At 36.2% G+C, this 72089-nt stretch overlaps 2 protein-coding genes, 3 non-coding genes and 2 pseudogenes across 5 annotated transcripts; 4 read left to right on the forward strand and 3 right to left on the reverse strand.

Moving 5' to 3' along the window:
• Positions 1-257: 257 nt before the first annotated feature.
• Positions 258-969, forward strand: LOC147789685 (putative polygalacturonase pseudogene; annotated as a pseudogene).
• Positions 970-22191: 21222 nt separating this feature from the next.
• On the forward strand, positions 22192-24290 carry LOC147789686 (putative polygalacturonase). The gene is made up of 5 exons (XM_087117020.1): positions 22192-22710; positions 22837-22957; positions 23123-23297; positions 23429-23499; positions 23582-24290. Exons 1-5 carry the CDS (start codon positions 22438-22440, stop codon positions 24286-24288), a joined length of 1347 nt encoding a protein of 448 aa, XP_086973146.1. The 5' UTR covers positions 22192-22437; the 3' UTR covers positions 24289-24290.
• A 283-nt stretch (positions 24291-24573) lies between these two features.
• On the reverse strand, positions 24574-24646 carry TRNAF-GAA (transfer RNA phenylalanine (anticodon GAA)). Its single transcript has one exon. It is a non-coding gene; the product is annotated as a tRNA-Phe (tRNA).
• Positions 24647-31640: 6994 nt separating this feature from the next.
• LOC147789688 (putative polygalacturonase) lies at positions 31641-33819 on the forward strand. Its single transcript, XM_087117013.1, has 5 exons — positions 31641-32019; positions 32146-32266; positions 32432-32606; positions 32738-32808; positions 32891-33819. Exons 1-5 carry the CDS (start codon positions 31747-31749, stop codon positions 33595-33597), a joined length of 1347 nt encoding a protein of 448 aa, XP_086973139.1. The 5' UTR covers positions 31641-31746; the 3' UTR covers positions 33598-33819.
• A 569-nt stretch (positions 33820-34388) lies between these two features.
• On the reverse strand, positions 34389-34460 carry TRNAF-AAA (transfer RNA phenylalanine (anticodon AAA)). The gene has a single exon. It is a non-coding gene; the product is annotated as a tRNA-Phe (tRNA).
• Positions 34461-41005: 6545 nt separating this feature from the next.
• Positions 41006-43063, forward strand: LOC147789690 (putative polygalacturonase; annotated as a pseudogene).
• Positions 43064-43690: 627 nt separating this feature from the next.
• On the reverse strand, positions 43691-43763 carry TRNAF-AAA (transfer RNA phenylalanine (anticodon AAA)). The gene has a single exon. It is a non-coding gene; the product is annotated as a tRNA-Phe (tRNA).
• Between the last annotated feature and the right edge of the window lie 28326 nt (positions 43764-72089).

Consider the following 72089-nt stretch of genomic DNA (forward strand, 5'->3'; position numbering starts at 1 on the left):
TTCCATTATCCTTATATTTTAGGATTATGCTTCACAAAAAGTATACCATTCAAATTACTCCCGACCAAAAAGAATTTTTAATTATATATGATAATATGGGTGACAATGCAGAAATGTGATTATCCAAGGGATCACCATCTTGGCTCCAGTCACCGTACCCAACACCGACAGAATCAATCCAAGTTCCCTTCTTCTTCTCCTTTAAAACCTTACGGTTCTTTTCTTCCTTAATCCCTCTCCCTAATTCTCCATTCAATTTATCAAATTCTTGTTCCAACACTTGAATCGAAGACTGCTACATTGTCTCTGGTGACGATTGCATGACATCAAGAGCTGATGCGACCAATACGGTATCAAGTTCAGAATGCCGACCGAGGACCTCGTCATTCGCCGCCTCACTTGCATCTCACCAGATTCTGCTGGTATTGCCCTTGGCAGCGAAATGTCCAGCGGAATCTGCCACGTCAGGATCGAAACGTTACAACAATCAACACACAGTCTGCCGTCAGAATCAAAACCGCTCGCTGACGAAGAGGTTTCGTCAAGGACATTTTCGTCCGAAGAATGTTTCTATCCACGATGAAATACGTCTTCTGGATAACTGGAGACTACAAATCGCATGCGGATGACAAGTTCGATCCCTCGGCATTGCCATTGATTAAGAATATTAATTACAGAGACGTGGTGGCCGAGAATGTTAATATGTCGACAAATTTGGCGGGGATTTCAGGAGATCCATTCACGGATATTTGTGTTTCAAATGTGAAGATTGGATTGTCGGCGACGCCTAAAAAGTTGCAGTGGAATTGTACGAACATTGAGGGATTTAGTAGTGATGTGGATCCGTGGCCATGTGCTCCGCTTGCTAAGGCAGCGAAAAGCGGTGGATGTGACTTTCTCGAGGATCAGCTGCCGATTGAGAATGTTCAGTTGAAGTCATGCTCGGTTGAAACTCCTACCTTCTGGTAAAGACTTTGTTTTTTTTTTTTTTTTTTTTTAATTCTATGGAATGAATGATAATGAAAAATTTAATAAAGATATAGATAAAATGAGAAGTTTTTTATTTTGAAAATAAGCTATTTCAACTATATTCGTAATATTTCACTAAATAATAACTAATTGTAATTCAAAACCATAAAAATAATGGCGTAGGAATTGAATCTTCTGTCTTATTGAAGAGAGTGCATATCAGTTATTGTGAAACTATGGTCATCGGTGGCATTTGTAACCGTAATTAATTCTTCTTTAAGAACTAACCCCTTTTACTTTAGTTGTTTTTAGGAAGCTAATTAATTCTTCTTTAAAAGGATTCTTGGGAAAACCCACTCTATAAGATGGGTAATCACTAACGTTGAACCTCATGGAGTACATAAGGGAGATAAAAAGGAAGGGAAAGCTCTCTCATTCAAGAGTGCTTGCAACTATGCCAATTTTCGGTTCTTCCCCAAGCTGCAAGCTGAAGGGAGTTGGCCTCTACTTTAAAAGGGTGGCCTCTTGTTTCATTTCATCCTCCCACATGAATGGTTCAAAGCCAACCATAGAATACATTTTTGAATGCTGGCAGATTCAGCTTGTGTTTGATACGCTACTACCCTTTTCTTTTAGTTTCAACTTTTTAGAAGCGCTTAAGAATAGTATGATTATCTTTAAGGTAGTTTTAATTTTTTGAGTCAAATTTAAATTTATGCAAACTTAGCTAGTTTAAATTATTAAGGATTAACTTTAAATTATTTTATACTTAAGATGAGTATAAATAGAGAAAAATATATAATTTAAAATATTTAAATTACTATCCTTTTTTTCTAGCTTCAGCTTTTTAGGAGCCCTCAAGATTAGTATGACTATCTTTGAGCTAGTTTAAATTTTTTTGAGTCAAATTTAAATTTATGCATAATTAAACTTAGCTAGTTTGAATTATTAAGGATTAACTTTTTAGAAGATATTTAAATTACTATTTAATATATTAGATATATTAAACATAGAAAAGAAAAATATATTAGATACACGTGACCTTCAAATCTTCAGTCTAATTCTCTCCCAACTGAGCTATCTTCGCTATTTACTAATGTAAAAAAGCATAAGTAGAGCTATCCCCGCTACAAAGTTTAAATCATTAAGAAATATTTCACAAATGAAACATTCCCTAGATTGCATAGTCAAGTTAGGACTCTCGACACGATTGCGGTGAACATGGATCAAACACATAACACCTTCAGATCTTCAGTCTATCGCTCTCCCAACTAAGCTATCCCCGCTATTTTAACACAATAAAAATGCATAAGTAGAACTATCTCTTCTATTTAATCACCGCTAATTAGTTGAGTTATGCTTAACTCGACAATTGATTACAATCAAAATTAATGTGTAACTTTCTATCAAAGTTTAATCGCAAAGAAATATTCACTAATTAATAGATGAAATAGTCTAATTAAGACTCCGACACAAATGCGGTGAACGTGAATCAAACACATGACCTTCAGATCTTCAGTCTAACGCCCTCCCAACTGAGCTATCCCCACCATAAGAGAACGGTAAGTGATAAAGCCAAACGAATTTTAGAGTTTTTATGTCTTGTGCAGCTTAGATTGATTGGTAAATCTATTGAGGGAGATTCGGTCAAAGTCAGAGTTGGACTAATACTTCTAGTAGTGATCAAGGAAAGCCTTCTGGACAAGGGACTTTCCTATTCAAACTAAACTATCAACCAAGAGAACAGGCTAGAATTAGATTATCTCTTATGACCAAAGATCTACATGCAAGATTTGGAATCTTGTTCTAAATTGAGTCACTCCGCCATCGAACTTGATCAAGGCTTGATTGAATGGCTCAAATGCAATCTACCACAAGAATTGCGTGAAACTTAGAAATGACAAAGATGATACTCAAATTTCTAAGGGTAAAAGTCTCAATTTGATATCTCAATTTCATTCATCCGTAATCTGTCCCATAAAAGAAAATTTCAATTCTTCAAATGCCTAACCTCCTTATACAAAATTCAGATCAATCAAGGGATAAGGCTAGAATTAGATTACCTCTTAAAATCAAAGATCTAGAAGCATGATTTGGAATCTTGTTCTAAATTGAGTCACTCCACAATCAAGGCTTGATTGAATGACTCAGATGCAATCTACCACAAGAATTGCATGAAACTTAGAAATGACAACGATGATGCTCGAATTTGTAAGGGTAAAAGTCTGAATTTGAGATCTCAATTTCATTCATACAAAATCTGACTTTTATATTACAATTTGTTGGTATTTATAGTCTCCCCACAAAAGAAACTTTCAATTCATCAAATGCCTACTAACCTCCTTATACAAAATTTGGATCAACCAAGAGATATATTTCTGGTCTCAAGCAGAACCTGATATGTATTGGTCAGTTGGATAGCACAAGTTATGCAACAAAGTTTGGGAAGTGTTCGTGGAATATTGTGAAGGGTGCTATAGTGGTAGCACATGGCACAGAATATAGAACCTTATACACCACTACAGGTGTAGGAAAATGGCTGCGGTTGCTGAAGTGCTTCAAATTCAAGTCTATGGCATAATAGACTTGGACATATGAGCGTCAAAGGAATGAAGATGCTGGTTGCAAATGGAGTTTTAGAAGGCCGAAAATCTATTGACATAGGTCTTTCTGAGAGATGCGTTATGTGAAACAAAAACGAGTTAGCTTCACAGAGGCTGCAACGAGTTAGCTTCACAAAGGCTGCCAGAAAATCAAAGAATGTACGATTGGAAATGGTCCATGCAGACGTTTGGGGACTATCTCTAGATTCATCACTTGGCGGACCAAAGTTCTAGGTCACCTTCATCGAGATTTCAGCAGGAAGGTATGAGTTTATTTCCTGAAACACAAGTCAAATGTGTTTGTCACCTTCTAAAAGTGGAAAGCTGAAGTTTAAAATCACACCGGCTTGAAGATCAAATGTCTGAGGTCTGACAATGGAGGAGAGTACGACAAGTCAGAGTTTATAACATTTTGTGCAGCTAAGGGAATTAGATTAATGAGGACAGTTCCTGGTAAGGCAAGAAAAAATGGTGTTGCATAAGGAATGAACAGAACATTGAATGATTGGGCAAGAAGCATGAGGATTCATTCTGAATTGCCAAAGACATTCTGGGTCGATGCTGTAAATACAGCAGCCTATTTGATCAATAGAGGACCGTCAGTACCCTTGAAGTTCAAGTTGCCAGAAGGAACTCACGTACTCTCACTTGAGAACTTTTGGTTGTACTGCGTATGTTCACGTCAATCTAGAGAAAAGAGACAAGCTTGATGCTAAGGCTGTGAAGTGCTACTTCACAGCCTATGAGTCTGACATGTCCGGGTACAGATTTTGGGATGACAAGAATAGGAAAATCCTAAGACATTGGGACGTAACCTTTGATGAAAAAGTCCTGTACAAGGACAAGGAGAAGATAAACTTTGAGACTATGACGCAAATGGAAGTTAAGCTTGAGTTGCAGAAAAACTCACCCAATAAGCAAAAGCTCGAGAAACTCCTGAGACCTTTACTGATGAACCAGACGTGGAGCAAGTTACACCTGAGCAGGTGTTAAGGAGGTCATCCAAAGCTATCAGAGTACCAGATAGATATTCACCTTTATTACATTATTTATTTCTAATTGACGAAGGAGAACTAGAGTCCCTTGGTGATGACCTACTGTTGGAGGATACAACCAAGTGGGAGAAAGAAATGGATGATAGGATGTCTAGGCTTCAGACATGCGTTGCTCTTTCATCTACTGAAGCCGAGTACGTGGAAATAGCTGAAGCTGGAAAGGAGATGATATGGATGACAGACTATCTAGAAGAATTACGCAAGAAGAAGTGCAAGAAGATTCTTCAGGTGGAAAGTTAGAGTGACATGCAGTTGGTGAGGAACCTGGTCTATCATTCAAGGACAAAACACAAAAGGCGATACCATTTCACTCGGAGGTTAGTGGAAGATGGTGATGTGCTTGGAGAAGATAGAGGGTGTAAAGAATCCAGCAAACATGTTGACAAAATGTGTTGACATGTGAAAGTTGAGGTTGCGCAAAGCCTCAATTGGTACGGTGAAGTGAAGATTGAGAATGAAATTCTTAGTTGGCTGGATCAGTCTCCAAGTGGGAGATTGTTGGGATATGGAGAATGATGCCTATTTATAGTAAATATTTCGTAAAGATCTGGTAGAGATATATATGGTGAATATTTCATAAAGATCGGGTAGAGATATATATCGTAGATATTTTATAAAGATTTAGTAAAGCTTTATTTAGTAAACTGAAACGATCTATACCCCATCACGCAATGCTTTCAAGATGTACTTTTATTCATTCTCTGTATTCTGTTTTGGTGTACATGCCTGAAGTTATCAACAATACCTTTAAACAATATTCCTCCTTGAATTTTCTCTCTTCTTTTCTTTGTGTTCATCTTGATCGAGTATATGTGTCGTTGTGTGTTCCTAACAATTACTTCAATAATAATTTTGTAATTTATAATAACACAGCTAAAAAAATTATTCATAACCTTTCAACTACGTTCATGTTGTTGGATTTTATGTCCTAAAACTCATAGTTTGTAAACAAAAACTTATTCTATTTTCAATAAAGTTATTATTGATATTTATTCCGTAAATATTGTTATTGAATAAAGTAAATTTTACGATTATTAATCTAAATCCAATAAACTAAGAATACTCTAACGATAGTATGATTACTTGAACTATATGTAGAGATATAAGAGTGGACCAAGTTCGAGTATATAGTCAAAATGATCTATAGTATAGGGATAAGGCTGAGTACCTTATCCTGGGGACACTATGGATGCGGCCCACTTTTATATATGATATAAACAATGTGATCAGTAAATTGTACATGTGGAGACATGTGAGTGGGGGCGTTCTATGCAATGAGTATTGCATAAGATCGGACCATGAAGAAAATCATTCTCACTTTATAATCATGAATCCTATTTATTCGGAATTATCCTTATATTTGCATGGGTGAGAGTGGCTCGAGTTCACCGAATCAATAGGCCTCCCATTTTAGGGGTAAGACTGGGTGAATGGCTAGGGACGTGGGGTGCAAGATGGAATTCGCTCCTACCCACTTTTAGGGATAGTAGAGAGGTAGTTCCCTTAAGTACTAACTCCACTCCAGGTCTTGAATAAGGGGCCCTACTCTCTCATTTGCCTGAGAGGGATTCGGTTTACTGGTTGAACCACAAATCTATTGTTCATTAGAGGATCAGTGGAACATAAGGAATAAGAAGTAACTTCAGGGGTAAAATGGTAAATTGACCCAGCTCTAGTTACGAACAACTTGTGAAGGATCATGTCACGACCCAATATTTTACTACGGACCATGACTAACGACAACACACGAATGCACAAGCGATTTAAATATGAAATAGAGAAAATCCTTTAATTCAAATAATGTTTTTGAACGACAAACAAACAGAACACTCAACAGCTTGGAAATAAATTTCGAAAGAATTCAAATACAAAATAAAGACTTGACTGACGCCCCGGGACAACCCATTCCTCTGTGACAATCCCCGTCTCCATCATGTCCGCCCTTGACCGACGCCTCACGCTCCTGAAAAAGGAAAACATACCAAGGATGAGTATAAAAAATTATACTCGGTAAGCTTCTACTTGTAGGCTCTCTTCGCATCCTAACTTAACAGGTTCCCACGGTCTCCTAATTCGGTTCTAGGACATCTGGTTCTAATCTTAGTCCCTTGGAGCTTGCCCCTTAGGTTTCATAGGTTCATCGTCTTTTCATTAGACACCTAGAGGTTCCTTACGCCAAGCTGATATGGTCGGTATCTCTCTATGAGGCGCTACCTCTACATGGCTATCTGGGACTACATGGTATCTAGCCTAGGGGTGTGCTGAATACCCCTAAGCCCATATAGTCCCCCTATGGGGGGGGGGGGGGGGGCGCGACCCAACCCATTCCCATGCAGCTAATGGGCTGTACGACGTGGGGACACATTTCCCATGCGAAAAGGCTAAGAGCAGTAAGGACTGGTCAGGAACCCTTGGTCCTCCCACGAAGCTATAGATATCGTTCTCACCCTAGCAATCTATGAACACTCCTGAGGTACCTCGTTGTCATGGTAATCCGCTAAGTTCCTAGGGGAAGGTTAAGTCTGGCTAGAGCGACTTATCACTCCTAACAGCAATTTCCTAGGCTTATCATATAAATGGGCCCTAGAAAATAACAGAATGTGCATGCAACCGTCTTCTAACATTATAATATATAATTCTTGCAAACTATGCACGCCGACTCAACAGGGCGATGGCCTCCATCAAGTACCTAGAACACGAAGTTCACGCTCAATGGGACGGACTCATCCATCAAGCACCCGGAATGAAGAATACACAATTCTAACATAAATTAAACGCATGCATACGTACGACGGAAGCTTAAAGCATACAAGCAACACTCAGATAATTCACCCAACACACTTATAACAATCAATCTGACTAATCTCATTCATGGAGAGCTAATCTAAGGCAAAGGTACTAGCTTGCATGCAATCCAAGTGAATCCTACAAGTATTTCTTCCTAAATACCGGGTGGTGGCTTACCTGGTTGACGCGTGCCTTTTCGCTAGCGTTTCTATGCCCGTGAGGTGTCCAAAAATATTGATTTTCTTAAATTAGGTCCCTATTCACATAAAACCAGTATTAGAACTAGAACTAGGACAACAATCAGGCAAACAGAGGGCAAGCGGGCCAAAACGGCCGTTTCACGCGCGCTCACCCACCGACAGTGCGCCGACCATGCACGGCAGCTTCTGCACAGTCGCAAGTCGGCCGGTCCAGTTCGGCTCGGCTAGGCTAGGCTCGGCTCGGCATGGGTTTGCGGTTCAGCTTGAGCTTTGCAGGCGACACGTGTCGTCGTCTCACTAGAGCTGCGTTGCTCCAGCCGATAGTCGACGCGTGTCCAATGCCTATCGCACTGTCCTTCGCCGCTCGCCGGCCGACTTCTTTTTTTTTTTTTTTTTTTCATCTCTGTCCTCTGCAATCTGTAACATAAAGTCCCCTTTCCAATTTTCATATCTTTTGATTCGTAGTTCGGATCGATATGATTTCTTTAGCAAAGTTCTAGATCGTGTTACGGGCTACGTCCTGGTATTTTTTCGTAATTTTTTGCTTGACTACCAGGTGAGTTAAGAGTGTCGGAAGTTTGCTTACCGTTCTCGGACGACTCTCGGATCTCCGCCTTCGGATCGATATTTTGGCCAAACTTCTTCACAGATCGTGCGTAGAGTTGTTCCTAGGTGAATATCTCAACATTTTAGGACTCGATTCACATAGGAAAAGCTCAGATATGAAAAATGTCGTTTAAAATCTTACCTCACAAAACATTCTTGGATCTTGATGGAGCGTCGGCCTCGCTAGCCTCTCAGTCCTTGTACAAATCTCATCTGAAGGTGGATTCTGACGGTGGTCCGATGAACTTCGCGGTGACTCTTTTCTGTTTCCTCTCAATTTTCTCTCTAACTTTCTTTTTCTTTTGCACGAGATTTGATGGGTTTTCCTTGAACCCCTATTATGGCTGGAGGGGCAAAATGACATTTTTGCCCCTCGATTGACTTAGCACTTTTTTGTTTTTTCTTTTTGGCATTATAGATCGACTTACTAATTAAGGTTATATCAAATGGACAAAAATATATCTATAGTGAAGAGAGTGCAACTACTAGGCTATAGTGGAGTGTCCTAGTAGTTAACGAACGTTGGTTAACAAGGTTAATGAGTTTAGCTGGTTAATCTCGGATCGTTGGAGCCCGTGATCTATAGGTCCATTAGGTTCTCCTGCTAGCTCATATCGAACTAAACCATAGAACAGTGTGACGAGTGAGTTCGAAGTGTTCAAATTCAAATTAGGGAATATGCGCTAAATATATACGATATATTTAACTGCACTTTTGTTTTATTTACGAATTGAACAAAAAGAGAGAATCAGAGATATTTAAATAAGATTTAAATATTTTAATCAACATGTGTCGGAATTGATTGGGATTGACATTTGAATTAATGTTAAATATTAATTAAATTGTTTAATTAATCATTTAATATTACTCTAATTTGAAACTAATTATTTAAATTAATTGTTGAATTAAAAATGGAGAAAGTCAAAATGTTGACTTCACTTAATGGAAAAATCCATGTTTGAGTTAGTGGAATTTTGAGCGTTAAAATTTGGTTTAACCAAACTTGCATGCTTCCCAAATAAACCCCACAAATTTGAACGGAATTTTGAGGGTCAAAATTTGGTTAACTCAAACTTGCATGCTTGCCACATAATCCCACACATTTGAGTGGAATTTTGAGTGTCAAAATTTGGTAATCTAAAATTTGCATGAACATGTAAATATGACTCTATAAATAAAGTGATCAAGGTACATGTAAAGTTTTCTTGGAAAAACCTTGAGAAAAACCCTCACAAACTCTTTCTTCACCTATACTAAATCCCTTCCAAGTTTAGTCACTCACCGGATTCACAATCCCGTTCTAAGGCGGGAGAATTGTAGGGAAGACACTAGTGATGGTTCGAAACCGGTTCATGAGGAAAAAGAAATTTGAACTACAAAAGGTTAGTACTCAAACTCCTTTAGTTTTAATGCTTATGAACATGCTAGCTAATTTACTATAATTGTTGGGTTTTATGTTCTAAAACTCATAATTTGTAAACAAAAACATATTCTATTCTCAATAAAGTTATTATTGATTTTTATTCAGTAAACATTGTTATTGAATAAAGTGAATTTTACAATTATTAATCTAAATCCAATAAACTAAGAACACTCTAGCTATAGTATGATTACTTGAACTATATGTAGAGACATAAGAGTGGATCAAGTTCAAGTATATAATCAAAATGATCCATAGTACAGGGATACGGCTGAGTGCAGTCCTAGGGACACTATGGATGCGGCCCACTTTTTTATATGATATAAACAATGTGATCACTAAATTGTACATGCGGAGACATGTGAGTGGAGGCGTCCTATGCAATGAGTATTGCATAAGATCGAACCATGAATCACTCTCACTTTATAATGTACAAGTATTTCTTCCTAAATACCGGGTGGTGGCTTACCTGGTTGACGCGTGCCTTTTCGCTAGCGTTTCTATGCCCGTGAGGTGTCCAAAAATATTGATTTTCTTAAATTAGGTCCCTATTCACATAAAACCAGTATTAGAACTAGAACTAGGACAACAATCAGGCAAACAGAGGGCAAGTGGGCCAAAACGGCCGTTTCACGCGCGCTCACGCACCGGCAGTGCGCCGACCGTGCACGGCAGCTTCTGCACAGTCGCAAGTCGGCCGGTCCAGTTCGGCTCGGCTAGGCTAGGCTCGGCTCGGCACGGGTTTGCGGTTCAGCTTGAGCTTTGCAGGCAACACGTGTCGTCGTCTCACTAGAGCTGCGTTGCTCCAGCCGACAGTCGACGCGTGTCCAATGCCTGTCGCACTGTCCTTCGCCGCTCGCCGGCCGACTTCTTTTTTTTTTTTTTTTCATCTCTGTCCTCTGCAATCTGTAACATAAAGTCCCCTTTCCAATTTTCATATCTTTTGATTCGTAGTTCGGATCGATATGATTTCTTTAGCAAAGTTCTAGATCGTGTTACGGGCTACGTCCTGGTATTTTTTCGTAATTTTTTGCTTGACTACCAGGTGAGTTAAGAGTGTCGGAAGTTTGCTTACCGTTCTCGGACGACTCTCGGATCTCCGCCTTCGGATCGATATTTTGGCCAAACTTCTTCACAGATCGTGCGTAGAGTTGTTCCTAGGTGAATATCTCAACATTTTAGGACTCGATTCACATAGGAAAAGCTCAGATATGAAAAATGTCGTTTAAAATCTTACCTCACAAAACATTCTTGGATCTTGATGGAGCGTCGGCCTCGCTAGCCTCTCAGTCCTTGTACAAATCTCATCTGAAGGTGGATTCTGACGGTGGTCCGATGAACTTCGCGGTGACTCTTTTCTGTTTCCTCTCAATTTTCTCTCTAACTTTCTTTTTCTTTTGCACGAGATTTGATGGGTTTTCCTTGAACCCCTATTATGGCTGGAGGGGCAAAATGACATTTTTGCCCCTCGATTGACTTAGCACTTTTTTGTTTTTTCTTTTTGGCATTATAGATCGACTTACTAATTAAGGTTATATCAAATGGACAAAAATATATCTATAGTGAAGAGAGTGCAACTACTAGGCTATAGTGGAGTGTCCTAGTAGTTAACGAACGTTGGTTAACAAGGTTAATGAGTTTAGCTGGTTAATCTCGGATCGTTGGAGCCCGTGATCTATAGGTCCATTAGGTTCTCCTGCTAGCTCATATCGAACTAAACCATAGAACAGTGTGACGAGTGAGTTCGAAGTGTTCAAATTCAAATTAGGGAATATGCGCTAAATATATACGATATATTTAACTGCACTTTTGTTTTATTTACGAATTGAACAAAAAGAGAGAATCAGAGATATTTAAATAAGATTTAAATATTTTAATCAACATGTGTCGGAATTGATTGGGATTGACATTTGAATTAATGTTAAATATTAATTAAATTGTTTAATTAATCATTTAATATTACTCTAATTTGAAACTAATTATTTAAATTAATTGTTGAATTAAAAATGGAGAAAGTCAAAATGTTGACTTCACTTAATGGAAAAATCCATGTTTGAGTTAGTGGAATTTTGAGCGTTAAAATTTGGTTTAACCAAACTTGCATGCTTCCCAAATAAACCCCACAAATTTGAACGGAATTTTGAGGGTCAAAATTTGGTTAACTCAAACTTGCATGCTTGCCACATAATCCCACACATTTGAGTGGAATTTTGAGTGTCAAAATTTGGTAATCTAAAATTTGCATGAACATGTAAATATGACTCTATAAATAAAGTGATCAAGGTACATGTAAAGTTTTCTTGGAAAAACCTTGAGAAAAACCCTCACAAACTCTTTCTTCACCTATACTAAATCCCTTCCAAGTTTAGTCACTCACCGGATTCACAATCCCGTTCTAAGGCGGGAGAATTGTAGGGAAGACACTAGTGATGGTTCGAAACCGGTTCATGAGGAAAAAGAAATTTGAACTACAAAAGGTTAGTACTCAAACTCCTTTAGTTTTAATGCTTATGAACATGCTAGCTAATTTACTATAATTGTTGGGTTTTATGTTCTAAAACTCATAATTTGTAAACAAAAACATATTCTATTCTCAATAAAGTTATTATTGATTTTTATTCAGTAAACATTGTTATTGAATAAAGTGAATTTTACAATTATTAATCTAAATCCAATAAACTAAGAACACTCTAGCTATAGTATGATTACTTGAACTATATGTAGAGACATAAGAGTGGATCAAGTTCAAGTATATAATCAAAATGATCCATAGTACAGGGATACGGCTGAGTGCAGTCCTAGGGACACTATGGATGCGGCCCACTTTTTTATATGATATAAACAATGTGATCACTAAATTGTACATGCGGAGACATGTGAGTGGAGGCGTCCTATGCAATGAGTATTGCATAAGATCGAACCATGAATCACTCTCACTTTATAATGTAGTTTACTGTTGAGACTGATTTTTTTCATTCGATGACCTAGGTAACTCGATCTTAATCCTGAGCTAATCATGAACTCCTGTTTATTCGAAATTATCCTTAGATTTACACGGGTGAGAGTGACTCGAGTTCGCCGACTTAATAGGCCTCCCATTTCAGGGGTAAGACTGGGTGAATGGCTGGAGACATGGGGTGCAAGATGGAATTCACTCCTACCTACTTTTAGGGATAGTAGAGAGGTAGTTCCCTTAAGCACTGACTCCAGGTCTTGAATAAGGGGCCCCACCCTCTCATTGGCCTGAGAGGGATTCGGTTTACTGGTTGGATCACAAACCAATTTTTCATTAGAGGATCAGTGGGACATAAGGAACAAGAAGTAACTTCAGGGGTAAAAAAAAAAATTGACCTAGCTCTAGTTACGAACAACCTGTGAAGGATCGACTTACTAATCAAGGTTATATCAAATGGACAAAAATATATCTATAGTGAGGGAGTGCCAGTACTAGGCTATAGTGGAGTGTCCTAGTAGTTAACGAATGTTGGTTAACAAGGTTAATGAGTTTAACCAGTTAATCTCAGATCGTTGGAGCCCATGATCTATAGGTTCATTAGGTCCCCCTGCTAGCTCATATCGGACTAAACCATAGAACAGTGTGACGAGTGAGTTCGAAGTGTTCGGAATCGAATTAGGGAATATGCACTAAATATATACGATATATTTAACTGCATTTTTCTTTTATTTATGAATTAAACAAAAAAAGAGAATCAGAGATAGTTAAATAAGATTGAAATATTTTAATCAATATGTGTCGGAATTGATTGGGATTGACATTTGAATTAATCAAATTGTTTAATTAATCATTCAATATTACTTTAATTTGAAATTAATTATTTAAATTATTGTTGAATTAAAATGGAGAAAGTCAAAATTGAGTCCACCACTTAAATGGATAAATTCATGTTTGAGTTAATGGAATTTTGAGTGTCAAAATTAGGTTTAACGAAAGTTGCATGTTTGCCAAATAAACCCCCCACAAATTTAAACAGAATTTTGAGTGTGAAAATTAGGTTTAACCAAACACTCATGTTTGCCAAATAAACCCCACAAATTGGGGTGAAATTTTGAGTGTCAAAATTTGGTAATCTCAAATTTGCATGCACATGCAAATGTGACTCTATAAATAGAGTGATTAAGGTACATGTAAACTTCCTCTTAGAAAAAAAAATCTTTTGAGAAAGTCCCTCACAAATTCTCTCTTTACATATACTAAATCCCTTCCAAGTTTAGTCACTCACCGGATTCCACAATCCCATTCTAAGGTCGAAGAATAATAGGGAAGACACTAGTGGTGGTTCGAAACTGGTTCGTGAGGAAAAAGGAATTTGAACTACAAAAGGTTAGTACTCAAACTCCTTGAGTTTTAATACTTATGAACATGCTAGTTAATTTACTATAATTGATGTACTTAGAGTGCCTAAGATCCAAATTGCTTCTGCATGTGTTATAACAACACCATCCATTGGTATCAGAGCAAGTTTTAGGCCTTTATTTACATTATTTTGAGCAAGGTGGGTACCATTTCATGAATGAAAAATTGTGGATGCTAAAGTGGTTGAGCAAGGTGGGTACCATTTCATGAATGAAAAATTGTGGATGCTAAAGTGGATGTTTATGGTTTTGGCATTTTTTTTACGCTTCCATTTGATACAATTATTATATTTGGCCTAATGTGTATGAGCTTTCATGAAGAAAGGTCTGTAATTTTTATGGAAATGATGGCAAGCTGAACCGAAGAAGAAGAAAGAAAAACACCCCCGGCAGGCTCGAGGGAGTGGATCACGTTAATTTCAAATTATTAATGTAATAATTTAGTTAACTGCTTGCTTTAAAATGTCAAAACTCATCCACTTTAGTGTGCTTAATTAATTATGCATTGTGAAGGTATGTTTTAATTAAATAGAAAATATATATGCATAAAGTATGCCATATAAATTTAAAATCCCACCATAGGCTAAGCATGTTTCATGCATTACAAGTATGTTGTAAGTGTTATAATGTATAGTATGCATGTTTAGGGTTCCATGAGTGATAGATATAAATTGTTATATTATTGCATGGAATAGATGATTATATAATTGTTATATGAAGCATGTTAGATGCATATTATAGGTTATTTTCAACGTCATAAAATGAGATAGATGTTAAAATCTATAATACAGATAAGTGCATGCTCACTTAGTGTTAAGAACAAAGCACGATCAATTTTAAATAGTTAAAATAGGTCGATATCTTGTAAAATTGCAGTTACAAGAAAGCTCACTCAGCACGATCTTGTCTAAGGCTGTTTGTACATAAGTTGATGGTTTATGGAACACCTGCTACCTGGAAATCGGGCCAGTATTTGAGCTTAGTTAGCCCAGTTTTATGAGCATGCTTGAGTGATGTAAGTTTTTGGAAAAATCACCTAGACTTAGGTTATATTTATTAGTCAGAATATACCTAAGTAATGAGTATACCCAACCATCTAAAATACTTAGTGGGAGGAAAAAGGTATATGAGATACATCGTTTTCTTTTTCACGCTCTCTTGAAAATTCACACCGTGAGATTCATGCTCGGCCTCGTGACGCCCTGGGAGCGGCCTCCATTAAGAAGATATTTGCATGAGTCAATAAAAAGGTGAATAGAGAGTATTTATAGTAAGTAGAAGGAAGTATATCAACACATCCTATGGTCTCCACCACTAGGTTACACCGTGAGATTCCCATGTTCTGCCTGCATGTTACCCTAGAGCAACTACCCATTCGGAGGGTCGTAACATGGGAGATGGAACAACGCAAACTCCAAAATAGATAGGATTTCTTAGGTCCATTCCCAACTTTGGCTTTTTTATCGATAGCATTGTTGGTGCCGACCTCTGAGGTCTGAAAATGGCAGGTCACACTTACGAAAAATTATTAAGAGTTAGTATATTCTTGACCAAAGTAGCGATAATTAAAACACTATAGGAATAAAGAGTTATTCTAGGATTAGTGTTCCAGTCAAGAATGTCTTGGTTTAGTAAAGGAGTGATTGATTGCCCCTCGGTAGTAGTTACTCTGACTCACTAAAGTATCGTTGCAAATTACTTTTGGGTACATTATTACATTTGCTAAACTTGATTGGATTAAATAGGATTAAGTCAAATCACTAATAGAATTTTCTTTATATCACAGCATGACAAACTCAATAGTACAATTACTCGCTTCTGAGAAATTAGACGGGGACAATTACAACTTGGAAATCAAACCTAAACACAATACTTGTAATTGATGATTTAAGGTTTGTTTTAACTGAGGAACGTCCTCCAAACCCCAGCTCAAATGCAAACCGAACAGTTCGGGATGCATATGACAGATGGACAAAGGAAAATGACAAAACCCAAGTGTACATTTTAGCCAGCATATCTGATGTTTTGGCTAAGAAACACGATGTTATGGGTACAGCTAAAGAGATTATGGAATCCCTAAAAGGGATGTTTGGACAACCGTCTTTCTCCCTTAGACATGACGCCATAAAATACATTTATAACTGTCGTATGAAAGAAGGTGCCTCAGTTAGAGAACATGCCCTGGACATGATGGTCCATTTCAATGTGGCAGAAGTAAAAGGAGTTGTCATTAATGAGAAGAGTCAAGTCAATTTTACCATGGAGTCTCTTCCGAAGAGCTTCTTCTAGTTTCGCACAAATGCAATGATGAACAAGATAGAATATAACTTGATTGCTCTTCTCAATGAGCTACAGACTTATCAGTCCCTCTTAAAAAGCAAGGTTCAAACAGGAGAAGCAAACGTTGTTGTCTCTAAGAAATTACTACGAGGATCGTCCTCCAAAAATAAGTCTGGTCCTTCAACTTCTAAAAATGTTTTGATAAAAGAAGAAGGGTAAGGGGAAAAATAAGATTCCTACTGACCGCAAACACAAGGTTCAAAAAGCAGATAAAGGAAAATGTTTCAATTGACACGAAAACATGCACTGGAAGAGAAACTGCCCAAAATACCTTGCAGAGAAGAAAGCCGAAGAGACACAACAATGTAAATATGATTTACTAGTTGTAGAAATATGTTTAGTAGAGTATGATAACTCAACTTTGATACTAAATTCATGAGCCACTAATCATATTTGTCCTTTTTACCAGGAAACTAGCTCCTGGAGAATGCTTGCGGACGGCGAGATAACACTCAGGATTGGAACAGGAGAGAACAACTAAGCATGTAAAGTGGCCAGCTAAGCAAACATGTAAATCATTAGTAACAACTCTTTAATAAACTAAAATATCACCGCAAACATACTTAAACTGCATAAAACTCTTCCGCCTCCCCTATAAGGCTTATCTCTCCATGCAAACCGACTTCAACATAGAAATCAACATCCTAATCATGATAGAATAAGAAAAGAGAGGAAATGATTAAGAGTTATCAAGCTTTGTTGGTGTCCTTCAATGGAAGTCCCCCTCCTTTGAGCTCTCTCATCCACCTCTTTGCCTTAGTCTATCCTTCTCGGTTTTCTTTTCCTTCTCCTATCAACAGCTGCTGAATTAGGATTCTTCTTCCTTCTTGGTTTTCTTTTGCCTTCGGTGGACATTAAAGGATGTCAGATATATTTCTGGTCTCAAGAAGAACCTGATATGTATTGGTCAGTTGGATAGCATAGGTTATGCAACAAAGTTTGGGAAGAGTTCGTGGAAGATTGTGAAGGGTGCTATGGTGGTAGCACATGGCACAAAATCTAGAACCTTATACACCACTACAGGGTGTATGAAAATGGTTGCGGTTGCTGGAGTACTTCAAGTTCAAGTCTATGGCATAATAAACTTGGACATATGAGCGTCAAAGGAATGAAGATGCTGGTTGCAAATGGAGTTTTAGAAGGCCTAAAGTCTATTGACATAGGTCTTTCTGAGAGATGCGTTATGTGAAACAGAAACGAGTTAGCTTCTCAAAAGGCTGCCAGAGAATCAAAGAAAGTACGATTGGAAATGGTCCATGCAGACGTTTGGGAACCATCTCCAGTTTCATCACTTGGCGGATCAAAGTTCTAGGTCACCTTCATCAAGATTTCAGCAGGAAGGTATGGGTTTATTTCCTGAAACACAAAGTCAAATGTGTTTGTCACCTTCTAGAAGTGGAAGGCTGAAGTTGAAAATCACACCGGCTTGAAGATCAAATGATTGAGGTCTGACAGTGGAGGAGAATACGACAAGTCAGAGTTTATAACATTTTGTGCAGCGGAGGGAATTAGATTAATGAGGACAGTTCCTAGTAAGGCAAGAAAAAATGGTGTTGCAGAAAGAATGAACAGAACATTGAATGAGCGGGCAAGAAGCATGAGGATTCATTCTGGATTGCCAAAGACATTTTGGGCCGATGCTGTAAATAATGTAGCCTACTTGATGAATAGAGGACCGTCAGTACCCTTGAAGTTCAAGTTGCCGGAAGAAACTCACGTACTCTCACTTGAGAACTTTTGGTTGTACTGCGTATGTTCACGTCAATCCATAGAAAAGAGACAAGCTTGATGCTAAGGCTGTGAAGTGCTACTTCATAGGCTATGACTCTGACATGTTCGGGTACAAAGTTTGGGACGACAAGAATAGGAAAATCCTAATACATTGTGATGTAACCTTTGATGAAAAAGTCTTGTACGAGGACAAAGAGAAGAAAAACTTTGAGACCATGAAGCAAGTGGGAGTTGAGCTTGAGTCGCAGGAAAACTCTCCCAATGATGTTAGAGCAGAAGCTCGTGAAACTCCTAAGACCGTTACTGAAGAACCAGACGTAGAGCATGTTACACCTGAGCAGGTGTTGAGGAGATCACCCAAAGCTATCAGAGCACCAGATAGATATTCACCTTCATTACATTATTTCTCGTGGCTGACGAACGAGAACCAGAGTCCCTTGATGACGACCTACAGTTAGAGGATACAACCAAGTGGGAAAAAGCCATGGATGATAGGATGTCTAGGCCTCATAAATGCGTTGCTCTTTCATCTACTGAAGCTGAGTACGCGGAAATAGCTGAAGCTGGAAATGAGATGATATGGATGACAGACTATCTAGAAGAATTACGCAAGAAGCAGTGCAAGAAGATTCTTCAGGTAGATAGTTAGAGTGACAAGCAGTTGGTGAGGAACCCGGTCTATCATTCAAAGACAAAACACAGAAGGCGATACCATTTCACTCGGAGGTCAGTGGAAGATGGTGATGTGCTTGGAGAAGATAGAGGGTGTAAAGAATCCAGCAAACATGTTGACAAAATGTGTTGACGTTGGAAGGTTGAGGTTGTGCAAAGCCTCAATTGGTATGGTGTAGTGAAGATTGAGAATGAAATTCTTAGTTGGCTGGATCGGTCTACAAGTGGGAGATTGTTTAGATATGGAGCCTGATGCCCATTTACAGTAAATATTTACTAAAGATCTGGTAGAGATATATACGGTAGATATTTCGTAAAGATCCGGTAGAGATATATATGGTAGATATTTCGTAAAGATTTAGTAAAGCTTTATTTAGTAAACTGAAACGATATATACCCCATCAAGCAATGCTTTCAAGATGTACTTTTATTCATTCTCTGTATTCTGTTTTGGTGTACATACCTGAAAAGTCATCAATAAAACCTTTAGCCAACATTCCTCCTTGAATTTTCTCTCTCCTGTTCTTTGTGTTCGTCTTGATCGAGGATATGTGTTGTTGTGCGATTCTAACAATTACTTCAATAATAATTTTGTAATTTCTAATAACAGGGCTAAAAAATTATTTATAACCCTTCAACTACGTTCATGTATCCTCGCAATGGAACTAGAGTATTAAAGATAATTCCCTTCTCCCCTCTTCTTTCGAACAAGAGAACAATAAGAGAACAACTATGCATGTAAAGTGGCCAACTAAGCAAACATGTAAATCATTAGTAACAACTCTTTAATAAAATAAAATCACACCGTCAACATACTTAAACTACATAAAACTCTTCCGCCTCCCCTGTAAGGCTTAGCTCTCCATACAAAATGATTTCAACGTAGGAATCAACATCTTAATCGTGAGAGAATAAGAAAAGAGAGAAACTGATTAAGAGTTATCAAGCTTTGTTTCTGTCCTTCGATGGAAGTCCCCCTACTTTGAGCTCTCTCTCTCATCCACCTCTTTGCCTTAATCTATCCTTCTTGGTTTCCTTTTCCTTCTCCTATCAACAGCTGCTGAATTAGGGTTCTTCTTCCTTTTTGGTTTTCTATTCCGTTCGGTGGCCCTCTTCTCTTTAGGTAATCTTCCTGATAAGACAACCCTAATCCTCAGCCCGATGATCCAAGCTTTTGTTGAAGCAAGAACCCTTGAATCAAAGAAATCAACGCCAACTTATACAAAATTCGGATCAATCAAGAGATAAGGCTAGAATTAGATTACCCTCTTAAGATAAAAGCTATAGAAGCAAGATTTGGAATCTTCTTTTAAATTAAGTCAGTCCACAATAGAACTTGATGAATGCTTGATTGAATGGCTCAGATGCAAATCTACCACAAGAATTGCATGAAACTTAGAAATGGCAAAGATGATGCTCGAATTTCTAAGGGTAAAAGTCTCAATTTGAGATCAAAATTTCATTCATCCGAAATCTGCCTTTTGCATAATAATTTGTTGGTATTTAAGTCTTCCCACAAAAGAAACTTTCAATTCTTCAAATGCAACTAACATTTATCCCGATCCCCTTAAATATCCACAAAAGAATAAGTCAATTTGACCCATAACTTCCACCCTTTTGCGCATTACAAAAATTATAAAATTAAAAATAATAAATCGCAATTTATAGCAACTTCATCCGCTACTTCAACCGTGCAAATATTCACTTCTGAAGCTCCAAATGGTCCTTCCTCAACCGAATCAGCTTGTAACACATGAAATGATGGTTGAACCGAGCCTATCTAATTTTGTAGATGAAGAATGAATACTTGTTGACTCTTGTTAGCCTTGGATTCTGTAATAGGTCTAGTTGGAACATTTGGAACACCGTGATTCTTATCAAGAACCATAATATTCCTAGACCATATATGGTATCATGTGTGGTGATGATTCAGTGCTGCCATAAGGCCTTTGTTTCATAGACTAGTCTTTGGGTGGTCGAGAGATCATATAGATACATTATGAGATGAGAGAAACGAGTGCGACATGATGTTATAGTCCTACTTTAGAATTGTCATCTATTCTTTGGTATGTATGCACCCAGATAGGATCAAAACCATACCATCTACAGGGCATCAGTGTCGCTCAAATGTGGGTCGTGCCTCACCATGACATGCATGGATCACTATATTGTCGTGCCTCATCATGTGCATATACATGTATGTATCACGCAACACACACTTACACACATATAATAAATACATATATACATGCATAAATACATACATACCTATACATATACATAAACAGACAGACAGACACACACACACACATATATATATATGTGTGTGTGTGTATTATATTATGTATTTGTATATAGCACATATTTATACATTTTTATAATTTTCATCATTTTTATTTTTAAATGTGCAAAATTTACCATATATTCATTCTATATTCTTTTATTAAACAAGATTTGCCGAAAAATTTTAAAGATCCACTCAACCATAATTATTTATCGATAAAAAAAATAGTTAATTTCTATATTAGCTAATAGACTTCCAATTAAATAGTCTAGTTATTTTGTAAGTAGTTTATTACAATTTTATTTTGATTTTTTATTTTTCATGTTTTAAACTTTAGCAATGGATCGATACATTATTCATTTTTTATTGAGAAAAATTTTTAATAAAGAAGAAATATAAAAGAAGAAATGGAGTTATACTTACCATGTTTGAAGAGATTTGAGCATATATTCAACTCAACTCATGTGCTGCAATTAGTGAAAAAATATATGATCGGATTAAAAGTCAATCAAATCAATATAGAAATATCATTTAAAACTAAACAAACAATTACTTTGGATTCAACATGTTTTAGACCTAATTTAATTTTTTAGATGGTAAACTTTTTCAATCCAATAAATCCTTATCAAAAAATGAATTCGCCTAATCTAATATTAAAATATTCACCTTACGGTTGATTCGAGTTGTTCGAGTAATTTAATAAAAATTAATTGATAATTTGTTTTTAAATACCCATTTAGATGATGTGGTTCTTGGAGTAACTATTTTAACACTCTAATACACATAAAATAATTTTTAAAAAACAAACAACAAAAACAACATGCCAAATTTAAAAAGTTCTCACTACAGGTTATATTTTTCTAAACTGTGCTAATATTCTATGTAAATCCAACCATTTCATTTACAACCCAAAATTTAACCCTTGAAATAATAACAATAATAGTAATAAATCCCTTTCCTATTTTTGATTCCTAAATTATCCTATAAAATCGTTTGTCCCCCAATCTAAAAATCATAAACTCGCAAACAAAATTCATCATGGATCTTCCTCCAAAACTCACAAAACTCAATGTAATGTTTCTTCTTCTTTCTCTTTGAATTTCATTTTCTTTTTCTTTGTTTTCTTTCCATTGATCTTGTGGGCCTCGCTTGTTCTTCTACTTTCATTGGTTTTTGTCTGGAATCACTTCAAATGATTGTGGGTTTTTGTTCAAAACCCCGAATGGTTTATTGAAGAACTTTTTTTCCCGTGGATCCTTACTATTCTCGATCAAATTCGAAAATGTAACCAACAAAAAGAGATTGAATCATCTTTGATTTTTTTCGGTAGGTTACAGCAGCGAGAATCTCGGTCGTGATCGTACTGGCATTGGTGAGCTTAGCCACCGTGGACGCTATGAATCCGCGTCTAAGTTCGAACTCCCTGGAATTTCAGGCGATCAATTGTCGGAAACACTCAGCGTTGTTAACGGAGTTTGGCGGCGTCGGCGACGGAGTAACTTCAAATACTCACGCGTTCCGAAAAGCGATTGAACATCTCAGCACAATGGCGGCAGATGGCGGAGCTCAATTGGTCGTGCCGCCGGGAAAATGGCTGACCGGAAGTTTTAATCTGACTAGCCATTTCACACTTTTTATCGATAAAGAAGCTAAAATTCTTGCATCCCAGGTTCGACCTATCGAGTATTTTATTTTTATAAACCTAACACCTTTGGGAGTGGTGATTTGAATTTTAATCTTTAATCCAAAATAAATGAGTTAGATTTGTTCCTCATAATTTAATTTAATGGTGCAGAATGAATCAGAATGGCCACTCGTGAAAGTTCTCCCATCTTATGGGAGGGGAAGAGATGCTCCTGGTGGACGGTACAGCAGCCTCATCTTTGGAACTAATCTCACCGATGTGGTTATCACGGGTGATTATTTTTTCTTACCTTTTACTATTCTAATTTTTTTTAAATGGATTGCAAAATTATAACACGCTTCCGTGCTATCAGAATTAAATAAAAAAGAACTAAGGTAACTGAAAACATAAAAAGAACTTTTATAGAAAATAAAGTTGGGTCGGTGACATGGTGTAGGTAACAACGGTACAATCGACGGGCAGGGATCTTCTTGGTGGGAAAAGTTTAAGAAAGGGGAGCTCAAGGTAACACGGCCATATGTGATCGAGATCATGTACTCTGATCAAATCCAGATCTCGAATCTCACTTTGATCAACTCACCTTCTTGGTTCGTCCATCCGATTTATAGCAGGTTTGGCTATTTCGCTTCCGTCCCATTATCCTTGTATTTTAGGATTATGCTTCGAAAAAAGTATACCATTCAAATTCCTCCCGACCAAAAAGAATTTTTAATTATATATCATAATATGGGTGAAAATGCAGAAATGTGATTATCCAAGGGCTCACCATCTTGGCTCCAGTCACCGTACCCAACACCGACGGAATCAATCCAGGTTCCCTTCTTCTTCTCCTTTAAAACCTTAGGGTTATTTTCTTCCTCAATCCCTCTCCCTAAATCTCCGTTCAATTTATCAGATTCTTGTTCCAACACTCGAATCGAAGACTGCTACATTGTCTCCGGTGACGATTGCATCGCCATCAAGAGCGGATGGGACCAATACGGTATCAAGTTCGGAATGCCGACCGAGGACCTCGTCATTCGCCGCCTCACTTGCATCTCACCAGATTCTGCAGGTATTGCCCTTGGCAGCGAAATGTCCGGCGGAATCCGCAACGTCAGGATCGAAAACGTTACAGCAATCAACACACAGTCTGCCGTCAGAATCAAAACCGCTCGCGGACGAGGCGGTTTCGTCAAGGACATTTTCGTCCGAAGAATGTTTCTATCCACGATGAAATACGTCTTCTGGATAACTGGAGACTACAAATCGCATGCGGATGACAAGTTCGATCCCTCGGCATTGCCATTGATTAAGAACATTAATTACAGAGACGTGGTGGCCGAGAATGTTAATATGTCGGCTAATTTGGCAGGGATTTCAGGAGATCCATTCACGGATATTTGTGTTTCAAATGTGAAGATTGGATTGTCGGCGACGCCTAAAAAGTTGCAGTGGAACTGTACGAACATTGAGGGATTTAGTAGCGATGTGGATCCGCCGCCATGTGCTCCGCTGGCTAAGGCAGCGAAAAGCGGTGGATGTGACTTTCCCGAGGATCAGCTGCCGATTGAGAATGTTCAGTTGAAGTCATGCTCGGTTGAAATTCCTACCTTCTCGTAAAGACTTTGTTTTTTTTCTTTTTTTTAATTCTATGGAATAAATGATAATGAAAAATTTAATGAACATATAGATAAATTAAGAAGTTTTTAAATTTGAAACTAACCTATTTCAACTAGATTTGTAATATATCACTAAACAATAACTAATTGTGACTCAAAACCATCAAAATAATACTCTAAAATTGAAAAAAAAAAAGAGAATAAAACTTCTTATATCCAAATATGTATGGATTTAAGACGCCTTATATTTCGTATCATAGTCAAGTTATGCCTCTTTATAGACCATTGCGATGAACATGGATCGAACACGTGACCTTCAGATCTTCAGTCTAACGCTCTCCCAACTGAGCTATCCCCGCTATTTGCTAATGTAAAAATGCATAAGTAGAGTTATCCCCGCTACAAAGTTTAAATCATTACGAAATATTTCACAAATGAAACATTCCCTAGATTGCACAGTCAAGTTAGGACTCTCGACACCATTGCGGTGAACATGGATCAAACACATAACACCTTCAAATCTTCAGTCTAACGCTCTCCCAACTAAGCTATCCCCGCTATTTTAACATAATAAAAATGCATAAGTAGAGCTATCTCTTCTATTTAATCACCGCTATTAGTTGAGTTTTGCTTAACTTGACAATTGATTACAAATCAAAATTAATATGTGTAACTTTCTATCAAAGTTTAAATCGCAAATAAATATTCACTCATTAATTGATGAAATAGTCTAATTAAGACACCGGTTCAAATGAGGTGAACGTGAATCAAACACGTGACCTTTAGATCTTTAGTCTAACGCTCTCCCAACTGAGGTATCCCCACCATAAGAGAACGGTAAGTGACAAAGCCCAACGAAGTTTAGAGTTGTTATGTCTTGTGCGGCTTAGATTGATTGTTATTATATGGATTGTTATATGGATGTTGTTGTTTGTTGTCATGCCTATTGATTACGAAAATAATTACTTTGGTATCGCATATGTGCATGTTATGATTTTTTAATGAAATAAATGTGATAAGGGTTACACCCTTTGTGTATCGGGTAACCAGCCACCATTGGTCACATGGGTGATTGATGAAATTTATAAACGTGGTAAGGGTTACACGTTGTGTGTATAGTGTAGCCAACCACTATTGGTCACTAAGCATTGGATGCTGAAAGCTATTCTAGGTGAGTAGATTACATGCTATGTGTTATGAGTAATCAACCACCAAGGTCCCTTCGTTTTGATTGATGAAACTATACGATGGTTTGCTTGTCTAACCACACTAGGGGAGTTAATGAGTTTTTTTGTACTTACCCTATTTTCAAATGATTTTCAAGTAAGGTTGTAGCATGGGAGTGACTGATGACTCGTGAATGTATAGAGAAAAATGGTGTAAAATTCACAAGAATACATGTAAATATACAATATCACAAATAGTAAATAACAAGTATATTGTCGTTTCGATAGAGAGCCTATTTTTTTGTTCCTTTCGTTGCTGGAAATTAAGTGAGTTTTTGGTCTTATTCAAATGGATGGGGGTGAACTTAAACTAATTAAAAAAATTTGAATGAGAGTATCAATTGTTCTCGAACGACGAAGAACAGTTAAGGAAGCTTTGGCTAGAACTGATAAAATAGACAGGTTGTTGAATTTTGTGGTGGCTTTTAGCTCATTTTAACTGATTTGCAAACCCACGGTGCACTTTCAAGGGTCATGTAGGGTGATTACTTCCATAATAGTTTTGTAATCTCTCATAACAGGGCTAAAAAATTTATTCATAACCCTTCGACTATGTTTAAATATCCTCGCAATGGAACTAGAGTATTAAAGATAATTTCCTTGCTCCCCTCTTCTTTCGATCAAGAGAACAATAAGAGAACAATTAAGCATGTAAAGTGGCCAACTAAGCAAACATGTAAATCATTAGTAACAACTCTTTAATAAACTAAAATCACACCGCAAACATACTTAAACTGCATAAAACTCTTCCGCCTCCCCTATAAGGCTTCTCTCTCCATACAAACCGATTTCAACATAGAAATCAACATCCTAATCATGATAGAATAAGAAAAGAGAGGAAATGATTAAGAGTTATCAAGCTTTGTTGGTGTCCTTCAATGGAAGTCCCCCTCCTTTGAGCTCTCTCATCCACCTCTTTGCCTTAGTCTATCCTTCTCGGTTTTCTTTTCCTTCTCCTATCAACAGCTGCTGAATTAGGATTCTTCTTCCTTCTTGGTTTTCTTTTGCCTTCGGTAGACATTAAAGGATGTCAGATATATTTCTGGTCTCAAGAAGAACCTGATATGTATTGGTCAGTTGGATAGCATAGGTTATGCAACAAAGTTTGGGAAGAGTTCGTGGAAGATTGTGAAGGGTGCTATGGTGGTAGCACATGGCACAAAATCTAGAACCTTATACACCACTACAGGGTGTATGAAAATGGCTGCGGTTGCTGGAGTGCTTCAAGTTCAAGTCTATGGCATAATAAACTTGGACATATGAGCGTCAAAGGAATGAAGATGCTGGTTGCAAATGGAGTTTTAGAAGGCCTAAAGTCTGTTGACATAGGTCTTTCTGAGAGATGCGTTATGTGAAACAGAAACGAGTTAGCTTCTCAAAGGCTGCCAGAGAATCAAAGAAAGTACGATTGGAAATGGTCCATGCAGACGATTGGGGACCATCTCCAGTTTCATCACTTGGCAGATCAAAGTTCTAGGTCACCTTCATCGAGATTTCAGCAGGAAGGTATGAGTTTATTTCCTGAAACACAAAGTCAAATGTGTTTGTCACCTTCTAGAAGTGGAAGGCTGAAGTTGAAAATCACACCGGCTTGAAGATCAAATGATTGAGGTCTGACAGTGGAGAAGAGTACGACAAGTCAGAGTTTATAACATTTTGTGCAGCGGAGGGAATTAGATTAATGAGGACAGTTCCTGGTAAGGCAAGAAAAAATGGTGTTGCAGAAAGAATGAACAGAACATTGAATGAGCGGGCAAGAAGCATGAGGATTCATTCTGGATTGCCAAAGACATTATGGGCCGATGCTGTAAATAATGCAGCCTACTTGATGAATAGAGGACCGTCAGTACCCTTGAAGTTCAAGTTGCCGGAAGGAACTCACGTACTCTCACTTGAGAACTTTTGGTTGTACTGCGTATGTTCACGTCAATCCATAGAAAAGAGACAAGCTTGATGCTAAGGCTGTGAAGTGCTACTTCACAGGCTATGACTCTGACATGTTCGGGTACAAATTTTGGGACGACAAGAATAGGAAAATCCTAAGACATTGGAACGTAACCTTTGATGAAAAAGTCCTGTACGAGGTCAAAGAGAAGATAAACTTTGAGACCATGAAGCAAGTGGGAGTTGAGCTTGAGTCGCAGGAAAACTCACCCAATGATGTTAGAGCAGAAGCTCGTGAAACTCCTAAGACCGTTACTGAAGAACCAGACGTAGAGCAAGTTACACCTGAGCAGGTGTTGAGGAGATCACCCAAAGCTATCAGAGCACCAGATAGATATTCACCTTCATTACATTATTTCTCGTGGCTGACGAAGGAGAACCAGAGTCCCTTGATGACGACCTACATTTTGAGGATACAACCAAGTGGGAAAAAGCCATGGATGATAGGATGTCTAGGCCTGAGAAATGCGTTGCTCTTTCATCTACTGAAGCTGAGTACGCGGAAATAGCTGAAGCTGGAAATGAGATGATATGGATGACAGACTATCTAGAAGAATTACGCAAGAAGCAGTGCAAGAAGATTCTTCAGGTACATAGTCAGAGTGACAAGCAGTTGGTGAGGGAACCCGAGGTCTATCATTCAAAGACAAAACACAGAAGGCGATACCATTTCACTCGGAGGTCAGTGGAAGATGGTGATGTGTTTGGAGAAGATAGAGGGTGTAAATAATCCAGCAAACATGTTGACAAAATGTGTTGACGTTGGAAGGTTGAGGTTGTGCAAAGCCTCAATTGGTATGGTGCAGTGAAGATTGAGAATGAAATTCTTAGTTGGCTGGATCGGTCTACAAGTGAGAGATTGTTGAGATATGGAGCCTGATGCCCATTTACAGTAAATATTTACTAAAGATCTGGTAGAGATATATATGGTAGATATTTCGTAAAGATCCATATGGTAGATATTTCGTAAAGATCCGGTAGAGATATATATGGTAGATATTTCTTAAAGATTTAGTAAAGCTTTATTTAGTAAACTGAAACGATATATACCCCATCAAGCAATGCTTTCAAGATGTACTTTTATTCATTCTCTGTATTCTGTTTTGGTGTACATACCTGAAAGTCATCAATAAAACCTTTAGCCAACATTTCTCCTTGAATTTTCTCTCTCCTGTTCTTTGTGTTCGTCTAGATCGAGTATATGTGTTGTTGTGCGATTCTAACAATTACTTCAATAATAATTTTGTAATTTCTAATAACAGGGCTAAAAAATTATTTATAACCCTTCAACTACGTTCATGTATCCTCGCAATGGAACTAGAGTATTAAAGATAATTCCCTTCTCCCCTCTTCTTTCGAACAAGAGAACAATAAGAGAACAACTATGCATGTAAAGTGGCCAACTAAGCAAACATGTAAATCATTAGTAACAACTCTTTAATAAAATAAAATCACACCGTCAACATACTTAAACTACATAAAACTCTTCCGCCTCCCCTGTAAGGCTTAGCTCTCGATACAAAATGATTTCAATGTAGGAATCAACATCTTAATCGTGATAGAATAAGAAAAGAGAGAAACTGATTAAGAGTCATCAAGCTTTGTTTCTGTCCTTCGATGGAAGTCCCCCTACATTGAGCTCTCTCATCCACCTCTTTGCCTTAATCTATCCTTCTTGGTTTCCTTTTCCTTCTCCTATCAACAGCTGCTGAATTAGGGTTCTTCTTCCTTTTTGGTTTTCTATTCCGTTCGGTGGCCCTCTTCTCTTTAGGTAATCTTCCTGATAAGACAACCCTAATCCTCAGCCCGATGATCCAAGCTTTTGTTGAAGCAAGAACCCTTGAATCAAAGAAATCAACGCCAACTTATACAAAATTCGGATCAATCAAGAGATAAGGCTAGAATTAGATTACCCTCTTAAGATAAAAGATATAGAAGCAAGATTTGGAATCTTCTTTTAAATTAAGTCAGTCCACAATAGAACTTGATGAATGCTTGATTGAATGGCTCAGATGCAAATCTACCACAAGAATTGCATGAAACTTAGAAATGGCAAAGATGATGCTCGAATTTCTAAGGGTAAAAGTCTCAATTTGAGATCAAAATTTCATTCATCCGAAATCTGCCTTTTGCATAATAATTTGTTGGTATTTAAGTCTTCCCACAAAAGAAACTTTCAATTCTTCAAATGCCACTAACATTTATCCCGATCCCCTTAAATATCCACAAAAGAAGAAGTCAATTTGACCCATAACTTCCACCCTTTTGCGGATTACAAAAATTATAAAATTAAAAATAATAAATCGCAATTTATAGCAACTTCATCCGCTACTTCAACCGTGCAAATATTCACTTCTGAAGCTCCAAATGGTCCTTCCTCAACCGAATCAGCTTGTAACACATGAAATGATGGTTGAACCGAGCCTATCTAATTTTGTAGATGAAGAATGAATACTTGTTGACTCTTGTTAGCCTTGGATTCTGTAATAGGTCTAGTTGGAACATTTGGAACACCGTGATTCTTATCAAGAACCATAATATTCCTAGACCATATATGGTATCATGTGTGGTGATGATTCAGTGCTGCCATAAGGCCTTTGTTTCATAGACTAGTCTTTGGGTGGTCATATAGATACATTATGAGATGAGAGAAACGAGTGCGACATGATGTTATAGTCCTACTTTAGAATTGTCATCTATTCTTTGGTATGTATGCACCCAGATAGGATCAAAACCATACCATCTACAAGGCATCAGTGTCGCTCAAACGTAGGTCGTGCCTCATCATGTGCATATACATGTATGTATCACGCAACACACACTTACACACATATAATAAATACATATATACATGCATAAATACATACATACCTATACATATACATAAACAGACAGACAGACACACACACACACATATATATATATATATATGTGTGTGTGTGTATTATATTATGTATTTGTATATAGCACATATTTATACATTTTTATAATTTTCATCATTTTTATTTTTAAATGTGCAAAATTTACCATATATTCATTCTATATTCTTTTATTAAACAAGATTTGCCGAAAAATTTTAAAGATCCACTCAACCATAATTATTTATCGATAAAAAAAATAGTTAATTTCTATATTAGCTAATAGACTTCCAATTAAATAGTCTAGTTATTTTATAAGTAGTTTATTACAATTTTATTTTGATTTTTTATTTTTCATGTTTTAAACTTTAGCAATGGATCGATACATTATTCATTTTTTATTGAGAAAAATTTTTAATAAAGAAGAAATATAAAAGAAGAAATGGAGTTATACTTACCATGTTTGAAGAGATTTGAGCATATATTCAACTCAACTCATGTGCTGCAATTAGTGAAAAAATATATGATCGGATTAAAAGTCAATCAAATCAATATAGAAATATCATTTAAAACTAAACAAACAATTACTTTGGATTCAACATGTTTTAGACCTAATTTAATTTTTTAGATGGTAAACTTTTTCAATCCAATAAATCCTTATCAAATAATGAATTCGCCTAATCTAATATTAAAATATTCACCTTACGGTTGATTCGAGTTGTTCGAGTAATTTAATAAAAATTAATTGATAATTTGTTTTTAAATACCCATTTAGATGATGTGGTTCTTGGAGTAACTATTTTAACACTCTAATACACATAAAATAATTTTTAAAAAACAAACAACAAAAACAACATGCCAAATTTAAAAAGTTCTCACTACAGGTTATATTTTTCTAAACTGTGCTAATATTCTATGTAAATCCAACCATTTCATTTACAACCCAAAATTTAACCCTTGAAATAATAACAATAATAGTAATAAATCCCTTTCCTATTTTTGATTCCTAAATTATCCTATAAAATCGTTTGTCCCCCAATCTAAAAATCATAAACTCGCAAACAAAATTCATCATGGATCTTCCTCCAAAACTCACAAAACTCAATGTAATGTTTCTTCTTCTTTCTCTTTGAATTTCATTTTCTTTTTCTTTGTTTTCTTTCCATTGATCTTGTGGGCCTCGCTTGTTCTTCTACTTTCATTGGTTTTTGTCTGGAATCACTTCAAATGATTGTGGGTTTTTGTTCAAAACCCCGAATGGTTTATTGAAGAACTTTTTTTCCCGTGGATCCTTACTATTCTCGATCAAATTCAAAAATGTAACCAACAAAAAGAGATTGAATCATCTTTGATTTTTTTCGGTAGGTTACAGCAGCGAGAATCTCGGTCGTGATCGTACTGGCATTGGTGAGCTTAGCCACCGTGGACGCTATGAATCCGCGTCTAAGTTCGAACTCCCTGGAATTTCAGGCGATCAATTGTCGGAAACACTCAGCGTTGTTAACGGAGTTTGGCGGCGTCGGCGACGGAGTAACTTCAAATACTCACGCGTTCCGAAAAGCGATTGAACATCTCAGCACAATGGCGGCAGATGGCGGAGCTCAATTGGTCGTGCCGCCGGGAAAATGGCTGACCGGAAGTTTTAATCTGACTAGCCATTTCACACTTTTTATCGATAAAGAAGCTAAAATTCTTGCATCCCAGGTTCGACCTATCGAGTATTTTATTTTTATAAACCTAACACCTTTGGGAGTGGTGATTTGAATTTTAATCTTTAATCCAAAATAAATGAGTTAGATTTGTTCCTCATAATTTAATTTAATGGTGCAGAATGAATCAGAATGGCCACTCGTGAAAGTTCTCCCATCTTATGGGAGGGGAAGAGATGCTCCTGGTGGACGGTACAGCAGCCTCATCTTTGGAACTAATCTCACCGATGTGGTTATCACGGGTGATTATTTTTTCTTACCTTTTAACATTCTAATTTTTTTTAAATGGATTGCAAAATTATAACACGCTTCCGTGCTATCAGAATTAAATAAAAAAGAACTAAGGTAACTGAAAACATAAAAAGAACTTTTATAGAAAATAAAGTTGGGTCGGTGACATGGTGTAGGTAACAACGGTACAATCGACGGGCAAGGATCTTCTTGGTGGGAAAAGTTTAAGAAAGGGGAGCTCAAGGTAACACGGCCATATGTGATCGAGATCATGTACTCTGATCAAATCCAGATCTCGAATCTCACTTTGATCAACTCACCTTCTTGGTTCGTCCATCCGATTTATAGCAGGTTTGGCTATTTCGCTTCCGTCCCATTATCCTTGTATTTTAGGATTATGCTTCGAAAAAAGTATACCATTCAAATTCCTCCCGACCAAAAAGAATTTTTAATTATATATCATAATATGGGTGAAAATGCAGAAATGTGATTATCCAAGGGCTCACCATCTTGGCTCCAGTCACCGTACCCAACACCGACGGAATCAATCCAGGTTCCCTTCTTCTTCTCCTTTAAAACCTTAGGGTTATTTTCTTCCTCAATCCCTCTCCCTAAATCTCCGTTCAATTTATCAGATTCTTGTTCCAACACTCGAATCGAAGACTGCTACATTGTCTCCGGTGACGATTGCATCGCCATCAAGAGCGGATGGGACCAATACGGTATCAAGTTCGGAATGCCGACCGAGGACCTCGTCATTCGCCGCCTCACTTGCATCTCACCAGATTCTGCAGGTATTGCCCTTGGCAGCGAGATGTCCGGCGGAATCCGCAACGTCAGGATCGAAAACGTTACAGCAATCAACACACAGTCTGCCGTCAGAATCAAAACCGCTCGCGGACGAGGCGGTTTCGTCAAGGACATTTTCGTCCGAAGAATGTTTCTATCCACGATGAAATACGTCTTCTGGATAACTGGAGACTACAAATCGCATGCGGATGACAAGTTCGATCCCTCGGCATTGCCATTGATTAAGAACATTAATTACAGAGACGTGGTGGCCGAGAATGTTAATATGTCGGCTAATTTGGCAGGGATTTCAGGAGATCCATTCACGGATATTTGTGTTTCAAATGTGAAGATTGGATTGTCGGCGACGCCTAAAAAGTTGCAGTGGAACTGTACGAACATTGAAGGATTTAGTAGCGATGTGGATCCGCAGCCATGTGCTCCGCTGGCTAAGGCAGCGAAAAGCGGTGGATGTGACTTTCCCGAGGATCAGCTGCCGATTGAGAATGTTCAGTTGAAGTCATGCTCGGTTGAAATTCCTACCTTCTCGTAAAGACTTTGTTTTTTTTTTTTTTTTTTTTTTTTTAATTCTATGGAATAAATGATAATGAAAAATTTAATGAACATATAGATAAATTGAGAAGTTTTTAAATTTGAAACTAACCTATTTCAACTAGATTTGTAATATATCACTAAACAATAACTAATTGTAACTCAAAACCATCAAAATAATACTCTAAAATTGAAAAAAAAAAAGAGAATAAAACTTCTTATATATCCAAATATGTATGGATCCACCATGAAGTTTTTATATGGTATGATTTAAGACACCTTATATTTCGTATCATAATCAAGTTATGCCTCTTTATAGACCATTGCGGTGAACGTGGATCGAACATGTGACCTTCAAATCTTCAGTCTGACGCTCTCCCAACAGAGCTATCCCCGCTATTTGCTAATGTAAAAATGCATAAGTAGAGTTATCCCCGCTACAAAGTTTAAATCATTACGAAATATTTCACAAATGAAACATTCCCTAGATTGCACAGTCAAGTTAGGACTCTCGACACCATTGCGGTGAACATGGATCAAACACATAACACCTTCAAATCTTCAGTCTAACGCTCTCCCAACTAAGCTATCCCCGCTATTTTAACATAATAAAAATGCATAAGTAGAGCTATCTCTTCTATTTAATCACCGCTAATTAGTTGAGTTATGCTTAACTTGACAATTGATTACAATCAAAATTAATATGTGTAACTTTCTATCAAAGTTTAAATCGCAAATAAATATTCACTCATTAATTGATGAAATAGTCTAATTAAGACACCGGTTCAAATGAGGTGAACGTGAATCAAACACATGACCTTTAGATCTTTAGTCTAACGCTCTCCCAACTGAGCTATCCCCACCATAAGAGAACGGTAAGTGACAAAGCCCAACGAAGTTTAGAGTTGTTATGTCTTGTGCGGCTTAGATTGATTGTTATTATATGGATTGTTATATGGATGTTGTTGTTTGTTGTCATGCCTATTGATTACGAAAATAATTACTTTGGTGTCGCATTTGTGCATGTTATGATTTTTTAATGAAATAAATGTGATAAGGGTTACATCCTTTGTGTATCGGGTAACCAGCCACCATTGGTCACATGGGTGATTGATGAAATTTATAAACGTGGTAAGGGTTACACATTGTGTGTATAGTGTAGCCAACCACTATTGGTCACCAAGCATTGGATGCTGAAAGCTATTCTAGGTGAGTAGATTACATGCTATGTGTTATGAGTAATCAACCACCAAGGTCCCTTCATTTTGATTGATGAAACTATACGATGGTTTGCTTGTCTAACCACACTAGGGGAGTTAATGAGTTTTTTCGTACTTACCCTATTTTCAAATGATTTTCGAGTAAGGTTGTAGCATGGGAGTGACTGATGACTCGTGAATGTATAGAGAAAAATGGTGTAAAATTCACAAGAATACATGTAAATATACAATATCACAAATAGTAAATAACAAGTATATTGTCGTTTCGATAGAGAGCCTATTTTTTTGTTCCTTTCGTTGCTGGAAATTAAGTGAGTTTTTGGTCTTATTCAAATGGATGGGGGTGAACTTAAACTAATTAAAAAAATTTGAATGAGAGTATCAATTGTTCTCAAACGACGGAGAACAGTTAAGGAAGCTTTGGCTAGAACTGATAAAATAGACAGGTTGTTGAATTTTGTGGTGGCTTTTAGCTCATTTTAATTGATTTGCAAACCCACAGCGCACTTTCAAGGGTCATGTAGGGTGATTACTTCCATAATAGTTTTGTAATCTCTCATAACAGGGCTAAAAAATTTATTCATAACCCTTCGACTATGTTTAAATATCCTCGCAATGGAACTAGAGTATTAAAGATAATTTCCTTGCTCCCCTCTTCTTTCGATCAAGAGAACAATAAGAGAACAACTAAGCATGTAAAGTGGCCAACTAAGCAAACATGTAAATCATTAGTAACAACTCTTTAATAAACTAAAATCACACCGCAAACATACTTAAACTGCATAAAACTCTTCCGCCTCCCCTATAAGGCTTATCTCTCCATACAAACCGATTTCAACATAGAAATCAACATCCTAATCATGATAGAATAAGAAAAGAGAGGAAATGATTAAGAGTTATCAAGCTTTGTTGGTGTCCTTCAATGGAAGTCCCCCTCCTTTGAGCTCTCTCATCCACCTCTTTGCCTTAGTCTATCCTTCTCTTTTCCTTCTCCTATCAACGGCTGCTGAATTAGGATTCTTCTTCCTTCTTGGTTTTCTTTTGCCTTCGGTAGACATTAAAGGATGTCAGATATATTTCTGGTCTCAAGAAGAACCTGATATGTATTGGTCAGTTGGATAGCATAGGTTATGCATCAAAGTTTGGGAAGAGTTTGTGGAAGATTGTGAAGGGTGCTATGGTGGTAGCACATGGCACAAAATCTAGAACCTTATACACCACCACAGGGTGTATGAAAATGGCTGCGGTTGCTGGAGTGCTTCAAGTTCAAGTCTATGGCATAATAAACTTGGACATATGAGCGTCAAAGGAATGAAGATGCTGGTTGCAAATGAAGTTTTAGAAGGCCTAAAGTCTGTTGACATAGGTCTTTCTGAGAGATGCGTTATGTGAAACAGAAACGAGTTAGCTTCTCAAAGGCTGCCAGAGAATCAAAGAAAGTACGATTGGAAATGGTCCATGCAGACGATTGGGGACCATCTCCAGTTTCATCACTTGGCGGATCAAAGTTCTAGGTCACCTTCATCGAGATTTCAGCAGGAAGGTATGGGTTTATTTCCTGAAACACAAAGTCAAATGTGTTCACCTTCTAGAAGTGGAAGGCTGAAGTTGAAAATCACACCGGCTTGAAGATCAAATAATTGAGGTCTGACAGTGGAGGAGAGTACGACAAGTCAGAGTTTATAACATTTTGTGCAGCGGAGGGAATTAGATTAATGAGGACAGTTCCTGGTAAGGCAAGAAAAAATGGTGTTGCAGAAAGAATGAACAGAACATTGAATGAGCGGGCAAGAAGCATGAGGATTCATTCTGGATTGCCAAAGACATTCTGGGCCGATGCTGTAAATAATGCAGCCTACTTGATGAATAGAGGACCGTCAGTACCCTTGAAGTTCAAGTTGCCGGAAGGAACTCACGTACTCTCACTTGAGAACTTTTGGTTGTACTGCGTATGTTCACGTCAATCCAGAGAAAAGAGACAAGCTTGATGCTAAGGCTGTGAAGTGCTACTTCACAGGCTATGACTCTGACATGTTCGGGTACAAATTTTGGGACGACAAGAATAGGAAAATCCTAAGACATTGGGACGTAACCTTTGATGAAAAAGTCCTGTACGAGGTCAAAGAAAAGATAAACTTTGAGACCATGAAGCAAGTGGGAGTTGAGCTTGAGTCGCAGGAAAACTCACCCAATGATGTTAGAGCAGAAGCTCGTGAAACTCCTAAGACCGTTACTGAAGAACCAGACGTAGAGCAAGTTACACCTGAGCAGGTGTTGAGGAGATCACCCAAAGCTATCAGAGCACCAGATAGATATTCACCTTCATTACATTATTTGTCGTGACTGACGAAGGAGAACAAGAGTCCCTTGATGACGACCTACAGTTGGAGGATACAACCAAGTGGGAGAAAGCCATGGATGATAGGATGTCTAGGCCTCAGAAATGCGTTGCTCTTTCATCTACTGAAGCTGAGTACGCGGAAATAGCTGAAGCTGGAAATGAGATGATATGGATGACAGACTATCTAGAAGAATTACGCAAGAAGCAGTGCAAGAAGATTCTTCAGGTACATAGTCAGAGTGACAAGCAGTTGGTGAGGAACCCGAGGTCTATCATTCAAAGACAAAACACAGAAGGCGATACCATTTGACTCGGAGGTCAATGGAAGATGGTGATGTGTTTGGAGAAGATAGAGGGTGTAAATAATCCAGCAAACATGTTGACAAAATGTGTTGACGTTGGAAGGTTGAGGTTGTGCAAAGCCTCAATTGGTATGGTGTAGTGAAGATTGAGAATGAAATTCTTAGTTGGCTGGATCGGTCTACAAGTGAGAGATTGTTGAGATATGGAGCCTGATGCCCATTTACAGTAAATATTTACTAAAGATCTGGTAGAGATATATATGGTAGATATTTCGTAAAGATCCGGTAGAGATATATGTGGTAGATATTTCGTAAAGATCCGGTAGAGATATATATGGTAGATATTTCATAAAGATTTAGTAAAGCTTTATTTAGTAAACTGAAACGATATATACCCCATCAAGCAATGCTTTCAAGATGTACTTTTATTCATTCTCTGTATTCTGTTTTGGTGTACATACCTGAAAGTCATCAATAAAACCTTTAGCCAACATTCCTCCTTGAATTTTCTCTCTCCTGTTCTTTGTGTTTGTCTAGATCGAGTATATGTGTTGTTGTGCGATTCTAACAATTACTTCAATAATAATTTTGTAATTTCTAATAACAGGGCTAAAAAATTATTTATAACCCTTCAACTACAGGGCTAAAAAATTATTTATAACCCTTCAACTACGTTCATGTATCCTCGCAATGGAACTAGAGTATTAAAGATAATTCCCTTCTCCCCTCTTCTTTCAAACAAGAGAACAATAAGAGAACAACTATGCATGTAAAGTGGCCAACTAAGCAAACATGTAAATCATTAGTAACAACTCTTTAATAAAATAAAATCACACCGTCAACATACTTAAACTACATAAAACTCTTCCGCCTCCCCTCTAAGGCTTAGCTCTCCATACAAAATGATTTCAACGTAGGAATCAACATCTTAATCGTGATAGAATAAGAAAAGAGAGAAACTGATTAAGAGTCATCAAGCTTTGTTTCTGTCCTTCGATGGAAGTCCCCCTACATTGAGCTCTCTCATCCACCTCTTTGCCTTAATCTATCCTTCTTGGTTTCCTTTTCCTTCTCCTATCAACAGCTGCTGAATTAGGGTTCTTCTTCCTTTTTGGTTTTCTATTCCGTTCGGTGGCCCTCTTCTCTTTAGGTAATCTTCCTGATAAGACAACCCTAATCCTCAGCCCGATGATCCAAGCTTTTGTTGAAGCAAGAACCCTTGAATCAAAGAAATCAACGCCAACTTATACAAAATTCGGATCAATCAAGAGATAAGGCTAGAATTAGATTACCCTCTTAAGATAAAACTTGATGAATGCTTGATTGAATGGCTCCGATGCAAATCTACCACAAGAATTGCATGAAACTTAGAAATGGCAAAGATGATGCTCGAATTTCTAAGGGTAAAAGTCTCAATTTGAGATCAAAATTTCATTCATCCGAAATCTGCCTTTTGCATAATAATTTGTTGGTATTTAAGTCTTCCCACAAAAGAAACTTTCAATTCTTCAAATGCCACTAACATTTATCCCGATCCCCTTAAATATCCACAAAAGAAGAAGTCAATTTGACCCATAACTTCCACCCTTTTGCGCATTACAAAAATTATAAAATTAAAAATAATAAATCGCAATTTATAGCAACTTCATCCGCTACTTCAACCGTGCAAATATTCACTTCTGAAGCTCCAAATGGTCCTTCCTCAACCGAATCAGCTTGTAACACATGAAATGATGGTTGAACCGAGCCTATCTAATTTTGTAGATGAAGAATGAATACTTGTTGACTCTTGTTAGCCTTGGATTCTGTAATAGGTCTAGTTGGAACATTTGGAACACCGTGATTCTTATCAAGAACCATAATATTCCTAGACCATATATGGTATCATATGTGGTGATGATTCAGTGCTGCCATAAGGCCTTTGTTTCATAGACTAGTCTTTGGGTGGTCGAGAGATCATATAGATACATTATGAGATGAGAGAAACGAGTGCGACATGATGTTATAGTCCTACTTTAGAATTGTCATCTATTCTTTGGTATGTATGCACCCAGATAGGATCAAAACCATACCATCTACAGGGCATCAGTGTCGCTCAAATGTGGGTCGTGCCTCACCATGACATGCATGGATCACTATATTGTCGTGCCTCATCATGTGCATATACATGTATGTATCACGCAACACACACTTACACACATATAATAAATACATATATACATGCATAAATACATACATACCTATACATATACATAAACAGGCAGACAGACACACACACACACATATATATATGTGTGTGTGTGTGTATTATATTATGTATTTGTATATAGCACATATTTATACATTTTTATAATTTTCATCATTTTTATTTTTAAATGTGCAAAATTTACCATATATTCATTCTATATTCTTTTATTAAACAAGATTTGCCGAAAAATTTTAAAGATCCACTCAACCATAATTATTTATCGATAAAAAAAATAGTTAATTTCTATATTAGCTAATAGACTTCCAATTAAATAGTCTAGTTATTTTATAAGTAGTTTATTACAATTTTATTTTGATTTTTTATTTTTCATGTTTTAAACTTTAGCAATGGATCGATACATTATTCATTTTTTATTGAGAAAAATTTTTAATAAAGAAGAAATATAAAAGAAGAAATGGAGTTATACTTACCATGTTTGAAGAGATTTGAGCATATATTCAACTCAACTCATGTGCTGCAATTAGTGAAAAAATATATGATCGGATTAAAAGTCAATCAAATCAATATAGAAATATCATTTAAAACTAAACAAACAATTACTTTGGATTCAACATGTTTTAGACCTAATTTAATTTTTTAGATGGTAAACTTTTTCAATCCAATAAATCCTTATCAAATAATGAATTCGCCTAATCTAATATTAAAATATTCACCTTACGGTTGATTCGAGTTGTTCGAGTAATTTAATAAAAATTAATTGATAATTTGTTTTTAAATACCCATTTAGATGATGTGGTTCTTGGAGTAACTATTTTAACACTCTAATACACATAAAATAATTTTTAAAAAACAAACAACAAAAACAACATGCCAAATTTAAAAAGTTCTCACTACAGGTTATATTTTTCTAAACTGTGCTAATATTCTATGTAAATCCAACCATTTCATTTACAACCCAAAATTTAACCCTTGAAATAATAACAATAATAGTAATAAATCCCTTTCCTATTTTTGATTCCTAAATTATCCTATAAAATCGTTTGTCCCCCAATCTAAAAATCATAAACTCGCAAACAAAATTCATCATGGATCTTCCTCCAAAACTCACAAAACTCAATGTAATGTTTCTTCTTCTTTCTCTTTGAATTTCATTTTCTTTTTCTTTGTTTTCTTTCCATTGATCTTGTGGGCCTCGCTTGTTCTTCTACTTTCATTGGTTTTTGTCTCGAATCACTTCAAATGATTGTGGGTTTTTGTTCAAAACCCCGAATGGTTTATTGAAGAACTTTTTTTCCCGTGGATCCTTACTATTCTCGATCAAATTCAAAAATGTAACCAACAAAAAGAGATTGAATCATCTTTGATTTTTTTCGGTAGGTTACAGCAGCGAGAATCTCGGTCGTGATCGTACTGGCATTGGTGAGCTTAGCCACCGTGGACGCTATGAATCCGCGTCTAAGTTCGAACTCCCTGGAATTTCAGGCGATCAATTGTCGGAAACACTCAGCGTTGTTAACGGAGTTTGGCGGCGTCGGCGACGGAGTAACTTCAAATACTCACGCGTTCCGAAAAGCGATTGAACATCTCAGCACAATGGCGGCAGATGGCGGAGCTCAATTGGTCGTGCCGCCGGGAAAATGGCTGACCGGAAGTTTTAATCTGACTAGCCATTTCACACTTTTTATCGATAAAGAAGCTAAAATTCTTGCATCCCAGGTTCGACCTATCGAGTATTTTATTTTTATAAACCTAACACCTTTGGGAGTGGTGATTTGAATTTTAATCTTTAATCCAAAATAAATGAGTTAGATTTGTTCCTCATAATTTAATTTAATGGTGCAGAATGAATCAGAATGGCCACTCGTGAAAGTTCTCCCATCTTATGGGAGGGGAAGAGATGCTCCTGGTGGACGGTACAGCAGCCTCATCTTTGGAACTAATCTCACCGATGTGGTTATCACGGGTGATTATTTTTTCTTACCTTTTAACATTCTAATTTTTTTTAAATGGATTGCAAAATTATAACACGCTTCCGTGCTATCAGAATTAAATAAAAAAGAACTAAGGTAACTGAAAACATAAAAAGAACTTTTATAGAAAATAAAGTTGGGTCGGTGACATGGTGTAGGTAACAACGGTACAATCGACGGGCAAGGATCTTCTTGGTGGGAAAAGTTTAAGAAAGGGGAGCTCAAGGTAACACGGCCATATGTGATCGAGATCATGTACTCTGATCAAATCCAGATCTCGAATCTCACTTTGATCAACTCACCTTCTTGGTTCGTCCATCCGATTTATAGCAGGTTTGGCTATTTCGCTTCCGTCCCATTATCCTTGTATTTTAGGATTATGCTTTGAAAAAAGTATGTCATTCAAATTCCTCCCGACCAAAAAGAATTTTTAATTATATATCATAATATGGGTGAAAATGCAGAAACGTGATTATCCAAGGGCTCACCATCTTGGCTCCAGTCACCGTACCCAACACCGACGGAATCAATCCAGGTTCCCTTCTTCTTCTCCTTTAAAACCTTAGGGTTCTTTTCTTCCTCAATCCCTCTCCCTAAATCTCCGTTCAATTTATCAGATTCTTGTTCCAACACTCGAATCGAAGACTGCTACATTGTCTCCGGTGACGATTGCATCGCCATCAAGAGCGGATGGGACCAATACGGTATCAAGTTCGGAATGCCGACCGAGGACCTCGTCATTCGCCGCCTCACTTGCATCTCACCAGATTCTGCAGGTATTGCCCTTGGCAGCGAAATGTCCGGCGGAATCCGCAACGTCAGGATCGAAAATGTTACAGCAATCACACACAGTCTTTCGTCAGAATCAAAACCGCTCGCGGACTAGGCGGTTTCGTCAAGGACATTTTCGTTCGAAGAATGTTTCTATCCACGATGAAATACGTCTTTTGGATAACTGGAGACTACAAATCGCATGCGGATGACAAGTTCGATCCCTCGGCATTGCCATTGATTAAGAACATTAATTACAGAGACGTGGTGGCCGAGAATGTTAATATGTCGGCAAATTTTGCCGGGATTTCAGGAGATCCATTCACGGATATTTGTGTTTCAAATGTGAAGATTGGATTGTCGGCGACGCCTAAAAAGTTGCAGTGGAACTGTACGAACATTGAGGGATTTAGTAGCGATGTGGATCCACCGCCATGTGCTCCGCTGGCTAAGGCAGCGAAAAGCGGTGGATGTGACTTTCCCGAGGATCAGCTGCGGATTGAGAATGTTCAGTTGAAGTCATGCTCGGTTGAAATTCCTACCTTCTCGTAAAGACTTTGTTTTTTTTTTTTTTTTTAATTCTGTGGAATAAATGATAATGAAAAATTTAATGAACATATAGATAAAATGAGAAGTTTTTAAATTTGAAACTAACCTATTTCAACTAGATTTGTAATATATCACTAAACAATAACTAATTGTAACTCAAAACCATCAAAATAATAATCTAAAATTGAAAAAAAGAGAATAAAAACAATTCTTATATATCCAAATATGTATGGATCCACCATGAAGTTTTTATATGGTATGATTACCATAGTGAACATGGATCAAACACGTGACCTTCAAATCTTCAGTCTGACGCTCTCCCAACTGAGCTATCCCTGCTATTTGCTAATGTAAAAATGCATAAGTAGAATTATCCCCGCTACAAAGTTTAAATCATTACGAAATATTTCACAAATGAAACATTCCCGAGATTGCACAGTCAAGTTAGGACTCTCGACACCATTGCGGTGAACATGGATCAAACACATAACACCTTCAAATCTTCAGTCTAACGCTCTCCCAACTAAGCTATCCCCGCTATTTTAACATAATAAAAATGCATAAGTAGAGCTATCTCTTCTATTTAATCACCGCTAATTAGTTGAGTTATACTTAACTTGACAATTGATTACAATCAAAATTAATATGTGTAACTTTCTATCAAAGTTTAAATCGCAAATAAATATTCACTCATTAATAGATGAAATAGTCTAATTAAGACTCCGGTTCAAATGCGGTGAACGTGAATCAAACACGTGACCTTTAGATCTTTAGTCTAACGCTCTCCCAACTGAGCTATCCCCACCATAAGAGAACGGTAAGTGATAAAGCCCAACGAAGTTTAGAGTTGTTATGTCTTGTGCGGCTTAGATTGATTGTTATTATATGGATTGTTATATGGATGTTGTTGTTTGTTGTCATGCCTATTGATTACGAAAATAATTACTTTGGTATCGCATTTGTGCATGTTATGATTTTTGAATGAAATAAATGTGATAAAGGTTACACCCTTTGTGTATCGGGTAACCAGCCACCATTGGTGACATGGGTGATTGATGAAATTTATAAACGTGGTAAGGGTTACACGTTGTGTGCATTGGATGCTGAAAGCTATTCTAGGTGAGTAGATTACATGCTATGTGTTATGAGTAATCAACCACCAAGGTTCTTTCATTTTGTTTGATGAAACTATACGATGGTTTGCTTGTCGAACCACACTAGGGGAGTTAACGAGTTTTTTCGTACTTACCCTATTTTCAAATGATTTTCAAGTAAGGTTGTAGCATGGTAGTGACTGATGACTCGTGAATGTATAGAGAAAAATGGTGTAAAATTCACAAGAATACATGAAAATATACAATATCACAAATAGTAAATAATAAGTATATTGTCGTTTCGATAGAGAGCCTATTTTTTTTGTTCCTTTCCTTGCTGGAAATGAAGTGAGTTTTTGGTCTTATTCAAATGGATGGGGTGAACTTAAACTAATTAAAATAATTTGATTGAGAGTATCAATTGTTCTCGAACAACGAAGAACAGCTAGAAAAATTAAGGAAGTTTTGGCTAGAACTAATAAAATAGACAGGTTGTTGAATTTTGTGGTGGCTTTTAGCTCATTTTAACTTATTTGCAAACCCACAACGCACATTCAACGGTCATGTAGGGTGATTACTTCCATAATAGTTTTGTAATCTTTTATAAGAGGGGAAAAAAATTTATTGATAACCCTTCGACTATGTTTAAATATCCTCGCAATGGAACTATAGTATTAAAGATAATTTTCTTGCTCCCCTCTTCTTTCCATCAAGAGAACAATAAGAGAACAACTAAGCATGTAAAGTGGCCAACTAAGGAAACATGTAAATCATTAGTGACAACTCTTTAATAAACTAAAATCACTCCGCAAACATACTTAAACTGCATAAAACTCTTCCGCCTCCCCTATAAGGCTTATCTCTCCATACAAACCGATTTCAACATAGAAATCAACATCCTAATCATGATAGAATAAGAAAATAGAGGAAATGATTAAGAGTTATCAAGCTTTGTTGGTGTTTTAATTTTCAATTGTTTTGTTTTAAAAACTTTTTATTAAACATTAAGTCTATGACAATGTTTTATGAATATATTTCAAATGATTATTTCCGCACAAAATGGTTACATTACATATACGGTAACGATTTTAGGTTTATAAAAATCTACCGTTGTGACATTTTGGATGTTGGGCTAGCTTACAAGTGTGCAAACAAGAAAGTTTAGTACTTGAAAGCATGTAAAACGGTGAAATTCCAGCAAGTTTACAAAGAGTTTGAATGGAAGATGTGATGAAGATCAAGCCTGATTTGTTTTCCTTCTTGGCTTAATGTGCTCTCAATCCTTGAATGTCGAGACCTACACACTACCAACACCATTCGAGAAATGAACCAGCTCTAGAAATGTGCCAAAGTGCTAACATTTTGGTGTTGTAGTGTAGTTTCGATAAGTAGTGTGTTGAGAAAGACATCAATCTTTTTTAAGTATTGAACAGGACTTCGAAATTTCTTTTGAATTCAGGTCCTTGCAAAATGTGAGCTCTCATGAGAAAGTTAGGTGCCCTACTAAAAAGTCTTCCTATGGTATATGATGGAGTGTAACAGCCCTATATTACTACTAACCTAAAGTTGTTACCGTCATCATAACATACTCTCTTGTGCGGAAATAAACATTTAAAACTTCATCATAAAACATTGTTATGGACTTACATGTTCGAAACCATATTTAAAACAACATAACGAAATATTAAAAAAAAATAAACATTAAAGGTAAAAACACCCTACACTAATCTAAAATCTAAGAAATGAAATACCACTTATCATATGCAAGTGTCATGGTCTTTACATGTGATATCGTCGTCAACCGTACAGGGGTGCCTTATCTTTATCTGAAATAGAATTAGCACACAACTTGAGTATTTTAAGAAATACTCGGTAAGTTACCCCACTATTGGGGTCAGGAAATGCAAACACATGCAACTTATGATTTGGGACCTATCGTTAAAACCATCATAGAGGTGGCCTTCTGTCCGGAAAAAATTGGATGTGTAGTATTTCTTTACATATAACTCACACGTGCGAGCATGAGTCCCCATGCGATTCTCATCCCCTAGTTCCATCATAGTTAGGCTAGTTGTCCGTAGCCGAATGTCCGGAGGTTAGCAAACTTTCGAGTATCATGCGAGACATGATGCTCATCATCATCATCATATTGTATGTGTCCGTACTCATCATCATAAATGGGAAAGTAATCCGATGTATATGAACACACAGTATGCATGAGGTCCCTATAGTTTCATCTTTAAATCATTCTTATGACACAACCTTATACATCATTCACACATTACCCTAGGTAACATGCATGCATTGACCTTCATACGTTCATCGTCATTAACATCAATTAGGGTTGTGTCTTAAAAAAGACCATCATAATGTATCATGACATTTATTTAATACATGCACTTCATCTTAAGTCATCTCATCATCATATGAAGAAAAAAAAAAGCAAGCCTCTTTATATTTGCTTGATTCTAAGCATCGTTGGGGTTCTGTAAAATGCTATACATCCTTGCGTCTAGGTTTCGTTTCAAGAATTTAGTAGAGTAATGAAAACTAATCGTTAAATCTTGATATGATAACCCTTCGACTCCGAATGTGGTGTCTACTGATTGGGTCTTGAATTAGGGAATCGAATTTCATTTTGAGTTACGGAAAGGAGGAACATGCATCATCATCATCATGTCATCATATCATGTACATCATCATATAACATCATCATATCATCATATAATGTCATCTCATCATCACACACGTCATCATATTATCATATAACATCATGATATCATCATATAACATAATTACATTACATATAACATCATCACATTATCATATAACATAATTACATTACATTACATTACATATAACATCATCACATCATAATACAACATCATTACATCATCATTTAACATAAAACATAAATGACACGTGCAAGGGCACTAGGCACGTGTCGTCATACAAAGTTATATCTTGGTTGGCCTTAGCCAAAGTTATATCTTGTTCTAAATTTGCTTGTTTTCGTCCTTCAAATTCATTCTCACTTATGTAAAGGTTTCACCTATTTTGAATACTCATTTAATTGCCTCGGTTAAAATCGAAGTTCATGCTTTCACTGTTTCTCAATTGTGTTTGGTGGTAAGACTTAGATTAAAAAAAAATATATGTCAATATTATTTCATGGGGCGTAGATCCTAGACAATTTAAGAAAACGGTTTAACCATATCTAATTTTCTAGAACTCATATAAAATTTAGCGTTTAAGTTTTAACTTAAAGCTAAATAATTGCGACAAAATTAGTGAAGATCTCATACATACATATATAAATATATATATATATATATATAGATATATATATATATATAAGATCTTCACTAATTTTGTCGCAATTATTTATTTATAATATATATATATATATGTAAAATATAATTTTTTAAAATGAAATTAGGATGACAGTGGAAGAAGGTCTAAGATAGAACTTACTTAACAATCTCCAACATCTATATCAGTTAAATCTGCCACATCTATCCCTAAATTTGAAGGCCATTTTCGTTTTTTCTCTATCCTCCAAGTAAATATATAGTTTTTGTTTTTATGTTTCTTGTTTCTTTTTGTTGTAACTCTGACACACGGGTGACTGACCTATTTTTGGGGAGAAGGTGTGAGAAGTACGTGGAGAGATGGGACATCAATTACTTTCTTGTTTATTGGTGTTACTATCATATACATCTCAAACAAACTTTTGTCCTCGAAAGTGTTCTGATCTTGGAATAACTTGGGTTGTCTATCTAAAGGGGTTCGTGTTCAAGAATATGCGTCAAGTCAATCAAGTATTTGTGAAGCATGGATACATGATATGTCATATATTGCAGAGGGACTGTGCCAAGGCAATATATCATTGGTCTAATCCAACCTACAATATTGAAAGGTCGGATGAAGCATGGACTTAGCTTGTCGTTCATCCGAACCTTAGTATGTCGTTTATCGAGACTACATTCAAGCATATCTTAATTACTTCCTTATATTCAATAATTATCCGCATGGTCGGATCATACCCTCCAATCAAAGTTAATGCGCTCAATATAAAATGTTAAGGTGTTCATATTAATGCTAGAAAACCTCGAATACTTAATTAAACCTTAATTCCCAACTTTCCCACTTCCCTCAAGGTGGCTGGCTTTCTTCTTTTTACACATTTTTATAAGGTGACCCCTTGTTTGGTACCTAGTTTTGCCGTGAAGATCTTGGTCTAGAGTTTTGAGTTATTATTCCTTAGACTTTCCCCCTGAGCGTCTTGTGGGTCCTATGCTCAGTGAACAACTCAATCCTGACCTATGCTCGAGGCTTCATGTGTTCCCTGCAACATAGTCTAATACTTGCATCCAAGGATTCATGTGTTCCGTGCGATACAATTTGCGAACCTAAGTCCAAGGCTTCATGTGTTCCTTGCAACATAGTTTGAGTACCTACGTCGAAGGTTTCTTGCATTCCCTACGACAAAATCTGTGTCATAAAGCCATGTTTCACTGCTCATCGGGAAGTCTTTAGAACATCTCAAGTTCTCATTTTGAAAGTTCTTTGTTAAGTCTTGAAGCACAACTAAGGAAAAAATCTTAGCAAGTACACCCTAATCCATATGAGTCATAAACTTTTCTTTGCATGTATATATCTTTCATAAGCATGTTGTCACTTGGTATTCATAAAAACCTTATTTCTTATTAGGTGTCTTGAGGGGTATTTACGTATTTTTCCTCTTAGTTCATATCCCAAAGTTGTCATAATGATATTTCATACTTACCCTTAATATTGTATATCAGTCTATTTTAAATTTGCTTAGTATTTTGAGTCTTTTAAAGTCTTGAAGGTGTTAGAATTCTCATAAGAATATTTTGGTCATCTACCACCCCAAATATTTGTTTAAATCCTCGTCATATTTCAATGAGCTTGTAACTTTGTATAATCACTTTAAACCATGAAATAAGGCTTTTCATCAAATTTCATGTCATTTAGAGGTCGCCTTGGTCATAAGCCAACGATACATAAATACAGGGACATTTTAGTCATTTTACACCTATCCTTGGTTTATCCTCTTATCATAATCTAATGATCCCCAAATTTCATACATAACCTTATCATGTCATATTGAGTCTTCTCCTAAAATTTCATGAGCAACATAATCTATTTAGTACGTTCCTAACTCACGCGCTTTATTGAAATCAACATTCATGTGACACTAATGTTGAAAAGCCTTAAATACTTGAAACTCCTTTGTAACACCAAGAAAGGAGCTTAACAAAATTCTCCTCTAAAATTGATATTATATAACCCTAGTGAATATTCTTACCTTTAATAAAACTTGGGATACTTAAAAATCCAACTTAAAATTGGAGTCTTGAAATCTTAGTTATGATAATAACTTTGAAACAGCTTGACATTACTCGAAAAATTCATCATTAATTTTTGACAAAAGTGGGTTTATATTGAGATTTTGCAATGCATTCGTGTAGGGGTATAAGGAAGATTACCACGAAACTTCTAGTTGATTTAGAGACAATGTCACACCTTTGTAATCATTGTGAATCTCCACCAAAGTCCATTTTAAATCATGGTTTCTTAAATTTAAGACATCTTGACAATCTCATACCGTAGTCCATCTTCATATATACCTATAAAACTTTGACCATGATCGTAATACCTCATCCAAATTGTGGCTCGATGCTTTTAATTCACCTCATAACTTTCATACTTGCTCATACGAAGCGGGAACAGGAATCATTAAATTTCATTCACTATAAATAAGGAATTTGGCTCTGAAAGTCGTAGGAACTGACCTAAATTGTGAGATCCCACATCGGTTGGAGAGGGGAACGAAGCATTCCCAATGTGAAAACCTCTCCTTAGCAGACACGTTTTAAGACCTTGAGGGAAAGTCCACAAGTAAAAGTCCAAAGAGGACAATATCTACCAGCGGTGGACTTGGGCTATTACATGAGTGTTCCCTCTGATCTCGAGAGCGGGTTCTCTTCTCCCCAATATCAACTTTATAAATCTCTTGATTGGGTTACTAAATTTTTATTTATACTCATTCTTGTTACTTTAATTGATTGAGCAAGAATTAGGAGGCGAATGGCACGGAGCATACCAAACCTGTGCAGATACAAAGGGAGCACTAATTCTAAGTCGGAAATCATTTTCATTGTATTCGAGTTTCAAATAATTTGATTTTTTGTAAGGTCGTTATCTTTGTAATTATAAGTTTTAAGTTTGCTTTAAGATCTTTTACTTGTATTTAATTTTAATGTCGCCAAACTCCTCCCTTTATTTTATTTTCAAATGATACCATATCTTTCAAAACCCTCTAATGGTAATAGTTTGTGATTTAAAACCTCAAAAAAATGAATCGTTATAATATACTAAAATTCTACCCAATTGTCTCAAATTTAGAAAGGTTGTCTATACGCGAGGCAGTTATATATCATAAAAGACTTTCAGGCTTCCTGTGGCTATGCACCATTCTTTTTCATTTCTTATGTTTAGATTTGCATGCTAGAACTATCTTGTGAGGTGATTCGAATCACAAGTTTAGAAACAATTTTAGAACTATTCTACTGATTAGACCGTTCATCCAGCAATGGATTAAACAATTTTGTGTGGAGTAATGATGAATTTTTCATAAAGTTTAGCAGCACATGCCTAGTTTATTAATAATGTTCTTGAACTTTCATGTGAACACCAAAATCCAACATCGACTGTGACTATAACACAGTTTTCTCTTTTCCAACCAAACAGTATGTTCCCTCAGACAGGGATGGCTCCTTCGACGAAGAGATGCTGCTCCTGTTTTGTTCTTCACACTTGACCAAGCACACCATATTCTAAACTCATCTCCTTTCCCACCACATTCTAAATCCACCCCAGAATTCAATACTTTTACTCTAAACAGTCAATTCCATATCGATTCAATTCTAAACTTAGATAAGTGTTAGCAATTTTTGTGTTATGTCAATTCCATCTCTTTGTCTATTGATTCACTGCCAGAATTTAAAGAAACTATACCATTTTTAGATTTAATACAAGTCCGGCGACTCGAGAACACGACGAGCTTGGATGTGCAGCGCTGTTAATCTTGTTGAGATTTGATTCAAAGTATTCAAAATGAAGATATGATTCAAAGTAGCTGAGATATGATTCAAATATTCAAACTACCAAGGTTTTAGGAGATTGTTAGTAGATTTGAATTTTTCTAGATTTGGATGATTTACTATTTCTGGTCCAATGTATAAGCTATAAATACTGGAATTGTGTAACCTTTGAGTATTAAGTCAGTAGACAATAATAAAGCACTGCAGCTTTCATCTCTTTTATCTATTCCTATATCCCTTTTTTCCAACAATTTTGGTATCAGAGCCAAGTTCGTTCGACAAGAGGGCGAGTGATTATTTTCTTTCACAAAACAAAAATGGCAGTAGCTGGTTTTTCTTCCTCTGCACCGTTGTTACCAATCTTTAATGGTGAGAAATATGAGTGGTGGAGCATCAAGATGAAGACCTTGCTCAGATCGCAGGAGCTATGGGACTTGGTGGAGCACGGGTTTGTTGATCTATTAGAACCCACAATAGAAGAAAATGAGAGACTAAGAGAAACCAAGAAAAACGATGCCAAGGCTCTATTCATTATTCAGCAAGCAGTTCATGAGACTATCTTTTCACGAATTGCAGCAGCAACCACATCAAAGCAGGCATGGTCAATTCTACAGAAGGAGTTTCTAGGAGATTCAAAGGTCATGACAGTGAAATTGCAATCTCTAAGACGTGATTTTGAAACTCTACTCATGACGAATGGCGAATCAGTTGCTGATTTTTTGTCAAGATCAATGGCAATAGTCAGTCAGATGCGTACCTATGGAGAGAAAATTTCAAACGAAACAATTGTTGCAAAGGTGTTGAGAAGCTTGACTCCAAAGTTTGACCATGTGGTGGCCGCCATAGAAGAAGCTAAGGATCTATCCATACTCTCCGTTGATGAACTGATGGGCTCGCTTCAGGCTCATGAGGCAAGAATCAATAGAGCATCAGAAAGGAACGAAAAAAAGGCACTACAAGTGAAGGAGACAACTAACAACGAAAGAGAAAATATTCATTTAGGAGGTAGAAGTCGTGGAAGAGGAGGATTTCGCAGCTTCCATGGTGGTCGTGATAACAGGGGTAGATGGAGAAGTGATGGACAGAGACAATTCAATGAACAAAGGAATGTCATACAATGTTACCATTGTAGAAGGTATGGGCACACAAAATCTGATTGTTGGTATAAAAATCAACGAATGAATTTTGCAGCAGAGAATGAAGAAGAAGAAAAGCTGTTTGTGGCGTGCATGGATACTAATTCGAAAAAAGGTGACTTATGGTTTGTTGATAGCGGATGCTCGAACCATATGACAGGCACCAAATCCTTATTCAAAGAGCTTGATGAGACGCAAAAGATTAATGTGCAACTTGGAAATACAAAAGAGATGCAAGTTGAAGGAAAAGGTACGGTGAAAGTGGAAACTAGTCATGGTAAGATAAAACAATTAGATAATGTTCAATTTGTACCTGATTTAGGGTACAATTTATTGAGTGTTGGACAATTGGTGACCAGAGGACACTCAGTTCTATTGGATGATAACATGTGTCATTACACATACGAAATCAGGCCATAAAGTTCAAATTGCCATGACTTCAAATAAGATGTTTCCCCTTGATGTTTCTAACATGGAGAATTTTGCTCTTACTGCTAGCATGAAAGATGACTCAACATTATGGCATCTCAGATATGGACATCTTCATATGAACGGCCTGAAAATACTCAGGGATAAAGGTATGGTTTTTGGATTACCAAGAATTGACTCAACTAATTTATGTGAAGGATGCATTTATGGCAAGCAGACTAGGAAGTCCTTTCCTGTTGGAAAAGCTAAACGAGCTTCACATTATCTAGAACTAATTCATGTTGATTTATGTGGGCCAATGCAAACGAAGTCCTTGGGTGGGAGTATATATTTTTTACTATTCATTGATGACTATAGTCGCATGAGCTGGGTTTACTTCCTACAACATAAGTCAGAAACTTTTCAGAAGTTCCAGATTTTTAAAGCTATGGTAGAGAATCAAAGTGGCTGTCACATTAAAGTTCTTCGCACAGACAGAGATGGCGAGTTCATATCTAAAGAGTTCAATCTATTTTGTGAAGAAGAGGGCATCCAAAGGGAATTAACAGCTCCCTACACTCCAGAACAAAATGGAATCGCTGAACGAAAAAATCGAACTATTGTGGAGATGGCAAGAAGTATGTTACAAGCAAGGAGACTTCCAAACCAATTTTGGGCAGAAGCCGTATCAACATCTGTTTATCTATTAAACATCTCACCAACAAAGGCGGTTATGAATCGAACTCCTTATGAAGCATGGCATGGAAGGAAACCATCTGTAAGTCATTTACGAATCTTTGGTTGTGTTGCTTATGCTTTGAAACATCCTCAAACTCGTCAAAAGCTTGATGAAAAATCTGAAAAATGCATTTTCATTGGCTATTGTACTCAATCAAAGGCATATAAATTATACAACCCCGTTAGTGAAAAGATTTTAGTTAGAAGGGATGTAATATTTAATGAAAACGTGAGTTGGGATTGGAGTAAAGAACAGGAGCAGCAAAAGATTACAGTTGAAGTTTCCCCAAATGAAGAGACAAGGGTCAACTCCAGTGCATCTCCTAGTGCATCCACTGCAACACAAAGTGTGTCAAATTCATCATCTTCAGCATCACTGAACAGTAATTCTTCTCTTGAAGAACTTTCGGATGAGACACCTCCAAGGAAGTATAAATCTTTAGCTGACATATATGCATCATGTCAGTTTGCTCTTACTATTTCAGACCCTATGAAATATGAAGAAGCAACTGAAAAAGAAGACGGGAAGGAAGCCATGGCAGTAGAGATGCAGTCCGTTAAGAAAGATGGAACATGGGATATGGTTGACCTACCAAACGAAAAGTTTTATGGAGATTTACAAGAAGAGGTTTATGTAACACCGCCAGAGGGATTCATAGAGGAAGACAAAGAAACAAAGGTATACAAGCTGAGATAGACATTGTACGGGTTAAAGCAGACATACTTACGAAGGCCTTGTCAAAAGAAAAGCTCTGTAGTTGACATCTGCAACTTTGAATCAAGGGGGAGTGTTGAGATATGATTCAAAGTATTCAAAATGAAGATATGATTCAAAGTAGTTGAGATATGATTCAAATATTCAAACTACTAAGATTTTAGGAGATTGTTAATAGATTTGAATTTTTCTAGATTTCGATGATTTACTATTTCTGGTCCAATGTATAAGCTATAAATACTGGAATTGTGTAATCTTTGAGTATTAAGTCAGTAGACAATAATAAAGCACGGCAGCTTTCATCTCTTTTATCTATTCCTATATCCCTTTTTTCCAACAAATCTCTGCTCTGGATCAAGCATGTAGCCGAGTTGGCTGGCTGCCCATATCAAGGAGGCTGATTTCTCTCCCAGAAGCTGCCTTATGTCTTCATGTATGGTTGCTAGAGGAGGCCTTCCCCTCCCATTTACATGTCCAAAAAGAAGCAGTAAGAATTCACCACATTTCAACCTAACCATAAGAAAAGTTAAATGGGGGACAAAAATTAGATAGGAAAATTAAGGAAATACATTGTACTGATAGGCTTATAAAAGGACTATCTCTCTCCCCTCTTGGTGGAGTCCCCCGAGGACAGAATAGCACAAACAACCCTGTAGTTCTGCTTCTGACTCGAAAAATGAAGAAAGACTTGTGGGGAATCATCAGTTGGGTTGGTCCAAATTAATAAGGATCACGGTGTTCCAAATTTTCTAACTAGATCTATTACACGATCCAAGGCAAAAAAGATTTAACAACCATTCATTCTTCATTTACAAAATTGGATAGGCTCGGTTCAACCATCCTTTCATATGTTACAAATTGATTCGATTGAGGAAGGATCATTATTGTGTAAAGATTCTTTTGTGGGGAGACTATAAATACCCCTGAATTATGGGAGACTATAAATACCCCTGAATTATTATGTAAAAATCAAATTTGTGAGGAAGGATGAAATCAAGATCTCAATTGAGACTTTCACCTTTAGAAATCCGAACATCATTCTTCAAGAAATGCAAAGATTCTGCCATTCCTCAAGAAATTTTTCAATTTGCACAGCTCACTTACAAGAGTTTGCTTCTTGTACCAAGAATGCATCGTTTATCCCCACGGTATATAAATAAACCAAAGTCCACTCCACATTTTATATTGTAGAAATATAACATTAATGTAACGGCCCAAATCCACCGCTAGCCTTCGGACTTCCCCTCAAGGCTTTAAAATGCGTATGCTAGAAAGAAGTTTCCTCACCCTTACAAAAGATGTTTCGTTCCAGAAATATAACATTAATGTAATGACCGTTGAAATAGAACTGGAACCACTGTCACATGACCAAAATGGAGAAAGAACAACAACATTTTATTGCACACACGAGAAATAGTTTCAGCAATCCACACATGATATTTGGAGCTTGGTTTCAAACCAAAAAAGCTACAGAGATCCGTAATTTTATATAATTCAGTAAGGTTTCCAAAGTTTGTAATCCAGTGTGCCATATATCTTCAAAACCGAATGTATTAGACATTACGCGAGATACAAAAATGCAGTCGACTCAATCTTCTCCTTATTTCAACCATAGCAGACGAATAGTTCAATTGAACCTGTCAAATCGAACTGGTTCCTGTTTTCTTTATAGTTTAACCATTTTTAACCCAATTTTCATCTTGATTTTCATTATTCTCATATATTTTTCCCTCCATCTATGACCTATTTGAGAAATTTGAAGAATTTATAATTTTTGAAAAGTCTAAACCATCCCCAAGCTCAAGAAACTCAAGAAGCTGACCGACCAAGTAGGTAATCACCCAAGCTTCCAACAAAAAATACTTTTGACTAGGACTTGGGCATAAGGACTGTTAGCATGTTTTATGACCAATTTGAGCATGAAAATGGGTATCTCGGCCTAAGAATTTGAATATTTAAATGGTTTAGCTATATTGCACGTTTTAGGGCTGCTAGGACTCTGGCATGATGTGGCCTAATGTACTCTGCTTGATATCCATGATTATAGTGATTTAATGTTATTTGTATTTCCTTAGGAGGTTGGAATATCTATTTATGTTCTAATTTATATATGGACACATATGTTATGTGTCCAAGAGGATATGCGTAATGTTCTAGTGAGCGTAAGCCTATGATTTGTGTTTCCTTTGTCCTTGAGTCACATTTATATTCTGTTATGACGATATGAGTCAACTAGGTTTACGTGTGGATGGTTAGAGCGCAGTCCCTAATTGTGGCATCGCCTCAACATGTGATAGTCTACTTTGTAGGAATATGACATCGCCCGCTTAAGGCCTGTGTCACATTGTTGGGTATTATTGAGAGAGCTCTAGTTGTGCTTAGTGGAGAGACTACCTTGTACCATCTAAGAGCCTAAAACTACATGAGAATAAGGAGCTTATTAGGCACCATCGGTTGAGCTTCTGGCTAGCGTTCAATAGTAGACACATGTGGAGTTATAGGGAGACTAATAGGTTACCTGTAGTGAGTGGCGGCTCCTACCTTTTAGACTCACCCTAGAGCACAACAAATGAGGGCACCCGACTTATGCATAGGAAGCGCGATGACTAGATGGACCATAGAGAGTAGGAAATGAGAGGCTAAATACACCTAGAAACTGGAACAAACCCTAATGGGTGACTTGCACCCTCGGACTAGGAGTAAGTAAGGTATATAAACCTTAAGAGCTTATAGGCTAGAGAAAACTCAAGCTATGGAAACGGCTAACTCTAGAACCCTAAATGAGCACATGGCATACGAAACACTGAATATGAGATATTTCAAAGATAGTTTACAAACAAGTTGCTTACTGAGTATTTTTATACTTATTCCTATTATTCTTTGTTTGTAGGTAAAATTAGGGTTTGAGATCCTTCCCTAGGTAAAATTAGGGTTTGAGATCTTTCCCGGTAAAATTAGGGTTTCAGATCTTTCCCCAAGCAAAAATTAGGGTTTGAGATCTTTCCTTAGGCAAAAATTAGGGTTTGAGATCTTTCCCTAAGCAAAAATTAGGGGTTGAGATCTTTCCCTAGGAAAAAATTCGTGTTTGAGATCTTTCCCAAGGTAAAAATCAGGGTTTGAGATTTTTTCCTAGGTAAAATTAGGGTTGAAGATCTTTCCCTAGGTAAAATTAGGGTTTGAGATCTTTCCCTAGGTAAAATGATGGTTTGAGATCTTTCTCGAGGTAAAATGAAGGTAAAATTAGGGTTGAGATCTTTCCCAAGGTAAAGTTAGGGTTTGAGATCTTTCCCGAGGTAAAATTAGCGTTTGAGATCTTTCCCGAGGTAAAATTAGGGTTTGAGATCTTTCCCCAGATAAAATTAGGGTTTGAGATCTTTCCTTAGGTAAAAATTAGGGTTTGAGATCTTTCCCCACGTAAAATGAAGGTAAAATTAAAGTTAGGGTTTGAGATCTTTCCTCGTTTGAGATCTTTCCCTAGGTAAAATTAGGGTTTGAGATCTTTCCCTTCAAAATTAGGGTTTGAGATCTTTCCGAGGTAAAATGAAGGTAAAATTAAAGTTAGGGTTTGAGATCTTTCCCTAGTAAAATTTGGGTTTGAGATCTTTCCCTAGTAAAATTTGGGTTTGAGATCTTTCCCTACTAAAATTTAGGGGTTGAGATCTTTCCCTAGCTAAAATTTAGGGTTGAGATCTTTCCCTAAGTAAAATTAGGGTTGGAGATCTTTCCGAGGTAAAATTCGGATTTGAGATATTTCCCTAGCTAAAATTTAGGGTTGAGATCTTTCCCTAGCTAAAATTAGGGTTTGAGATCTTTCCCAGGTAAAATTAGGGTTTGAGATATTTCCCAGGTAAATTAAGGTTTGAGATATTTCCCCAAGTAAAATTTGAGATCTTTCCCTCGGTAAAAATAGGGTTGAGATCTTTCCCTACGTAAAATGAAGGTAAAGTTAGGGTTTGAGATCTTTCTTTAGGTATAATTTGTTGGCTTTTTCGCCTTAATCTCAAATTAATTAATTGATGTTTTGACGATAACAAACCTATCTTCATTTATTAACAATTCTTAGTATTTTGTCCTTAGTGTAAGATTGGGAATATAACGATTTCAACGTCTTTTTTGGTTCACTCAAATTAGAGATAAAACGAAGAAGTTTCAGTCAAAACAAGATACCTGACGTGATGATGTGGAGGCAAAATTGACATCATGGACCAATCAAATTCAAAACAAGATACCTGACGTGATGATGTGGTGACAAAATTGACATCATGGACCAAGCGGCAAAATTGACATCATAGACCAATCGAAGTATAACATTTACAAATTTGGTAGAGTAACAATGATGTAAAAGTTTTCCATTACTTTTAAATTAAAAGAGGAGTATTTAAATTATAAAATTATTTCAATAACATTTATAAAAGTTTTCGATCACTTTTAAATAGAAAGAAATTATAAAGATTTTATTTACATTTATGAAAACTAGTCGTTACTTTTAAATAAAAAAGATTATAATCATTTCATTTATGAAAACGAGTTATTACTTTTAAATGAAAAGAAATTATAATAATTTCATTTAGTTTTCATAAAGATAATTATTTGAATTACAAAATCATTTCACTTATAAGGATTTCATTTACGTTTATTTTAATTATTTTTAAAGTGGTTCATTAACATTGTTTTTATATTATTACATTTAAATATGTTATATATATATATATATTATATATATATATATATATATTTATATATATATAATAAAAATGAATTTAAAATGTTTTTAATATTTATTTAAAATAATATATATCTATATATATATATATATTTATTTATTTATTTATTTATTTATTTAAATTTAAATGAAACATGTCTATAATTTTTTACGATAAATTTAAAAATAAATAAATATTATTTTTCGTGGTCCACGTTTCGGTTCACGTTTTAGTGGTCCGTATCAATTTCTATTTTTACAACTTGATCGGTATTTAAACTCATCACCTCTTCGTATTTTTTCACAACACAAAACACAGAACATTTGTTTCCTCGATCTAATTTTTTTTTAAAAGCCTCCATTATTGCTCTCTCCAAAGTTTCCAATTCTTTTTTTTTTATCTTATTCCTGAGAGAGATGTCTATTACTTCAGAGTATTGTGTGTTTTTGTAAGATTTCAGACAATTGTACCGGTTTGATCCTGAGCCGTGGAAAGGATTGAGTTTACTCTTGAACTCGTAAAAAGAGCAGTGTACCGGTTTGATCCTAAGCCGTGAAAAGGATTGAGTTTGCTCTTGCACTCGTAAAAAGAGCAGTGTAGCGGTTTGGCTCTGATCCGAGGAAAGAGTCATAAAGTTTTATTCAAATTCCCAAGAGGCGCTTGGGGAGTAGAGTAGGTCGAGTTTGACCGAACCACTATAAAACTACGGTGTTATATTTTCTAACCCTTTTCCTATTTAAGTTCTAAATTATTGTTAAGTTTTATTGCATGGTATCAAGTTTGATTGTTATTAAAAAAAAAAAAAAAAAATTGAATAATTACATTGTTGAAACCCTATTCACCCCCCTCTAGGGTTGTCATATCGATCCAACAAAATTTGGGTTTGAGATCTTTTCCTCGGTAAAATTAGGGTTTCAGATCTTTCCCTCGGTAAAATTAGGGTTTCAGATCTTTCCCTAGGTAAAATTAGGGTTTGAGATCTTTCCCTAGGTAAAATTTGGGATTGAGATCTTTCCCTGTGGAAAAAAATTAGGGTTTGAGATCTTTCCCAAGGTAAAATTAGGGTTTGAGATCTTTCCCTAGGTAAAATTAGGGCTTGAGATCTTTCCTTAGGTAAAATTAGGGTTTGAGATCTTTCCCTAGGTAAAATTAGGGTTTGAGATCTTTCCCTCGGTAAAATTAGGGTTTGAGATCTTTCCCTCGGTAAAATTAGGGTTTGAGATCTTTCCCTCGGTAAAATTAGGGTTTGAGATCTTTCCCAGGTAAAATTAGGGTTTGAGATATTTCCCTCGGTAAAATTAGGGTTTGAGATCTTTCCCTAGATCTTTCCCTAGGTAAAATTAGGGTTTGAGATCTTTACCTAGGTAAAATTAGGGCTTGAGATCTTTCCCTAGGTAAAATTAGGGTTTGAGATCTTTCCCTAGGTAAAATTAGGGTTTGAGATCTTTCCCTAGGTAAAATTAGGGCTTGAGATCTTTCCCTAGGTAAAATTAGGGTTTGAGATCTTTCCCTAGGTAAAATTAGGGTTTGAGATCTTTCCCTAGGTAAAATTAGGGTTTGAGATCTTTCCCTAGGTAAAATTAGGGCTTGAGATCTTTCCCTACGTAAAATTAGGGTTTGAGATCTTTCCCTAGGTAAAATTAGGGTTTGAGATCTTTCCCTCGGTAAAATTAGGGTTTGAGATCTTTCCTTCGGTAAAATTAGGGTTTGAGATCTTTCCTTCGGTAAAATTAGGGTTTGAGATCTTTCCCTAGATCTTTCCCTAGGTAAAATTTTGGTTTGAGATCTTTCCCTATGAAAAATTTGGGTTTGAGATCTTTCCTTGTGGAAAAAAAATTAGGGTTTGAGATCTTTCCTTCGGTAAAATGAGGGTTTAGATCTTTCCCTCGCTAAAATTAGGGTTTGAGATCTTTCCCTCGGTAAAATTAGGGTTTTAGATCTTTCCCTAGATCTTTCCCTAGGTAAAATTTGGGATTGAGATCTTTCCTTGTGGAAAAAAAATTAGGGTTTGAGATCTTTCCCTAGGTTAAATAGGGGTTTAGATCTTTCCATATGAAAAATTTGGATTTGAGATCTTTCTAGATGAAAAATTTGGATTTGAGATCTTTCCATATGAAAAATTTGGGTTTGAGATCTTTCCCTATGAAAAATTTGGGTTTGAGATCTTTCCGTCAAATTTGGGTTTGAGATCATACTAATTAAAGGGAATGAACTTTTCATCTACGTAACGAAAGCATTGGGAATCGTTATGATTTTTTATTGAGAATTAAAACAAAATAAATAAAAGAGTAAGAACTCTACCTTTATAAAAACCTTAGCTTGCAAGACTCCTTAGGACTATTCTAAGGATGCTGAAGTTCTTCAACATTCCACAAGATCTTTATTCCAACCACTTTAACATTCTATAAGATCTTCATTGGAGTATGACTTAAACACATGGCCGCCAAGGGTTGTGGGAGCCTCTTGAAAGAAAATCCTAAAGGGATTGGAGAAGAAGAAAGAGTTTCGAGAATTCTCAAGAGATTAATTTCATTCTTGGAAGAAATTAGTACATTTTTTGCCCGAGGGTCCTATTTATATGGACTTTTGGCAAATCTTTGCCAAATAATATATCTAATATATTAAGATATAATATCTTATAAAAGTCATATTTAAATATTATAGGATATCCTAACATATTTAACATATTTAGCTGAGTTGAATCTCATTCAAATTTCAAATATAATTTTATTTAATATACATTAATTAATTTAATATTTAATGGTATCAAATACAATAAATATATTTTTCTTTTAATATATCTAATATATTAAATATTAATTTGAACCATTTAAATTAAATATATTTTATCTATTTATTTAATATATTTATATATTAAATATTTTAATTTAAAATTTCAAATTAAATTTATCCGGTTCTTCATTTATATTTATCCTATCTAATATATTAAATATTAATTTGAACATTTCAAATTAAAAATATATATTTATTTATTTAATATATCTAATATATTAAATATTAATTTAACATTTCAAATTAAATTTATTTTGTCATTTATATTTAATATATTAAATATCAATTTGAACCCTCCAAATTTTCTTTCAAATAGATTGAACCTTTTAGCGTTACTGTGAGCTAGCAAATGGACCTTATAGACCTACAAGTAATAAGCTCCAATGATATAAAATTAATTAATTAAAATCTTTAATTAATCAATTTTCATTCATTAACTATAGGTCACTTCACTATAGACCTAGAGTTGCATTCTTTTGCCACGACAAGTTATGTCCATTGATATAATCATTACAAGCAAGTTGTGTGCTGGACATCTCCAAATTCATAAGTGACGTAAACTACATTTACGCCCTTTCCATAACTCATAAGGTGTTTCTAAAACACTCTTAGTAGGAACCATGTTCAAAATGTATGTAGCAGTCTCCACTGCATATCCCAAAACGGATCGGGTAATTGAGCGAAACTCATCATAGACCGAACCATGTCTAACAATGTTCTATTTCTCCTTTCTGATACACCATTTTGTTGAGGCATACTAGGGGCTGAGAGTTGAGACCTTATTCTTTGTTCTATCATATAGTCCTGAAATCTTAAGTCCATGTACTCTCCTCCTCGATCTGATCAAAGTGTTTTAATAGTTTTACCTAATAGATTCTCAACCTCAGTCTTATACTCTCTGAATTTTTCAAGAGCTTCGAACTTTGACGCATTAGGTAAAGATAGCCATACCTTGAATAATCATCAATAAAACTGATGAAATATTCATACCCTCCTCGTGCTTTGACATTCATTGGACCACATAGATCTGTATGCACGAGTTCTAAGGTTTCTTTGGCTCTATAACCTTTTTCGGAAAACGATCGTTTAGTCATTTTACCCTCAAGACAAGACTCACATGGAGGTAAAGAGTTGTCTTCTAACTCATTTAGAAGTCCTCTTTTAATCAATCTCTCAATCCTATTGAGATTAATGTGGCCTAGTCTTAAGTGCCAAAGATAGGTATTAGGAGAAATCTTTTGTCGTTTATTTTGAGTTTAAGCTGTTTTAAACATCTCGAAATTTAAAATAGCTTTTGTTTCGCTCGGTTTTAACATATATAAGTTGTTTTCTAGTTTTGCAGAACAAATATGAATACCTCTTTTGCAAATGGACATTTCAAAAGATACTTTATACAATTGTTCTAATAAACAAGAGATAGATATTAGATTTCTTTTCATTTCAGGAACAAAAAGTACATTATCTAATATAATGAATCTATCTCCAAAAAACAACTTTAATATTCCTACTGATCTTGCTGAGACAACCTCTCCTGTTCCAACCCTGAGTGTTATCTCACCGTCCGCAAGCATTCTCCAGGAGCTAGTTTCCTGGTAAAGAGAACAAATATGATTAGTCGCCCCTGAATCTAGTATCCAAGTTGAGTTGTCATACTCTACTAAACATATTTCTACAACGAGTAAATCATATTTACCTTGTTGTGTCTTTTCGGCTTTCTTCTCTGCAAGGTATTTTGGGCAGTTTCTCTTCTAGTGCTCGTTTTCGTTGCAATGGAAACATTTTCCTTTATCTACTTTTTGAACCTTGTGTTTGCGGTTAGTAGGAATGTTATTTTTCCCTTTACCCTTCTTCTTCATCAAAACACTTTTAGAAGTTGAAGGTCCAGACTTATTTTTGGAGGACGATCCTCGTAGTAATTTCTTGGAGATAGCAACATTTGCTTCTCCTGTTTGTCCCTTGTTCGTTAAGAGGGACTGATAAGTCTGTAGCTCATTGAGAAGAGCAGTCAAGTTATATTCTATTTTGTTCATTACCACATTTGTGCGGAACTGGAAGAAGCTCTTCGGAAGAGACATCATGATAAAACTGACTTGACTCTTCTCATCAATGACAACTTCATTTTCTTCTGCCACATTGAAATGGACCATCATGTCCAGGACATGTTCTCTAACTGAGGTCCCTTCTTTCATATGGCAGTTATAAATGTATTTTATGGCTTCATGTCTAAGGGATAAGGACGGTTGTCCAAACATCCCTTTTAGAGATTCCATAATCACTTTAGCAGTACCCATAATATCGTGTTTCTTAGCCAAAACATTAGATATGCTGGCTAGAATGTACACTCGGGCTTTGTCATTTGCCTTTATCCATCTGTCATACGCATCCCGAACTGTTCGGTTTGCATTTGAGCTGGGGTTTGGAGGACACTCCTCAGTTAAAACAAACCTTAAATCATCAATTACCAGTATTGTGTTTAGGTTTGATTTCCAAGTTGCGTAATTGTCGCCGTTTAATTTTTCAGAAGCGAGTAATTGTACTATTGAGTTTGTCATGCTCTGATATAAAGAAAATTCTATTAGTGATTTGACTTAATCCTATTTAATCCAATCAGTTTTAGCAAATGCAATAATGTACCCAAAAATTATTAATTTGCAACGATACTTTAGTGAGTTAGAGCAACTGCTACCGAGGAGCAGTCAATCACTCATTCACTAAACCAAGACATTCTTGATTTAAACACTAATCCCAGAATAACTCTTGTTCCTATAGTGTTTTTAGTTATCGCTATTTTGGTCAAGAATATACTAACTCTTAGTAATTCTTCGTAAGTGTGACCCACCATTTTCAGATCTCAGAGATCGGTCCCAACAATGCTATCGAATGAAAAAGTCAAAGTTGGGAACGAACCTAAGAAATCCTATCCATTTCTGGAGTTTGCGTTGTTTCGACTCCCATGTTACGACCCTCCGAATGGGTAGTTGCTCTAGGGCAACATGCAGGTGGAAGATGGGAATCTCACGGTGCAACCTAGTGGTGGAGACCATAGGACGTATTTAATATACTTCCTTTTCCCACTTACTATAAATACTTTCTCTATTCACCTTGTTATTGACTCATGCAAATACCTTCCGAATGGAGGACGCTCCCAGGGCGACACGAGGTCGAGCATGAATCTCACTGTGTGAATTTTACAAAGAGCGTGAAAAGAAAACGATGTATCTTATACATCTTTTTCCTCCCACTAAGTATTTTAAATAGTTGGGTATACTCATTACTTAAGTATATTCCGGCTAATTAAATATAACTTAAGTCTAGGTGATTTTTCTAAATCTTACATCACTTAAGCATGCTCATAAAACTGGGCTAACTAAGCTCAAGTACTGGTCCGATCTCCAGGTAGTAGGTGTTCCGTAAACCGTCAACTTAAGTACCTCCAGCCTTAGACAAGATCGTGCCGGTGAGCTTTCTCGTAACTGCAATTTTGTAAGACATCGACCTATTTTAACTATTAAAATTGATCGTGCTCGATTCTTAACCCTAAGTGAGCATGCACTTATCTTTATTATATATTTTAACATCTATCTCGTTTTATGACGTTGAAAATAATCTATAACATGCATCTAACATGCTTTATATAACAATTACATAATCATCCATTCCATGCAATAATATAACAATTTATATCTATCACTCATGGAACCCTAAACATGCATACTATACATTATAACACTTATAACATACTTGGAATGCATGAAACATGCTTAGCCTATGGTGGGATTTTGAATCTATATGACATACTTTATGCATATACATTTTCTATTTAATTAAAACATACATTCATAATGCATAATTAATTAAACACGCTGAAGTGGATTGGTTTTGGCATTTTAAAACAAGCAATTAACTAAATTATTACATTAATAACTAAAATAACTTGAACCGCTCCCGAGGTCCACGAACTGGGCGAACCAACCCTTAAAAACGTTGAACCGGACCCCAAAGGCAGGAAAACACCCGAACCACCTCTTCCATCTTCTTCTTCGGTTCAGCTTGCTATCTCTTCCTTTTTCGATCAATTACAACCTAAAATAGACTCTAATGACTCTATAAAAATTATAAACCTTTCTTCATTAAAACCCATACACATTAGTCTTATTCCAATAATTGTATCAAATGGAAGCATAAGAAAAAAGCCAAAACCAAAACCATCCACTTTAGCAACCACAAAATTTCATTCATGAAATAGTACCCACCACGATCAAATTAATGTAAATAAAGTGCCTAAAACTTGCTCTGATACCAATTGATGGTGTTAATATAACACATGCGGAAGCAATTTGGATCTTAGGCACTTTTAGAACATCAATTATAGTAAATAATTAGCATGTTCATAAGTATTAAAACTTAATGAGTTTGAATACTAACCTTTTGTAGTTCAAATTTCTTTTTCCTCATGAACCGGTTTCGAACCACCACTAGTGTCTTCTCCACTATCCTCCGGCCTTAGAACTGGATTGTGGAAACCAGTGAGTGACTAAACTTGGAAGAGATTTTGTATATATGAAGAGAGTGTTTGTGAGAGGTTTTTCTCAAGGTTTTTCACCATGAAGACCTTTCATGTTGCATGATCACTCTATTTATAGAGTCATGTTTGCATGTTCATGCAAATTTGAGATCACCAAATTTTGACACTCAAAATCCAAAATCCACTCAAATGTTTGGGATTTTGTGGCAAACATGCATGTTTGAGTTACTAAATTTTGACACTCAAAATTCCACTCAAACTTGTAGGGTTTATTTGGCAAACATGCAAGTTTGGTTAAACCAAATTTTGACACCTCAAAATTCGACTAACATGGATTTTTCCATTAAATGAAGTCAACATTTTGACTTTCTTCATTTTAATTCAACAATTAATTTGAATAATTAATTTCAAATTAAAGTAATATTAAATGATTAATTAAACTGTTTAATTAATATTTAATATTAATTCAAATGCCAATCTCAATCAATTCCGACACATATTTGATTAAGATATTTAAATCTTTTTTAAATATCTCAGATTCTCTCTTTTTGTTTAATTCGTAAATAAAACAAAAATGCGGTTAAATATATCGTATATATGTAGCGCATATTTCCTAATTTGAATTCGAACACTTCGAACTCACTTGTCACACTGTTCTATGGGTTAGTCCGTTATGAGCTAGCAGAGGGACCTAATGGACCTATAGATCATGGGCTCCAACGATCCAAGATTAACCGGTTAAACTCATTAACCTTGTTAACCAACATTCGTTAACTACTAGAACACTCCACTATAGCCTAGTAGTTGCACTCCCCTCACTATAGATATATTTTTGTCCATTTGATATAACCATGATTAGTAAGTCGATCCTTCACAGGTTGTTCGTAACTAGAGCTGGGTCAATTTACCGTTTTACCCCTGAAGTTTCTTCTTGTTCCTTAGTCTCACTGATCCTCTAATGAACAATTGGTTTGTGGTCCAACCAGTAAACCAAATCCCTCTAAGACCAATGAGAGGGTGGGGCCCCTTGTTCAAGACCTGGAGTCAGTGCTTAAGGGAACTACCTCTCTTCTATCCCTAAAAGTGGGTAGGAGTGAATTCCATCTTGCACCCCACGTCCCCAGCCATTCACCCAGTCTTACCCCTGAAATGGGAGGCCTATTGAGTCGACGAACAAGAGCCACTCTCACCCATGCAAATCTAAGGATAATTCCGAATAAACAGGAGTTCATGGTTAGCTTAGGATTAAAATCGAGTTACCTAGGTTATCGAATGAAAAGAAAATCAGTCTCAACAGTAAACGGCATTATAAAGTGAGAGTGATTTTCTTCATGGTCCAATCTTATGCAATGCTCATTGCATAGGACGCCCCCACTCACATGTCTCCGCATGTACAATTTAGTGATCACATTGTTATATCATATACAAAAGTAGGACACATCCATAGTGTCCCGAGAATAAGGTACTCAACCTTATCCTTATACTATAGATCATTTTGACTATATACTTGAACTTGATCCACTCTTATGTCTCTACATATAATTCAAGTAATCATACTGCCAGAGTGTTCTTAGTTTATTGGATTTAGATTAATGATCGTAAAGTTCACTTTATTCAATAACAATCTTTACTGAATAAACAACAATAATAACTTTATAGAATATGTTTTTGTTTACAAACTATGAGTTTTAGGACATAAAACCCAACACAAATGAGGGTTCGAGATCTTTCCCCGATGATAAAATTAGGGTTTGAGATCTTTCCCTATGATAAAATTAGGGTTTGAGATATTTCGCCTATTGTAAAATTAGGGCTTGAGATCTTCCCCTATGGTAAAATTAAGGTTTGAGATATTTCCCTATGATAACATTAGGGTTTAATATCTTTCCCTATAGTAAAATTACTGTTTGAGATCTTTCACCATGGTAAAATTAGGGTTGGAGATCTTTTCCTATGGAAAAATTAGGGTTCGCGATCTTTCGCCTATTGTAAAATTAGGGTTTGAGATCTTTCCCTATGATAAAATTATTGTTTGAGATCTTTCCCTGGTAAAGTTAGGGTTTGAGATCGGTAAAATTAGGGTTTGAGATCTTTTCCTGGTAAAATTAGGGTTTGAGATCGATAAAATTAGGGTTTGAGATCTTTCCCTATGGAGAAATTAGGGTTCTAGATCTATCCCTATTATAAAATTAGGGTTTAAGATCTTTCACCTATGGTAAAATTAGGGTTTGAGATCTTTCGCATATGGGAAAATTAGGGTTTGAATTCTTTCCCCTATTTAAAAATTAGGGTTTGAGATCTTTCCCCTATGGAAAAATTAGGGTTCGAGATCTTTCCTTATGCTAAAATTAGGGTTTGTGATTAGTCGCCTATGGACAAATGATGGTTCGAGATCTTTCCCTGATGATAAAATTAGGGTTTGAGATCTTTCCGGGAAAATAAGGATTTGAGATCCTTCCCAATGACAAAATTAAGGTATAAGAACTTTCCCTATGATAAAATTACGGTTTGAGATCTTTTCATATAATAAAATTAGGGTTTGAGATCTTTCCTCTATAGTAAAATTAGGGTTTGAGATCTTTCCTCTATAGTAAAATTAGGGTTTGAGATCTTTCCCTATGATAAAATTTGGGTTTAATATCTTTCCCTATAGTAAAATTAGTGTTTGAGATCTTTCCCTATGGTAAAATTAGGGTTCGAAATTTTTTTCCTACGGATAAATTAAGGTTTGAGATCTTTCCCCTATAGTAAAGTTAGGATTTGAGATCTTTCGCCTATGGACAAATCAGGGTTTGAGATCTTTCCCTTGGTAAAATTAGGGTTTGAGATCTTTCCCTATGGTAAAATTAGGGTTTGAGATCTTTCTCTGTGGTAAATTTAGGGTTTGAGATCTGTCCCCTATGGTAAAATTAGGGTTTGAGATCTTTCCTAATGGTAAAATTACGGTTCACGATCTTTCTCTATGGTAAAATTAGGGTTCGAGATATTTTCCTAAGGTAAAATTACGGTTCGAGAACTATCGCCTATGGTAAAATTAGGGTTTGAGATCTTTCCCTATTGTAAACTTAGGGTTTGAGATCTTTCGCCTTTGGTAAAATTAGGGTTTGAGATCTTTCCTTATGGTAAAATTAGAGTTTGAGATCTTTCCCTATGGTAAGATCATTCCCTCTGGTAAAATTAGGATTTGAGATCAAGGTTTGAGATCTTTCCCTATAGTATTATTAGGGTTTGAGATCTTTTGCCAATGGTATAGTTAGGTTTCGAGATCTTTCCCCTATGGTATACTTTGATTTCGAGATCCTTCCCCTGTGGGAAAATTAGGGTTTGAGATCTTTCCCTATGATAAAATTAGGTTTGAGATCTTTTCCTATGACAAAATTAGGGTTTGAAAACTTTCCTTATGACAAAATTAGGGTTTGAAATATTTCCCTATGAAAAAATTAGAGTTTGAGATCTTTCCCTATGATAAAATTAGGGTTCAAGATCTTTCGCCTATGAAATTATGGTTCGAGATCTTTCCCTATGCGAAAATTAGGGTTCGAGATCTGTCGCTATGATAAAATTAGGGTTTGAGATCTTTCCATATGACAAAACTAGGGTTTGAGATCTTTCCCAATGACAAAATTAGGGTTTCAGATCTTTCCCCTTTGGAAAAATTAGGGTTTGAGATCTTTCCCTATGGTAAAATTAGGGTTTGAGATCTTTCCCTATGGTAAAATTAGGGTTTGAGATCTTCCCCTATGTTTAAATTAGGGTTTGAGATCTTTCTCTATAGTAAAATTAGGATTTGAGAAATTTAACTATGGAAAAATTAGGGTTTTAGATCTTTCGCTATGGTAAAATTAGGGTTTGAGATCTTTCCCTATGGTAAAATTAGGGTTGAGTTCTTTCCCTATGATAAAATTAGGGTTTGAGATCTCAACCTAGGATAAAATTAGTGGTTGAAATCTTTCCCAATTAGGGTTTGAGATCTTTCTCGTATGGTAAAATTAGGGTTTGAGATCTTTTCCTATGGTAAAATTAGGGTTTGAGATCTTTCCGTATGTTTAAATTATAGTTTGAGATCTTTCCATATGGTAAAATTTGGATTTGAGAAATTTAACGGTGGAAAAATTAGGGTTTGAGATTTTTCCCTATGGTAAAATTAGGGTTTGAGTTCTTTTCCTATGATAAAATTAGGGTTTGAGATGTTTCCCTAAGATAAAATTAGTGGTTAAGATCTTTCCTATGATAAAATTAGGGTTTGAGATCTTTCCCTAAGATATAATTAGGGTTTGAGATCTTTCCTTAAGGTGAAGTTAGGGTTTCAGATCTTTCCTTATGGAAAAGTTAGGATTTCATAATCATAAAATGTGGCAATGGACAAGAGTATTCTGATCAATTTTAGCATAGGAACTGGAGAGAAGGTTCATAAGCCACTCCCTCTTTTTGGGTATAACCCATTGCTACAAGTCAAGCTTTAAAGGTTTGTACCTTACCATCTTGGTCTCGTTTCCTCTTGTAGATCCATTTGCAACCAATAAATTTTACCCCATCTTGTTGATCTACAAGTTCCCAGACTGCATTGACTCCATTTCAAGATTCATGGCTTTGATCCACTGATCTCTATCTTTATCATTCATTGCATGTTTATAGGTCAATGGATCCTCAACGCCATCATCAGGCATGATGACCTGTGTTTCTGCCAAACCCAAGTAACTATCGGGTTGAGTTATAACCCTCCCACTATATCTAGGCATTCTCAACTCCTGAGAAGGATGTGATTGACTAGAAGTGCGAGCTCCATCAACAACTCTTGTTGATGGACCAGCCTGATCAACAACTCTTGTTGTTTTATCAGTAGCTTCTTTAGAAATCTCACTCAATACTAGTTTGCTGCGAGGTTGATGATTTCTTACGTGGTCTTCTCCTAAAAATGTAGCGTTTGTTGATACAAACACTCTATTTTCTTGAGGGTCATAAAACAAACCACGTTTTGTCTCTTTGGGGAATCCTACGAATAGACATAATTTTGAACGATGTTCTAATTTCTTGGGGTTTTGCACCAAGACATGTGCTGGGCATCCCCAAATCCTAAAGTGACGTAAACTACCTTTACGCCCTCACCATAACTCATAAGGTGTTTCTGAAACACTCTTAGAAGGAACCATGTTCAAAATGTATGCAGCAGTCTCCACTGCATATCCCCAAAACGAATCAGGTAATTGAGCGAAACTCATCATAGACCTAACCATGTCTAATAGAGTTCTATTTCTCCTTTCTAATACATCGTTCTGTTGGGGTATACCAGGGGCTGAGAGTTGAGATGTGATCCCATGTTCTATCATATAGTCTTGGAATCTTAAGTCCATATACTCTCCACCTCGATCTGATCGAAGTGTTTTACTAGTTTTTCCTAATAGATTCTCAACCTCAGTCTTACTTTCTGAACTTTTCAAGAGCTTCGGACTTGTGATGCATTAGGTAAAGATAGTCATACCTTATTAAATAAAAGCTATGGTCCTCCTTAAATTTAGTTCTTTTGACCTTTCAAAGTTCTAAATTCACGCTAATGAAAGAGCCTAAATTTGGCCGGCCATTTTTGGCTAACTTTGGCCGAAGTTTTAGCCCACTCTTTCTATTTTTATAATTATGTTTGTTATTTAAAGAATTCAACTGATGAGAAATAAAACATCGAGTCTTCAACAAATCTCTCCCTCTCTCCTTTTACTTCCGCTATTTTTCTTTCGAAGAAATCTTCCTTCGACTAGTTTTTCGCCGACGTTTTTCCTCCGAATTGCCAGAGTAAACAAGTGGTATCAAAGCCTGGTTGAAGCGATCGGTGGTATATCATTACAGAAGAGCCAATCTTATCAACAGTCAAGTTGAATAGCTCAAGTGTTTAGA

The sequence above is a fragment of the Cucurbita pepo genome, chromosome 13 (assembly GCF_057944985.1).
Source record: "Cucurbita pepo subsp. pepo isolate OVF chromosome 13, ASM5794498v1, whole genome shotgun sequence".
NCBI lineage: Eukaryota > Viridiplantae > Streptophyta > Magnoliopsida > Cucurbitales > Cucurbitaceae > Cucurbita > Cucurbita pepo.

What these genes read in the sequence shown, in the direction of transcription:
- LOC147789686 (XM_087117020.1), top strand. Translation starts at nt 22,438, where the DNA reads ATGAATCCGCGTCTAAGTTCGAACTCCCTGGAATTTCAGGCGATCAAT. An exon ending in CTAAAATTCTTGCATCCCAG is followed by an intron (nt 22,711 to 22,836) that starts GTTCGACCTATC and finishes TTAATGGTGCAG; the next exon opens with AATGAATCAGAATGGCCACT. An exon ending in GTCCATCCGATTTATAGCAG is followed by an intron (nt 23,298 to 23,428) that starts GTTTGGCTATTT and finishes GTGAAAATGCAG; the next exon opens with AAATGTGATTATCCAAGGGC.
- LOC147789688 (XM_087117013.1), top strand. Translation starts at nt 31,747, where the DNA reads ATGAATCCGCGTCTAAGTTCGAACTCCCTGGAATTTCAGGCGATCAAT. An exon ending in CTAAAATTCTTGCATCCCAG is followed by an intron (nt 32,020 to 32,145) that starts GTTCGACCTATC and finishes TTAATGGTGCAG; the next exon opens with AATGAATCAGAATGGCCACT. An exon ending in CACCGATGTGGTTATCACGG is followed by an intron (nt 32,267 to 32,431) that starts GTGATTATTTTT and finishes GACATGGTGTAG; the next exon opens with GTAACAACGGTACAATCGAC.